General features: G+C 31.5%; 4 protein-coding genes across 4 annotated transcripts; 2 read left to right on the plus strand and 2 right to left on the minus strand.

Moving 5' to 3' along the window:
- Positions 1 to 5,797: 5,797 nt before the first annotated feature.
- LOTGIDRAFT_138484 (hypothetical protein) lies at positions 5,798 to 6,328 on the plus strand (the record flags this gene model as incomplete). Its single annotated transcript, XM_009048651.1, has 1 exon — positions 5,798 to 6,328. A coding segment is annotated over one exon (531 nt), but the record flags the coding sequence as incomplete, so codon positions are not given.
- Positions 6,329 to 16,466: 10,138 nt separating this feature from the next.
- On the minus strand, positions 16,467 to 27,579 carry LOTGIDRAFT_138487 (hypothetical protein; the record flags this gene model as incomplete). Its single annotated transcript, XM_009048652.1, has 10 exons — positions 16,467 to 16,772; positions 17,404 to 17,510; positions 18,460 to 18,593; positions 23,022 to 23,152; positions 23,781 to 23,815; positions 24,600 to 24,968; positions 25,366 to 25,599; positions 25,926 to 26,095; positions 26,392 to 26,507; positions 27,349 to 27,579. 10 exons carry the CDS (start codon positions 27,577 to 27,579, stop codon positions 16,467 to 16,469), a joined length of 1,833 nt encoding a protein of 610 aa, XP_009046900.1.
- Positions 27,580 to 36,993: 9,414 nt separating this feature from the next.
- LOTGIDRAFT_172070 (hypothetical protein) lies at positions 36,994 to 46,440 on the minus strand (the record flags this gene model as incomplete). Its single annotated transcript, XM_009048653.1, has 8 exons — positions 36,994 to 37,142; positions 39,107 to 39,179; positions 39,683 to 39,875; positions 40,115 to 40,275; positions 40,669 to 40,726; positions 41,146 to 41,258; positions 41,664 to 41,895; positions 46,409 to 46,440. 8 exons carry the CDS (start codon positions 46,438 to 46,440, stop codon positions 36,994 to 36,996), a joined length of 1,011 nt encoding a protein of 336 aa, XP_009046901.1.
- Positions 46,441 to 61,740: 15,300 nt separating this feature from the next.
- Positions 61,741 to 61,971, plus strand: LOTGIDRAFT_138461 (hypothetical protein; the record flags this gene model as incomplete). The annotated part of the gene is made up of 1 exon (XM_009048654.1): positions 61,741 to 61,971. A coding segment is annotated over one exon (231 nt), but the record flags the coding sequence as incomplete, so codon positions are not given.
- Positions 61,972 to 72,089: the final 10,118 nt, after the last annotated feature.

A 72,089-nucleotide genomic window follows, 5' to 3' on the forward strand; every position in this document is an offset into this window, starting at 1 on the left:
TGTTTTACATCGTATGTCTGTAGCCCTGATTATGCTATTGTAATCAGGGAACGCAATGAAAAGTGCATTGAGGTGGATTTTTGTTTTAGATTTCAAACTTATCATAATACAATACACGAGACCTCCGTTTATTTCTCCATCCGAGTGATTAGACTTTCTTTAGTTGTCAGTTAGCCCTTCAAAGGTGTCCCTGTCCGTTCCTTTTGATCCCTGTCCTAACCTTGACGATATCACACCCTTATCCTTATATCACGACCGAGGAATGGGTAGGGTCAGATTTGTCGGGCTATATCTCAGTCTACTTATGCCTACTTCACCAAACATCACGAAAGACTAAATATGAAAGATAGTGGACCACAGCCATATACGCCCACCACGGCATGCAGATGGTAAATATTCAAGATTTTGGGACAAGGGCAATAACTCTCCTTCTAACGGTCGAAAATAGCTCAAATTCGAACTGGATCTTCGTTTTATAAATACCGAATACCGAATTTCATTTGATTCCATCAAAAAATCTAGTTTTTCGAGCTTTTACAAGCAAATTTAGCCGGACGGACAGACCGGCGGACATATGCACATACCGAATTTCATTTGATTCCTTCAAACACTCTAGTTTTTAGAGTGTTTACAAGCAATTGATGTTGATAGAAGCACTTACTGTATAGAGGTTAAAACTGATGTAAGAGGACTAAATCTTGAAAAAGCCTTAAATTTAATCAGAAGTAAACTAAACTTTCTCAAACCTTTCGATTTAGGTCCAATAACATCCATTTTAAGTTTCATCAAAATCGGTTGAAAACTAAGAGAGTAATAGCATATTCAAGATTTTGGGGCAAGGGCAATAACTCTGCTTCTAAAGGTCGAAAATAGCTCAAATTCGAACTTGATCTTCGTTTTAAGAATATGTATACACATACCGAATTTCATTTGATTCCATCAAAAAATCTAATTTTTAGAGCGTTTACTAGCAAATGTTGACGGACGGGCCGACGGGCGGACAGGGGTGCCGACAATATACGTCCACATAGAGAGATGTGGGCGTATAAAAACACGATTTTTTTACACTTGCATGAGGTTTGTTTGACAAATGAAATCTTATGTTAAAGAGTGGGAAAACCTGCTTCAAAGATCACATGGGATTTATAAATGTATAATGAAGGTCCTATCACAGCCTAGCAAGTCATTCCATCATTCCATCATATATAATTAAACACTTCAATGACCTCAAAGTATTTCTCAAGGTTATAATACACACGACGCTTTCTTCACCTTCTACACATAACAAAATAACAGCCAAGATATCTCGGTCAATAATTGATGCGCAGTTACACCTCTGTGAAGCTTTTATATTTTTCCTTAGGTTGCCAGCTCAAATTCAGTCCAGATTTTTTGGTTTGATATCACTCATTTGAATTTTCTTTGAGACATCTTGACGGTATGTACTTAATTAACCATCCGATATAACTATTCGTAATAAAGTTACACCCCAAAAACGTTTTAATCCCTTTGCTATGAACCTTCACTTGCATTGAATTGTTTATGAACCCAAATTGAAAAGTGTTTAATACGATTAAGCCGTTCTTGATGCAGAAAATCAGAACTTAAGTTGTTAATATTACAAACTATTTCTATCCAGACAAAAGTGGGAGAGATTCAATTGCCCAGCTTTTATCGCTCCAGAAATCATAAATCTCTGCTTTTCTATTGAGTATTAAATGTCCACATCTCACCGTCGAAATTTGAACCTTCATATCCATGTGTGTCCAGAATTAAAGTTAAAATGAAACCTCGTATTTTTTATGTCGAAGAAGTTACAAAAAATGAGCGGAAAAGGGGAATTTCTGGGCTTCTTTCGAGCACCAAGACCCCCTGCCAGCCATTTTTACAGTTCAGACAGTAGCCTACAACAAATTGCAATGTGGTTAAAGTTGATCTTTTCATTTCTCTTCATTTCCCTTTCCTGGCATGAATCATTTTTCGTTTTTCACTGTAAATAGAACTAGGTACCCCTTTTGTACACATCTGAAGGCCCAATGCTATTGACAAACCAAAATAAAAAAAAGAATCAAAATCCACAAACCTACACTACAATAACATTAGCACACGATCAAGACAAGGTATTATCAATACAAAATGCTTAAATAGGAAATACACCTAGGGCAGAGTGCAAAGTAACGCGAGACACAGGAGATGGTATAAAGAAGGTTCAGAAAGAAGAACATAGTCAGTGATGGTACAAGGTAAATCAAGGTCAGAGAGTGTACAATGCACATTTAGGGCCAAGAGGGATAGTAAAGCAAATAGGTTGGGGTCAGATGGGTGCATGACAAAATAAGGGATTGCACAAGGCAAAAAGGGGCGAGAGATGATAAAAGACAAGTAGAGATCAGAGAGGATACAAGACGAATAGGATGTCATTGGGAGTTGCCTACAAGGTAAATAGGGGTCAGCGATGATAAAGGACAAAACAGGCTCATATTTCTAGAAAATCAAAAGAGAATGTAAACGTTCAAGATCCCTCAAAAGTGGGCTAATACAATAGGTGACATTTCTGTCATTGCATACTGCATTGGTTGTATTACGTAAAGTAATTTAATATTGCGTAAACTTTAATTTCATTTTGATATTATCACGTTTTGATTAATTTATTAGATAATCCTATTTCTATCTATTTGAAATTAAGGATAATTCCAGTATATGAAAATTCCCGAAATCTAAACATAGAATTCCCTTAGGTGCCTGCATCCAATTAAATACCTTTTCACTAAAACTAAGTCATATTTAGTACATGTCGATAAAGATTATATTTACTTCGTTACAGGCATACAAATTCTTCGTTTAGGATTTAACAAACAACTGTAATATCAGTTCTCTGGGGACTATACAATCAAATCTTGATAACATCACTGTATGTAATACGTGTCGTGGCTCCAGACTACAACTATTTGATTTTATTAGATGAATACGAGGGTTATGAAAAGTTCTAAACTTAATGAGAGATAATATCTAAGATATTAGTACGATTTGGCCCCTCAAACGCCCACCCGTTTCCTTAAAAATAAAAAAGGAATTAAGCAGTCACCATGTTTATACGCTCAAAAGTAGGCCTACTCTACCATCGATGAGATGGTTACCTGGTTAACAGTAAATGACAACATTTTTAAAAGATTTATACCAAAGTCCTGTTAATGTGGGTTAGGCCTACGTCATCGTATACCAAATACGCGATATTGAAAAGAGTGATAAAAGATCGTAATGGCTGGAGCCGTCATTAAACCGATTGGTTTACCGAAAATCTGAAAACCATGTACCGTGTGTAGGTTATGATGTTATCTGTTCTTTTACATTAAAAGCAAAACGTCATCAATGACTTGAAAGTCTTGGGCTGTCAGTAAAGACGGTAATTGCCGAAGCCGTAGGTAAACCCGATCAGTTAACGGAAAGCGTGAAAACCGGACAACAATGCATGGGATCTTTCAAGTCATTGAGAAATATTGCTTACAACTTGTTGCTTGGAACAGCTGATACACTCTACCGACAACCACTTTTAATATAAAAGAACAGTTTACCGGTAACATTATAACCGAAACAAGGTTTTCACGCTTTCGGCGAACCAATCGGGTATACCGACAGCTCCAGGCATTATCATTCTGCTGGTATTATCTTCTAATTTAGCTAATTATGAATTAATTATGGACATGTAAAAAAAACTAGCATTTTTACAAGTCATTAGAACACCTCTACTTTCTATTCATATAAGTATTAGCATTTTCATAAATGAAAATAGGGGAAACCATCGTTAAGGAGCGTTTAAATGACCACGTGCTCGTCGGTAAAACTTAGACGTTAGTCAAAATGGTCACGCTACACCTCTGCCCGTAATAACAAACTGACATATAAATGACACGTCAAAATAGTACAATATAAAGGTGTCAGTCGTATATTTGATTATTATATTACGTAGACGCTTTTATTGCCTCTTTCAAAAAAAAACATGAGTAAAGTGTACGTTAAATTAACCAATGATTACAATCAAACACTGTAGGACGAGTGTATTCTATGGGGTAGAATTCCTTTAAAATTAAAAGCTGAAAGATTTTCTGTTAAAAATTGAACTAATGAACAAACAATATTACAAAATCCCTGAAGCATCGTAATAAAAACCAGTGCGTGTCATTGTAATATCACATGAAGTGAGTTTAATATTACCAGAGTATTATAAGCAATTAACAATGTCATATCTATCATAATTTAAACAATAGACAGTATCCTGAAGGTTAATATTTTAATTACTATATATATATTGTGCTTTATAATAGATAATTATTAATATCCTTTAATAGAAATTACTCAATAGTATCCACCAGTCTGAAATAAAAACTGTATTTACTGTTTTAATGAGTAATAGTTTACTTTTTCAATATATTTTGTTGATATTTCATGCAATTTAGTGTTGCTAAGAAACACTTCTTCAATTTCGTGAAAAACATGATAGAATCAACGATTTTTCGGTCAGCAATAATTCCATAAAATTATGAAATCTCTCAAAAACTCTCAAATGTTCGTCAAGGATTTAGTGATTAACCCTGTAAACTCAAGTGATTGTCATGACTTTGAAACCTCAATCACGAATTTTTCTAAACCACAAGACGCAAAACACAAAAATCTCAGGCACTGATAGTCATTGTCCTAATTCTGAAACCTCAATAACTGATTTCTTGACTTTGAAACCTGAAACATTGATTGTCCTAATTCTAAAATTTCAAGCAGTGATTTTCCTTTGAAACCTTAATCATCGATTATTCTAATTCGGAAAACTCTGAAAACTGAAAACTCTGTCATTGATTGTCTTGATTTGAAACCTCAATCACTGTTTGTCCAAATTTTGAAACCACAATAACTGATTCCCTGAATTTGAAACCTCGATCATTGATTGTCTTGACTTTGAAACCTCGATCATTGATTGTCTTGACTTTGAAACCTCGATCATTGATTGTCTTGACTTTGAAACCACGATCACTGATTGTTCTGACTTTGAAACCTCGATCATTGATTGTCTTGACTTTGTAACCTCGATCATTGATTGTCTTGACTTTGTAACCTCGATCATTGATTGTCTTGACTCTGAAACCTCAATCACTGATTGTTCTGACTTTGAAACCTCAATCATTGATTGTCTTGACTTTGAAACCTCGATCATTGATTGTCTTGACTTTGGAACCTCGATCATTGATTGTCTTGACTTTGGAACCGCGATCATTGATTGTCTTGACTTTGGAACCGCGATCATTGATTGTCTGGACTTTGAAACCTCAATCATTGATTGTCTGGACTTTGCAACCTCAATCACTGATTGTTCTGACTTTGAAACCTCGATTATTGATTGTCTTGACTTTGAAACCTCGATCATTGATTGTCTTGACTTTGAAACCTCGATCATTGATTGTCTTGACTTTGAAACCACGATCACTGATTGTTCTGACTTTGAAACCTCGATCATTGATTGTCTTGACTTTGTAACCTCGATCATTGATTGTCTTGACTTTGAAACCTCAATCACTGATTGTTCTGACTTTGAAACCTCAATCATTGATTGTCTTGACTTTGAAACCTCGATCATTGATTGTCTTGACTTTGGAACCGCGATCATTGATTGTCTTGACTTTGGAACCTCGATCATTGATTGTCTTGACTTTGGAACCTCGATCATTGATTGTCTTGACTTTGAAACCTCAATCACTGATTGTTCTGACTTTGAAACCTCGATCATTGATTGATTTTCTTGACTTTGAAACCTCAATCATTGATTGTCTTGACTTTGAAACCCCGATCATTGATTGTCTTGACTTTGAAACCCCGATCATTGATTGTCTTTACTTTGAAACCTCAAATACTGATTGTCTTTACTTTGAAACCTCAATCACTGATTGTCTTGACTTTGAAACCTCGATCATTGATTGTCTTGACTTTGAAACCTCAATCATTGATTGTCTTTACTTTGAAACCTCGATCATTGATTGTCTTCACTTTGAAACCTCGATCATTGATTGTCTTGACTTTGAAACCTCGATCATTGGTTGTCTTGACTTTGAAACCTCGATCATTGATTGTCTTGACTTTGAAACCTCGATCATTGATTGTCTTGACTTTGAAACCTCGATCATTGATTGTCTGGACTTTGAAACCTCAATCACTGATTGTTCTGACTTTGAAACCTCAATCACTGATTGTTCTGACTTTGAAACCTCGATTATTGATTGTCTTGACTTTGAAACCTCGATCATTGATTGTCTTGACTTTGAAACCTCGATCATTGATTGTCTAGACTTTGAAACCTCGATCATTGATTGTCTAGACTTTGAAACCTCGATCATTGATTGTCTTGACTTTGAAACCTCGATCATTGATTGTCTTGACTTTGGAACCTCGATCATTGATTGTCTTGACTTTGAAACCTCAATCACTGATTGTTCTGACTTTGAAACCTCGATCATTGATTGATTTTCTTGACTTTGAAACCTCAATCATTGATTGTCTTGACTTTGAAACCCCGATCATTGATTGTCTTGACTTTGAAACCTCAATCACTGATTGTCTTGACTTTGAAACCTCAATCACTGATTGTCTTTACTTTGAAACCTCGATCATTGATTGTCTTGACTTTGAAACCTCAATCATTGATTGTCTTGACTTTGAAACCTCAATCATTGATTGTCTTGACTTTGAAACCTCAATCCAAATTTTGAAACTTCAAGCAGTGGTCGTTGTTGTTCAAAAACCTTAAACAGTGATTTCATTACACTGAAACCTCAAGAAGTTTAAAGTTCCTTAGCTTTTCTGGTGATTTTCATGAAACTCTGTGAAAGTTCCTTGTTGTACCAATCGCATATTTGGCCTTAAATCTGAAGCTTTATTCTGATTCAACTTTCTATGATTTTTCTGACTGAGACACCTTTACCCCAGAGGTGTTCCTGATTTTAAGTCCCAAACTGACCATTTCCTAACTCGACAAATCTGACACTACCTTTTCCTCCGTTATTACAATACGAATGGGATATTGGCAACAGTAGGCCTATATAACATCCGAGGAACGAGTAGGTCCAGATTTGATGGGCTAATAAGTTTAGGCTTTTCTGGTTCTTTATTTTAGAATAGGCTTTGTGATTCTCTGAGCCTATCGCTGAAAACTCCAAGTTAAGGTTTTTTTTCTGATTATGAATCCTCGCGCCGCTTTCTATTCTTAAACTAATATTGAAAATCCAAATTCATTTTTTACCGACAGTATCATTGACATAATTGGTGTCAATGAAAGAAATCGGTTTGAGTATCAGTGTGTATTCCAGACGCTACAGGGAACGCATATTACACTTTATACATTTTGTAACAAAATATAATTCAGATTTTGAAATAGTTTTCGAGCAACTTTTGCTCCAGTCAGGAGAAACACTCTCCTTTTGGTCGTTAGATGATCTCTTGTAAGCTCTTACAGCTTCACTACGATGTCCTACAATACAATTACGTTCTAATTATAAAAAAAACGACTTCGATCTGCTTGTAAAAAATTATTAACAAGTTAGATCATACAGAAATTGGCTCCAAATTGTGATAATTCTATTTCAATAACGGACTGTATATTGTTGAGATTCAACTTAAATATAATATACATGAACCTACCAGTCACTTCACAAATATGTTGCTCCTCTACATTTGCTTGGAAGAGCCTTGTTGCCGCCGTTGCTCTTAACGAGTGGTCAGTTTTCGAACCCGGAATTCCAGCCGATTTACACAGTCTCTTTATGGTCATCTGTAGACAATTATGCCCAACTGGTAGACGAGAGAACCACTTGTTTTGACTATAATTTATCATCGGATTAAAGTAAAAGTAATCCGTATCTTTTCCATCAGAACTGAAACAGTGTAAATGCGCAATAATATTGGATTCTGAAAGTTAGTCTTTCATGGTTACATTTGAATTAGTCGATTTGATAAGTTTATTTCGTGAATAATTATTGGACGTGGGTTGAGTTAAAATATTCGGCTGTCTAACGAGGCAAAAATATAAATACTAACCAAAGAGAACGATAGTTCTCAAACAGTCTGACATAGCATCTAGATGGTTGATTATTTTCGTAGACAGGAACTTCCTTTGGTGGTACTTTGCGGTCCTTCAGGCCTCCATGATTTGTCTTGGATACATCTTCTTTATACAAAAGAAAACGTCGACCCTTCTCATCCACGTGCGGACCTATTATTTATGGCTTTGAAAATAATCTCAAGTTTCGGTGTTCCCTTCCACCTCGCAAGGCGAAATTCCGCCCTGAAGAATACAAAATATCACAATAATTAGAGTAACCAGTAACGTTCATTTAATAATCGTGGACATTTGCGACCATACAAGACAATAGGTGGCAAGAAAAAAGGCGGTAAAAAAAAGTCCAAATGTATCATATATTTTATGTATATTTTTTATTTCATATTGAGCCTCAGAATTAATATGATTCTGAACACAGTGAAAAGCAATTTACAAATAACACCATCAAAGCCATGAAAAATACCTGTGAGATACAATATTGTATCAAGCAGCCTCTTTGGGCAGTCTTCGCCCAATGACCCATTCTTCCACAGTAAATCTTCTTCATCGCTGGAAATGATTTCGGTCATTTTTCTATTGGAACTTCATAATCCTTTCTTAGAAAGATTGCGCATAGCAGCGTCCAAACATTTCCGGGCCTCCCGAAATTCATTATCTTCAAATAAATTAATGGCAACACCATTCTCTCTCAGTGAGGACTGAATTGCTGCGTAGAGTGCATAAACACTGTTTGCAGGATATTCAGAGCCATTTTGTTTTCGTGCTTCAAAGATAAAGTATTTCAGAGCAGTATTCAAACATTTTTTATCCATTCCTTATAATGGCGTGTATAAGCATGAGGCGGACAATTCTAAGTTTTCTTTCATAGGCCGTAGTCTTCTTTCTTCCTGCCACCTTGAAAACACGGACACTCCCCCAGGAGTTCCGATATCTTGTTGATTTCGGAACACACACCTGTTTTCTTTTCTATATCTTTTTCACATAAAGGCTCCCCAAATCTGTACTGAAAGTCGTCTCTTACCGTTTCCTCCGGCGTAAATACAGACTGGGTCAGAAAAATGTCGTCTCCGCTGTCCATCGCGTCTTTTCTGAGTACAGTATAGAAAACAACTGACAGACCACTTGGTTAACTCTAATCACTGGTACGTGCATGCTGTGTTTGCGCGATCCGACATTGTGGATTAAAATTTAGTTTGGCGATAAAAATTAAAATAAGGGTTCAATATCGGTTTATAAGTCAGATAAAATACTTTCCCTCGGGTTTTTATAACATTTAAAACCCTTTCCCTCGGGTTTTTATGACATTTAAAACCCTTTCCCTCGGAAAATCCCTCGTGATGCGGGATTTTAAATATCACAAAAACCTTCCTAATATCAAAAATTAATTAAATAATAATAATAAATATTAAAAATATCCTATACGTAAAAAGGGGTTAAATGTCAGCTTTGGGTTTCAAATCTGCGTGATGGTTTTTGAATGTGATGTTAATTCAATTTGCAGAGTTTGAACTTCAAACGATAAAGCTGTCATGGTTGCTGTGATACTTTCATGAAGTAATTGGATAACTACTAACTTTGTTTGTCTCCAAATTAAAACAAAAAGATAAACACGTTTTTAGTATATTTAGATCTGTTAAAATTTAATGTAATGTATGAATAAACCATCTCTTGTGTGTTCTTAATAATAAACATTAATGTATATATAGTTTGCCCATCACTTCATATCATTATGTGCCTGAAGGGGAAACACGTCGAAACGTTGCATGAAACTTTAACCAGTGATTGTTGTTCCATAAAACTGTGTCTATATATCGCACTCACAATTTCTTAATGCCATTCAAAGACTAAATTTTGACGTGTTTTACTTAGTCAAGGGGAATAACTCAAAAACCGTTCATCGAAAGTTCGTCAAATTCGATCTTGTATAAGATCTCATCAATATAAATAGTCGCACCAAATTTCATTCAGATCACATTATAATATTGACGTAAAAAACGATCAACCAGTTTTCATAAATTTGTGGATCAATTTTAGATGCTCTCGAAAGAAAATAAGAATTATAAGACAGGCTTTTCCCATTAGAGTGTTGGCATAAAAAAGAGCAGAGGGTAAAACTGTATATAGACACAGCTTTATGGAACAACATTCACTGGTTAAAGTTTTATGCAACGTTTCGACGTGTTTCCCCCGTCGTCCTCAGGCACATACTGTAGTTGTAATTTAAAGGGACAGATGTGCCATCAGCTTGACCAATTGTACTTTAGTGCGATTACTTTCGCACATTTGACAATTAAAAAACTTACAAAAATACTTGAGCGCCATGGAGGATCTTCACTCCATTAAGAAAATTTAAAGTATTAGGTTTGATTCGCTTGCCATTCAAAACAGCATTCCAGTTGACGATATACACTGATCGCCCCTCGAGAAGAAATACACAACAAATTAGGAATAGAATTGATTTCAACATTTTTAAGGAATTTGAGCAAAAATCGAAAAAAATAGGATCTTTAGGAATATTATGGCCACTGGACAGCCTGTACAGTACATTTCAAGCAAATAGGCTTGTATACATGAAGTGAAATCTTTTCTTGCGACATGATTCAAGAATGCGACGTAGATATAAGTGACCCAGAAATTTGTTTAAGATAATATTTGCGGTTGGAAATGGGGTTATATAAAAAAGCAAAAATCATATTATCTTTCTATTTGGCTTAAAACAAAACAATAAAATAGGACACACTCGTCAAATTGAATATTAAATGTATCACAGTTTGTATGTGTTTGTCAACGTGGTAAGTGGTAAAGGCCGGCATCAAAATAACAAAATGTTATTCCTCATCCTTACCTTAGTTATGACAAGTAACAAATACTAATTGCCTGTCATTACCTAATGAAGGCTTTGTTAGTTGCTGATATGTCGAGTATAATGATAACATAAACTCACCAAATTGTGTTATATAATGTTCTATTGTTTCTCAAGTATTTTCCATACTTTAGTAAATGGTGATGACTAAATTTAACTACTTTCATAGTAAGTAATTCAAACATTTATTTAAGGACAGACCATTTTTGTTTTTTTATCCTTTTATGCAGCAATTTTCCAGAAATCAGGGGGAAAAAAACAAAATTACTGAAGAAAAGTAGGTCATAATTTCTGATGAAAAATCATCAAAACTCCTATTATTAATAAGATATATGATTTTTGATCAAATCATTACTGAGAAAGTTTTTTTCCCCTGCCTTCATACAAATTTTGGTCTTTTTCCCCTCCTGTCTTTACAGATTTTTTCAAAAACAAGAAAATAAATTGGACTGTCTTAAAGAATTAAAATAATGAAATTAAAACAATGAAACTAGTTGCAATACAATAAAATAAAATAAGCACATCATCATCCAGAAGCATCAGACATTGAGAAACATCAGTTCACTTTGTTTGAAGGTAGATTAAATAGTATCTAAAACTATGCAAGTCACATTTATATTGTGGTCATTACTAATTTAATGACCTAAAAACAATATGCACTGCTAGTGTTGATCAATTGTCCCTGATGTGCAACAAATTTGCTAGACTATATCAGCAAAGTGTTGTTTTTCTTTGAATTCTACTTAAATATCGAAAACAATGTACTTCAAAACTTCAAAAATTGATTTATGTTTGTGTCATCAATTTTCAATAAGGAACATGTTGCTCTGTTTTTATTTACAATTGAAGTTAATGGAATGTCTTTGAGATCTAGAATCATTTTACAAATTATGAAAGGCAAAAAAAAAAAATGCAAGCTTTAAAGGGATCGTACCAAGGTTTTCTAAAATTTAAATGTCCAGGGGCACTGATGGCATCAATTTTCACCATTCTACTTTTCAATCAGACATTGGCTCTGCAATTCCACTCAAACTAAGTGGTCACTAATCACAAATATGCTCTATCACATAAGGCCCATCACAGTGGGTGATGCTATCAAGCACTTAGTTTTAGTGTAATTGCAGGAACCACAGATCCTGATCGAAACTTAGAATGGTGCAAATTGATGCTATCAATGTCCCTGATACAAATAAAAATATTAGAAAACCTCTTTACAATTTCTTAAATACATCACAGAAAGCATAAAATCACTGGGTGAATAAATAAGGCTTAATGACTTTTATCACAGACATAAATATAGGCCTACCTGTTTAATTATTAGACTCCATAAATATTTATTTATACAGTCAAACGTATATTCTCATGTATTCAGTTTTCTCCTTGAATAAACCAATTTAATGAAAATTGTGATAATCTAATAAGTTTGTGTCAAATGTCTGTCCCAGAGGTAGTATTTTTAACCAATCAAAGCAGGTCATGTAGAATCTGTTTCTTGATAAAGAATAAGCAATTGTGGGCTATTGAAACCTAAAGTAGAACAATATGTATCTTAAACAGGTTGTAAGTTTTTCTTTAATTTTTCATGTGTATCAGGGACACTGATAGCATCAATTTGCACCATTCCATTTTCCAGTCTATGGCTCCTGCAATTCCACAATAAATAACCATTTGATGACAACACTAGTAGCAAATTATGTTTATCTTATGAGGCCCTTCACAATGAGTGACGTCATCAAACATATACAAATGGAGCAAATGGATGCTATTAGTGTCCCTGATACAAACAGAAAAAATTTAGAAAACCTCTTTACAATCCCTTCAATCTAAATTATTTTCTATTTTCTTAGAAATACAGTCATGTAATTTGTACTGAAGTCTCTTTATAAAATCTAAAGTTTAGACTGATTTCAGTATTCAGGTCTGAATTTTATGTGAATAGGGTGCCAATTTCACTGAATTGAATATAAATCAGATGACCTCATCATTCCTTGATTTTAGGGAGAGCATTATCATTGTTTTTATTATTAAGTCCTAATTGATGAACAAGAAAACTATATGGACAGTTATATACAAATAAATAAATAACTAAAATAAATTACAATTTATAACAATAACAAAATAATAATGAAAATAAGGCAAACATTATCAGTGGACGGAAATTCTATCATTTAATATATAAGTCATTATTAAAGATGGGTTTCCTTTTTTTAAGTCTCAAATGTAGGCAAACTATTTGATTAATTGGTGTTTTTAATGAATTATCAAATATTCTTAATCATATCATTATGTTCTTATTGCATATAATTAAGTGTTTTAACCAATCATAAATATCCATATATGTACAGTCTGGATAAACCAAAAAAAAACTTTTTGACCTTTCTTGATCGGTCACTCACTGGTAATTCTCTTCTAATTTAGCTAATTATTTATGGATATGTGAGACAAACTGGTATTTTTCCAAGTCATTAAAACACCTCTACTTTCTATTCATATCAGTATTAGCATTTTCATAAATGAAAATAAGGGAACTCATCTTTAAATTCCTGGATTTAATACTACAAGGTGTAATAAACTTTCAAGAACAACTATATCTAAATTACTTCCCTATTTAAACAACATTAATGAAGAAAACAAAACAGGTTCAACAAATATTGCCAGGTGTCTCATAAGTTAAAAACCTAACTTAAGATGATTTTAGACTGAATTTAACTGATTGGTCAATATTAAATCTAGTTTTATCATCAGATTATTATTATTTATTATTATTCTAAAATCTGGATTTTCTCTTAAAAGTTAAGTTTTTGAGAATTAGACTCCAGTACAAATGAAAATTAACAGCTTTAATTTGGAATAATAAAAGACACATATTTGCTTCTTGAATGACATTAATTACTTCAGTTCTATTTCAGGAAATAAACAACATCTGGACATTGGATTGTGTAAAAATTAAAGGTAAACATGTATATAACCATATTGTCCGGTCAGTCTAAAATTTTGAGAATTCGAGTAGAAAATTTTCCTACTTTTTTTTTTATTATCCATGCTGAACTTTGCCAAAAGGGACAGATTTACCATTTTGAGGGTTGATTTGGGTCTTGAATATATGTAAATAGTCTTCAGAAGTACTAATAATTGCATAATTCTTTCAAAAATACCTCAAACCAGGTATTTCACTTGTTGATAGTTTGATGAAAAGAACCTTTAAAGGGACAGATGCACCATTTGGGGGGTTGATTTTAATCCTAAATATATGTAAATAGTCTTCAGAAGTACTGGAAGTTTACTCACTTTTCCTATATATGTCTTTTCTATATTTCTCAGAATATCTCAAATTGATGTGTCATAGTTTTAACATTCATATAATTCAGGACACATATGGATTTGAGACCTCAAATTTTGACTGTGAGCTTTGAACACAATAACTGATCGGCTTTCAGAGACTCAAATATGATTGATGAAAAAAAATTTCCAACATGTCCCTTTAACCTCTTGCAGCTTATTTCAAAATAAAACATATTCATGTTGTAATTCAAAATCAACATAAAAGTGAAACAACTAGACTTACACCTACAATAATATTTATCATAAAGTTTTTAAAATTTTTATATCATTACGAAAATCAAATGTTATTAGATATACTACTCAAATTATCATGTGAAAACCCCATCTTTTCTTCAATGTTTCATCCCTTCTTCAAATTCACTCGGAAAAATATTCATATTAATAATCTTTTTGTAAATACAAACATTAAAAAGTGAGACAAGTGAATTTTCTATTTAAATTAATTGTGATTTATATATTTGTTGAAATTGAAAGTGATTGATGATATATCATCGATGTGGATTTTCTTAAAACCCATCATGAGAAACACCCTTCTTTTTCTTGGATTTCTTGCCAGTCTGTAAAGGTTCCAGCTTAGTTGGTCTACTCCCACCTTCTTCTTCTATTAACTTCCCATGAACTGCTGCAGCACGAAGATCTTTACTCATTGGTTCTTCATTATAACTAGCATTAGATAAGCTATTAGTTACATTGTAACTGTTTCTTATCTCTCTCATATCTATAAACATAGAAGTACATAATAATAGTGTATATATAATGTATATTTGTGAGTATAATGCGCATCTAAAGTAAAACTACTAGAAAAGTGATCTCCTAGACGCTGCCTTCAAAGGAGACTGGATGAATGGAGCTGAACTTCATGATCTTTAGCACAGCTAAAAATAAGATCATATGACTTAAGATGAATTTCATGACTAAAGATAAAATCCCATGACAAAAGATAGGATCTTATGACTCTCCATTGGTCAGCATGTAAAAGTCTGGTGACCTTGAATGAGGCATCTTTCCTCCTTCTTGCAGAGGACTCATCTGTAAAGGGTACTGATGATACAGTAAATATCAGTGCCATATGTTTCAGGGTCAGCTGTCAGAAAGGATACTCGTGAAACTAGGTTGTTTCATTCTTTATGACTAATCATAAAAGCATTTACAAAAGTAAGAAAACCTAAAGTTTGGAGATACTAACTGACTTTCTGATGAAGATCTGGAGAACCAATCAAACGATTAGCTCTCTTGGTTTGAAAGTAAGAATTGTGATAATCGTCACTTCGTCCTAATCTCTGAAAAAGTACAATACAATAGTTAATTGGTAATGACTAAATAAACTAAAATTCTTAGTTTGAAGTATTTTTGAAGGATTTTCGTACATTTCCAGTACTTCTGAAGACTACTTACTTATATACAAGAGCCAAATCAATCAAAATGGTGAAGCAGTCACTTTAAGGCTGTCTCTCTCCCCCCGCCAGAAATGTCACAGTAGACCGTTTGGTATGTTGAAGATTTTGAGAGCATAATAGATAATAAATGAATTGTTACCTCACGAAGTCTGTCTGATTCTGCCTCATCGGGCCCAAGATCTCCATTTGAGACTCCAGCATGAACTCTGTTACGACTATCAACATTTCTAACACCAGGCATGGTAGCTCCTGGACCTAAATACAAAATTTTAATAAAATAATGTAAAGTACACAATGATATTTTTCTAAGAAAAGGTTGCTTCATTGACAAACCTTATTGCTGAGTGATATCATGTGTTCTAGAAGGCTAAGCATTATTTATCTTGCGTATGAAACCTGCTATAGTTATTATAAATATTCAATAGCTTAAAGCTAACTGTTTCTTTTTATGAAATGAAATTTAAAATCCAAATCAACTGAATTAGCTATATGGAAAGAAATGCTGAATTGTGAAACAAAGTGAAAGTGGCATTAAGTGCACTAGAAAAATAATGAGCTATCAACAAAACAATTTTTTCGCTAAAAGATGTGGATCCTAATTATACAAATGTTTAACAGTATAACAGTCACTAATGTCACTAATCAATTAGCAGCTATTGCGATAGTGATGCCATAAAAATATTAATTTAAGTGGAATTGCATGATCTGAACAACAATTGGAAAGGTGTAAATTGATATTATCTGTGTCCTTGATAAACATAAAAAGTTTTTAAAAAAACTCTTTACAATGCCTTAAAAAAACTGCTAATGTACCTGTAGATGGTAAAGCTGTTCGTTCAATTTGTACTTTAGGGAGTATCCATCTTTCATTTTCACTATCCCATTTACACTCTAGTTTGATTCTATCTAAATTACTATAGTTAGCATCTTTACGAATACAAGGTTGGATTCTGTCTAATAAAGACTCCAGCAATTTCATCTGTTTCTCTTGTCTCCTCATTGTATCTAAATAGTCAACTCTATCAAACTCAAATTCAGACTGCAAATCTAATATCTCTCTCTCCAAACCTAAAACCTAATAGAAAAAAAAGATGATTTCTATTTATTTCTTTGGAATACGTTCATCAGCTCTATGGATTATATCACAAAAAAAATCTGATTCTCAAAATTAAATGTATGTTAAAATATTGTAAAGAGGTTTTTTGTGTATTGGGGACTAAGACAGCAAAAATTCCAATTTTCAATTTGACATCTGTGGTTCCGGCAATTCTACTAAAACTAAGGTTATATGGTATATCACATTGGGACTTCATGATTATTGACGTCATAAAACACTTAGTTTTAATAGATTTGCTGGAACCACAGACATCTGATTGAAAATAGGAATATTGCAAATTGATACTATCTACTAACACATAAAAAATGTAGAAAACTCCTTTACAATTCCTTTAAATTCTGATTTAGATGTAAATATTTTTTCTTGTTCTATTCAAGATCACTTACAGAAAATAAGATGTCTGCTCTGTATGTTTAACGAATTATTACTTAGTTTTATAGATTTATTGGATTATAGGTAAGTCTATTAATGAACAAAGACTCATTTTATTCAAGTTTGACTCATTTTTTTTGTCATTTTTGTCACCTCACTGATAATGGTTCATTTCTTCATACTATTTCAACATGTTTACTACAAATATATACTGTACCTTCTCCTTTTCATGATCAAGTAATTTATTTTTAACCTTTAATTCATCATGAACGTTATCAAATAACTTCAACATAATACCATCATCATCCATTTTAGCCACTGCCTCTGAAAAACAAAAACATACATGTCAACAATAAGAGGTGTATTCAAAAGATACCTGATTTAATTTCTATCAACTCACATTTAATAGGGATACAGTCATAGAATGGAGTTTAATTTCAGCTATCCATGATGTCACATTTCAAAATTAAAATCCTACTTTGTAGTTTAGGTAGTAGTAGTAGTAGTAGTTTATTTCCCCAAATCAACCCCTTACAGGTTACAAGAGAAAATCAATTTACAATCAATTAAAATGACAACAAGTGACAGTGCAAATACAAAATAACACACAGATATTATAATAAATAAATGGATCGCAGGTACTGTAAGTTATCCCAGTGAAAACTGTGCAATGTACAAGGTACAGGTGCAGGGGAGGATTGTGGACCCAGTACGGTTAACTTAAAGCAATCCAATTTTTAAACCAATGTAAACACAGTGATGATTTCCTTATTACCATCTCATTAAGACAAAAAAATCTGGGATTATAACAGTTTGTATCAAAGCAGTTGCCTGTTTGAAAATTTGACAAAAAAATGTCTTCATTAACCCTAGGAAATTCTACAACAATCAAACTTGACGTATTTCAGAATTTCACATATATGTTTTTTTTTTATTTATCATACATAGTTTTCATATCATCAACTTTATACAGGAAAACAATTTGTTTTGGCCTTGAAATATCATGGTGCCCCATTTAGGTCGGCAATAACGTAGAAACTACTTCTTCAAAAAACATCTCGTCGCCCAAAAGGATGTTTATATATATCCATGATGCAAAAAATTTAGCTGTAACTGTGTGAAACAAGATTGTATTCAAAAATAAATTAAAAGATATGAGCAAAATGTGAAAATAACAATAACAAACTTTCATGAAAAAATCGGGAATTTTTAAGTAAGTTTCATCAAAATCAAATCCTTACAATGTAGGTATATAACAATATTCCCATCATACCTGCTAACTTCAATCTCTTTTCTTCTGCAAATTTCTTTCTTTTGCTTCTCTTTTCTTTTATCTCTTTATTCCCAACATTTTCCCCTCCTACCATCTGGTTCTCTAGTTCTAACAATCTACAATAATATAAACTTCTATAAGCAAATATTTCAATAATTTAGGAAGATTTTTTATCATAAAACCTGATGCAAAATTAAAACTGTGTTGAAGGAAACATTAAAGATAGTGAGTAGGTATCTAACTGAAGCTTTTACTTCTAAAATGTAAAGAAAATTCAAAATACTTTTTCTTAGCTTCATCTTGTGCAGCTATTAGTATTTCCTGATCATCATCATCTGTATTTTGAGGAAGTGAAGATCCTGCTGTTGGCATATCTATTGGTACTCTCGAGCTCACTGCCTATTAAATACAATAAATCTTATTATTTAGTATTGTATTACAGCTGAACGATACTTGAAGCCCAGCCCAAGTTGTACGCAGAAGTTACAAGCCTACCCACAGGGACGTTGCAAAATGTTAAAGGGATATTCCGACTTTTTTGTAGGTCGACTATTTTTTTTCTTAAATTTGCAAAAACTATACACCAAAATCTAGAGAAATGTGTCCTTTAATATATCTGAAAGTTTCAACTAAAATAAATCCAGCCACTAATTTTTAATGCCAAAACTATTTTAAAAGTTTACATAAGATAACCTAAGTTTATTAGGCTTTTGGAAGCTACTGTACAGATTTAAGTAAAATAAACGCCTGATTTTAGGGAAATATGTCTCCTACTTATTCTTATTCAACTAATGATATCTAGCCATTATAAAGCCTAACACCAAAACTAGATCAAACTGCTTAATTAACAATTAGTACTCTCTGTTTTTAATTAACCCTTTTAAAACAAAGTCAGTTTAATGAAAAAGATACATAGATATAAATAACATACTTTAGAAATATTTTCATGTAAAATTTACTATGTTTTTACTAAAAAGCAGAATGTCCCTTTGAGCAATATCTTGATCAGCTTATGATCAAATTTGGCTTTTTCATGATAAAAATTCTCAACAACTAGCAATTACATCCAAGGAATGGGAAGAGCCAGATTTGTCGGGCTACATAAAGTTATGATATAACGACCAATAAATAGATTGGACTGCAGTTAATTTAAACCATTTGGCTTCATATTGAATTTTAGAAGAGGCAGTCATCTAAAATTAGTATCTATTTGTGAATCTTCAGAATAAAAATAATTTGTTAACTTACCGGACTCAGTGCTTGATGACACATCATATCCATTTCTAATAATAGAAAAAATATATTATCTTTTAAAACAGGTCAAATAATACATTTTAACAGGAACCTGCTTCAAGTTTTTACATTTGCTATCCACAATAGGGACAGAGTCAAATTGCAACCATTGTTTACTAGGATTAAAACTTTGTTGGTCACATGTCTTGGCATTGATCTTTCAAAGACTATGTGTACCTTAATACAGCTGGATTGACTGGCATATCAAGGAAAAATGACTTTACAAGGTCACCAGACTTGTACAAACCAAGATTGGAACCAATGTCCACAATGTGTTTGAGATAAAAGAAACAAATGATTTCAAAATTCCAATGCTTTATCTGAGTGTGCCTTTGAAAGGAAACAGCTTGAAAAAAGTACATATTACATGTTTGTAGTTTCAACAAAATTGTGTACATCATTTTTATCATGAGAGATGCCATCTTCACAATGTCCAGCTATTACCACCTTCTACTTATACCTTGACTACAGTATTCCCTGTTGCATAATCCAATCAAATCGTTGCATTCATGATACAAAAAAAGGTGGCTATGGGAGTGTAATAACTGGACATTTTTAAGATGCAAGCTTACCTATTGGGTGAATTTCTAATCCTGCACTATTTTCTGCAGATAAGTTGTGGCCATTTCCGATCACTTCACCATTGTTTGGAGTAAGTCTTTGTTGATCTAAAAATATTTAATTATGAATTCTTAATTTGATGATACAAGCACTAATTTGTCATAGAAATTTCCTCAAAATTGTTAAGAAAAGTTTAGTTTTTAAAGGGGAAATATAACAAAATATATGATTGAGATTGTGTGTGATATTTTTTATATTATATATATATGATGAATATGCAAATTCAACTAAATATTTTCAACCATTTCATGGCAATTATAAATAATAGTTATTCATTTCTACTTTTTTCAAACCCAACAATTGTTCGCAGAAATATTGGAATATGTAAGCCATAGCCATCTTATAGGTTAATAACTTAAATTGAATTTTAATATAAATTGTAAACTATTATATAGGGCCTATCTGAAAAACCTTAGTTTTGATTTAAAGGAAAAGAATCAACAATACGTTTGACCAATAATACTTTAGTCTCAGAAACAGGAATGTTTTAGCACAGCTAATCAGTATTGGTATGAGCCTTCAAATCCATATCCAGAATTATCTGAGTTTGAAAGTTAATAGAACAACTTGTCCATTCTTTTCTTGCATTATATAGAAAGAGAAAGTGAAATTCCTTGTTTGGGGTATTTTTGAAAATATTATACAATTCTCATGTGTTTCTTGTACCTCTGAAGGCTATTGATATATATTCAAGGCCCAAATTAACCTCCAGAATTGGGAAATCTGTCCGTTTAAGGTAGTTCACACTGCTTGATTGCTTAAGTTAAGAAATAACAATATGCATAGGGATTTCAGTCCAGATGATCTTATCATTGTAACTGTTGTTGAAATAGAAGTAACACAATAACCACAGTAATTTGTATGAACACTATTTCAAACTAGATCACATTATAAAGTTCATAAATACAGTGAAGACTTTCTGTGTAGGTACCCTCAAGATGAAGAGGAGGTAACAAATTCTGTTGTCCCAAATAGACTCCACCCACAATCAATCACTTGGTAAATTCCTTTTCCAGAACATTTCTACAACTTTTCAGCATAATAATGTCGCCTTTAGAATGTAAAAAAAAAGGAAAAAATAAGCAAAAGTCACCATCTAAGGAGATCAGCTGTTTGCAAAGATCAGACTACAACAAAATTTCAAACTGTGCAACTAAAACAACTCTATTTCTTATGTCTAGTCACATAATGTAAAAAAAAAAGCGTTGCAATTAGAACTTAAAATATACATCTAGTTTCATGCAAACATTGTTTTTCTACTTAAAAAACTTGAAAACTTGGCATATCTTTAATTTATGAAATCAAAAGGTTTAAGAAATGTGTCAATGGTTTGATACAGGATTTTCGATATACAGTCATGATGTAAACACTGCAATAGTCACATTTCAATACATGTAATGGTCATGATATAGTAATAGTCACATTTCAATACATGTAACGGTCATGATATAGTAATAGTCACATTTCAATACATGTAATGGTCATGATATAGTAATAGTCACATTTCAATACATGTAATGGTCATGATATAGTAATAGTCACATTTCAATACATGTGGTCCCGATAGAGATGCAATAGTCACAATAATAATAGCTCAGGCAAATGAATCCACAGAAGAGGTTTCAATTTAACATTAGCCAATATTCAACATTATTTCTATTAATACATGATGTAGATGTGAAGAACCAGAGATTCAATTAATACAAATTATACAGTTTTATTCCAAATATATCAAAATTCGAGAATCAGTGTTGCACGCTATATTTAAAGAAAATTTAAAGCCTTTGATTTTCATTTAATATAAGTTGCTTTGACTATAAATGCTAAACTCTTCCTTAACCATGAACACCTCTCCACCAGCCTCATTATAATGTGTTATGTGGCCTGCAATATTGTTGTTACAAGAAATGTACATATAAGTTATATTACATAATTTGTAATTCAGGGCATATGACGTATCATTTTCAGGGTTAGATAACATTCCCATTTGTAAATGCATACTTGCAAATTCATTTGGCCAGAAATGTATAAGAAAATAAGCCAATACAAAAAACAATGGCTGAAACAAAGAAAAGCAAAAAAATTCATGCAAATCATAAAAACAAAAAATTAGTCAAACATAGCATGCAAAAATTATCAGTAAAAATTTCATGCAAAAGGAAAAGAAAACTCACTTTCATTATCTTTTTTATGAACTGAATGACCTAATACTAAAGATATATATATAATTTATTAGTTGATGGGATTTAAGACAGATATATTATTATACAAGGGGTTTCTACTAGATATAAAACTAATTCATTTTGAACCACTTTCTAACTCCTGTTCAGCCAAATCCTACATAGCTGTATGGCCACATAGTTAACCAAAGACAATGGACTGTTTTACGAATTTTGTGTAAAGAATCAAGTCCACACCATCTACCCCTATTCCAGCCTCTGAGAGTTGAGTTAAAATAATAAATTGGAAGGAAGTGAGATAAATGGTGTAGGGGATAATAATTGTATGACTGTATAAAAATATCTGTCTTTCAGAATATATCTGGTTTTTTTTTTTAATCCAATTTAAATAAAATAGCTATCAGAGGCTGGAACATGCCAGTGTAATGAAAATATTTACCTTCTGCAGTGGTTGGTATATGAGCTAACTGTCCATTAACATCTTGTAGTTTATTGTCATAAAAAGATCTCAGTTTTTGCATATCTTCTTCTAATTTACCCTTATTAGATTTCTCAGCTTCATACATCTCTTTCATATTATTCATTTCTCGTTCATACTCCTGTTAAATATACAATATATATTTGTAAATTTAAATTCATTTCTCATTCATAATCCTGTTAAATATACAATATATACTTGTAAATTTATATTCATTTCTCATTGATACTTCTGTTAAATATACAATATATACTTGTAAATTTATATTCATTTCTCATTCATAATCCTGTTAAATATACAATATATACTTGTTAATTTATATTCATTTCTCATTGATACTTCTGTTAAATATACAATATATACTTGTAAATTTATATTCATTTCTCATTGATACTTCTGTTAAATATACAATATATACTTGTAAATTTATATTCATTTCTCATTCATACTCCTGTTAAATATACAATATATACTTGTAAATTTATATTCATTTCTCATTGATACTTCTGTTAAATATACAATATATACTTGTAAATTTATATTCATTTCTCATTCATACTCCTGTTAAATATACAATATATACTTGTAAATTTATATTCATTTCTCATTGATACTTCTGTTAAATATACAATATATACTTGTAAATTTATATTCATTTCTAATTCATACTCCTGTTAAATATACAATATATACTATCACAGCAACAGCTGATAATTGAACTAATTCGACAGTTTTAATTAGAAACTTACATCTCTTAATCTTTCTTTCTCTGCCTCTAGCTCGTCTTTAGTAATACCAGTTGAATGTACTATTGATTCACCTTGTTTAATCTCGTTAACATTGATACCTGTAATAATAATACCAATAATCATCAAGCATCACCCAACTTCAATATAATATACAATTCACATATCACCAATGAGGCCTAGAGGATTCAATTTAGCAGTCAGAATTATGTTTTCATTTTCAGAATAAACACGTATCTTGCTTATGGTTAGGTGTGTATGTGTGTTTATGTGATCTTCTGGTTTCATTAAGCTTGAGTTTAGATTTACTTTAAATCACATTGATTTAATTGTAAGGTCATTTTTGCTAGGGCATGCAGACACCCAATTTTCTATTATAGACCAGACATACAATATTCAGACAAGGGGAGGAACCAGTGAGGATAGAAATAAAGATAGTGGACCATAGCCATATACGCCCACCACGGCATACGGATGGTAAATATTCAAGATTTTTGGGGCAAGGGCAATAACTTTGCTTCTAACGGTCGAAAATAGCTCAAATTCAAACTTGATCTTTGTTTTTTGAATATGTATACAAATACCGAATTTCATTTGATTCCATCATAAAATCTAGTTTTTAGAGCGTTTACAAGCAATGTTGACGGACAGACGGACAGGGGTGCCAACAATATACGTCCACATAGAGAGATGTGGGAGTATAAAAAGTGAAATTTCTAGTTTGAGGTATATTTGAAGGAATTATGCAATTTTCATGCAGTTCTAATATATCTGAAGACCATTGACATATATCTAGGGTTCAAATCAACTTACCAGAAATACTATCAGCTGATAGAGGAATCTTTCCCATTAACATAGCTTTTAACTTCTCTATCTCTTCTTGATATTGACGTAACAAAGCATCTTTAGGATCTTCATTAATCTTAGGCTTGTTCTTGATATTCTTAGCTCTGTTGGCATATCGCAGAGTACTGAGAGTTTCGTCATAATTGTTGTCTGCTGGTGACAAACAGGCCACCATCATAGTTTTAGTATTACCACCTAATGAATCTTGAAGCAGACGTGTTAATTTAGAGTCTCTGTATGGTATATGTTTAGATTTACCATCTACCAATGCTGATATGACGTTACCCAAAGCTGATAGTGATAAATTGATCTTGGTTGCCTCTTTTAGACGATCACCAGTTGCACCTTAAAAATTGAAAATTTCATGAAGACTGTAAAAATCAAAAACCTAGTTGACAATTTTTCCCTAATGATATCATTGCTTGTTTCAGACATAAATCAACAATACAATAAGTTTGAAAAATGTGTGCAATTTCACTGAACAGGAGAATATTCAGGAGATTTTCAATGTCTGTCACCATTTCAATTCGAGGGTAGATCATGACTCAGTCTGTAAGTAACATGGAATCTTCAATATCATACTCATGTGCCATATTTTGCAGTTGTATGTTATCATTAAGCCAAAATCTTGTGACCTTAAATAAGTCATCTTTCATCCTTCCAGTCAAACAAGCCAATATTGTTATGAAATACGGTTGTTTCATTCTTATCTTGAGGTCAAAGCATGATGAACTGAACTTACCAGTCTTTCCCTGTCTCTCACTTCCAGCTAAATCAACAAGATTTAATTTGCCAGCTCTAATATGTTCCTCTCCAGCTTCATCTGTATTAGCCATTTCCAGATATATTGAAAAGATTGAGTGACTTCTAGAAGAGTCAGCATTCATCAGAGTTGCTCCTGTAGCTCTGTTCTTCCAGCCTTTATCCATAACTTTCTGACATTCAATGACATTGTGTACAGCGTGCATTGATAACCCTGTAATAACAAATGAGAATGTGTCTTGAGCTTATAAAAAGTAAGGGTCCATGGTATAACCTTTTTCTCCTTAAAGTTTCCTCATCTAAGAACATCGAAAAGAATTTCTTCCTTGAAAAGTTTTCTTTGAATTGATTTATATTTTAGCTTGAGCTTGTCTAAATCCTAACATTGTTTGTAATGATGCTTAGAGGAACTGACATAAGCCCAATCGGGTGCAGAAAATTAGGACATGTACCCTTATATCATTGCATATTATGATTTTGATATGACAAGCAATGAAAAGCAATATTTAGAAGATACAGGTATAAAAAATTGGTACCAACCATTAACATAAACTCCTTTTTCAGGATGTTCATGTAATTCCATTTTAGCTTTCACATCTTGGCCTAACAGATCTCGAATTTCTTCATTATAGATTTCCAGATATGAGGCATGTATTAAAAACTTAGTACCATCCGTAACTGAAACTGTTTCAAATATATGATCGAAAGCCCTGAAAAAATAACAGTTCTCCTTTAATTTTTTAAAGAGTGAAACCACTGCCCTGGCAAAATTTCCTTTATCGCACCCTTTATTTTGTTTTTTTTCCATCAGTTGTCTATTGTATATGTACTACACAAAGTACATTTCAATCAACTTAGAGTAGGATAATACCACTGTCGAAGCAGAATTCACCTCATTGATCACTGTAAGGCATAGACGCCTTCATGAACCTAAAACTGAGGTGTAATTATAACATTTTTTTCTCATAAATTGCTGTTTTCAAAATATTAAAAATATATTACATACCTTGGTATAATACCTCTCTGTGTAGCAGGATTAGTAATACCTTGCATCGAAAACGATTTACCACATCCTGTTTGACCATATGCAAATATAGTTCCATTATAACCTTCTGTTACACCCTTAATATAAAATGGTAAATATTCATTTGTATTCATCAACAAAAAATGTATCACGACCAAGGGGTAAACTTTGAATAGAAATTTATGTTTTCATGTATTTTAGCATATACATCATTAATTGTATGATAAATGTCTATCAATAATTACTATTACAAATACAACACTATACACATTATATTTTTCATGGCCATGAAATTTCCAATAGAAGCCATGAAGTTTCTTTATAAATAGTAAGCTGATTACACTTTCATGTTATTGCAAATTTTACAAAACACAACAGACAAGCTTTGCTTTTCATTTATTTCTATTTATACCATTGCCCATTTTATTCCTTATTCCTTATTATCAATGTTTAGTTCAAGAACATTCATACATTCACATCAAGGCTGTAGTTGTAGCACGATCCAAGCTTAAAAGAGGCTAAAAAGGTGAGTTGAAAGGGACAGCATTTAGGGGCGTAGATTTTAGTTCTGAATATACATACTCTTCAGACATACTAGAAATGTACAAAAAACTAATTACTTTAAATATAATTCAAACTAGAAATTTATCTCACTATATAAGTCTTTTCTATATATTACAGGGTAACTTAACATGAGAAGAATTCTGGACACACATGGATTTGAAGGCTCAAATTTGGACGGTGAGCTATGAGCACTATTACCGATTGGCTTAGCTAAAAATTCCTGTATCTGAGACTGATTTATTGACACACCTGTCTCTTAAAATACAAATACATGTTACATTATTGAAAAAAGACATTTGGCTGCCATATTTTTTTCTTCATTTGTCTCCATTCCTCCAACTTATGTGATTTAACTGAAAAAAACATGGTACTCACCTCAACTAAAGGATAAGCTATATCATTATAAATCTGTTCTGTGGTGGAATCGGTAAAATAGGAACCATCAAAAGTAAAGTGTTTAGGAGGTGCCTTAGAATCATTTGGATTTGTGATAGTACATAAACCTCTCTCATTATCCATTTTGATGACATCTTTGCAGTTGAGGTCTTTTTCTCGTTGATTCATGGGCCGACATCTTACTATTACTTTTACACATTCTGATGTCATTCTGGAAAGACATTAAAAAATATAGATGAAATGGCTGGAGTTCAAAAATCCCTTTTGGCCCAAAGAATACTTGTCCAAGCCAAAATTCCTTTAATTTATATATTGGAATCACTGAAAATATTTCTTCTATTTTATGTTGCAATTTGCACCACTCCAATTGTCAGTCAGACATCTGTTGTTCCTACAATTCCTAAGGAATTTAGTTTCATTGGAATCGCAGGAACAACAGACATCTGATTGAAAATTTGAATGTTGCAAATTGATGCCATCTGTGTCTCCCCTTTAGAAAACCTCTTTAAATTTCTTTAAATCAAACAAAATATTACATACGGTGGAGGCATGATTGATTTACTATTATCTTCAACACACACAGAAAATATTTCCAAATTTCAAAACACTAACTAACATCAACACAGATAGAACATAAACATAATGATATCAAATAGCAACAAAATAGACAAACTAAGGCTTTAATCTCAAATCCTAATCCTATTATTGTATGACTAGCTATCATGTATCACACACTGACAGGTATTATCTCTAGAGTGTTCACAACATTCAGCTCACTGACAATCTTGATTATATTCATTATTTAGTCTTAATTAAAGATCAGAGTTGAACTTGATTCAATGAATCTTTAATTACTTTTTATCAACTTGGTTGGTAGTCAGGTTAATGTGAATAATTAATCAGTATAAATAATAGGTTATAATAGGTAATCAATAGATCAAGTCTAATCACATGTCAATGAACTTGAATTTTACTCCCAGGTCCAGGTTGTCAAGGAAGCCACAAATTTAACAAGTACAAACAAACTGAATAACAGATAGTAATATGTGGACAAAAACAAGGGAAGTGCATCATTTTAGTTCTGTGTTTTGCTACTGGTAAGTCAAAGATAGATCGCTTGTTACTTCTTCTTCTCTGTTTTGGTAAATAACAAATAAAATAAACTAAATTTTGAATAATACAGACCTTAGCTCATCTAAAATCAAAAGTCTGGGGGTTTTTTTGGGACAATATCTAGAATTACATTTTTAAGCGCATTATGATGACAACTATTAATCGCCTTACACTAAGTCAGTAAATCAATGTTTTCATATATTTTTCTTTACTTCAAAACTGTTATATTCTCTCTGTGTCTGTTCGCTAACCTGAAAGACCAGGGTTCAATCCCTGAATAGGTCAAGATGACATCTTTTGTCATTGATGCAGGTCTGAGAGACTGAGATTGGAAAAGCGTCTATAGTCGTTTGAATGAGACAATAAATCAACGACCAATGTGTTACAGGCTAAGTACATTACAGTTTGAAATCAAGAAACGAATAGACTAATGCTACATGTTGTATTTACATGGAAATAACACACACGAATGTAGTTCACAGCCATGTTGAATGTCTACATCGACTTATGAATGCAAATTTCTTAAAAAGGCTTAATTCTTTAAATGTGATTTTAAGGCTTTGCTGAAATGTTACGTGTTTTAAAGAAATTTGACTTTGTTTGTTGGAGTTATTTCCATGTAAGAACCGTATGCATTAGTATGACGGCTATAATGGTAACACATACATATACATCAATTCGTTTCAGAAAATTTATGCCTCACAGGTAGTAAAAAAAAAGTGAGAAAAAAGATGACGGATCATGGGGGCCGCCATGTTTGTTGACTACTAGATCGCAGTCAATGGGGGTAGTTCGGAGTGAATATTCTGGAATTCTTTAAATAAATTACGACAATTGTTTCAAACACAGAAAGGGATGTTTTGTACCAACTTAACAACTCTTATGTTTTATTTTTATTTTTCCTGGATATTCTATGCGTCATAAGGAATAAAATGACAGCTTTGACCTAATTTCCCAAGACTTTCTATCAAGCAATGATGGCGGCTTTGTTGACATCATACGTCACGTTATAATGATGTCATCGTTATAGATGATTACTTTCACACCTTATAGAAATTTCTCTAGGTACCTAATAAAAGATTGTCTACAGACCTTATATTCATAGAAGATTACCTTCACACACATAATTAGAAGACAAAGTAGTTTGCATTACATACAGAATTTCTTTTATTTAATCATATTAATTATAGTTATTTTATCAATAACCTGCGCTCTCATTCAAGACCATGCCTTCATTCATATTAGTTTTGTATGACTAATGCTGCGGTCTTGGCAAAATCTTCATTAACCCATAGGTGAAGAAAAGTAGGACATAAAACTTAATTCATTTCAAGGACTTAGTTCAGTTCATTTTCCGAAAGACTGCATTTTTGATAAAAATACAATAAGCTTTTTAATAAAAAGCACAACACCTTTTCTCAAAGAAACTCCCAAATTTTAGCTGAATTGTTCCCTCTGTAAAATCATGTTTACGAAAAATAACTTTTCCAGTGGTTGACATTTTCATCAACCCAAAAACAACCAAAAACTCTCAGTAGCAATTTTTAGTTGATATTTCAGTTCATGATATGTGAAAATTATTGGACTTCAATTCAGAAATCAGTGACCCGAGAGTCAGTATTGATTACTATACTGATAAATTAAAAATTCAGACAGGCAGCATTCATTTTCATTTATAATTTATAGATATAATTGGCAATAAAATAAGGGGGTGAGAAAATGGGGCACCTCACTATCTCGTGAGTCAGTATGACTATGAATAGAATAGCTTGGTTAGTTACCAAATAATATAGGCTAAAATTTAAACACATGGGGATGAATATCGAAGTTCTTTTATCTAAAACATTCAAAATCTGTAAAACACACCTTGTAAAGCATCAAGAGGACTTCTTGGTTACTATCAAGCCTTGGTTAACTTGGTTTCTTTAAATTTAAAGGTTGTTTACTTTACTTTCGGTTATTTTCTTTACCAACTTCCGGCTTCGAAAATATGTGGCGAAATGGATGCTGGGATACTTCTTTTCTGTACCCAACATTCCAAAAACACACAAATACGTACCCATATATCATTTAATTCGTAACCGTAACCACACTTACTCTTATTCATATGACTGAATCTGCTTCATGGATCATACATCTGTATAACATTATTTATCTCTCCCAGCCTTTTCCTTTGATCGGATAAGAGTAAACAAACTATTTTTATCTATGCAAATATTTTGGAATGCAGATTAAGTTACCAGGCCATTATCAAGAGGATTGGATACAGGTAACAGACCTACCCGCGGTCCATAATGAAGACAAATTATGCCCAGTAGACTTAAGGTTGGAAAATAGATATTAATGGTATATTATACAGCAATTAATATCTTAAATTCCCTCATCCTGAATGATATTAGAACTTATTTTTTGTCTGTAGGCCCACAAGGAATAATCTAATTATATTGGATTTATCTCCCTTTAATTACCAAAATATAAAGTTATGTGCAATAAAAAAAAAAACGATTGTCCACCCAGAGTCTTTTATTTCTTAAACCTATATATTCAATTTACAAAACAGTTTTAATGTTTAATCACATGGGCGCGCCACTCCCTCTCAAGCCTGCAGGCAACGTCATGTAGAGGTAGAATTTAAGGCATAGTTACGAAACAAGTTGCCTGTCATTCCACGAAAATGAATCCGACGTGGCTGAGTCAGACGCTTTCTCGCTGTCCTGAATGATCGGTGTTCACCTGGCATAGGTCGAGATACTAACTTCGGATTTTTCAACTCGGTTTCCCTTTGAAATGATGACAGTAGTTCGGATGGAACCCTAAACCAAGGCCCCGTGTGCAGCAGACTGTGCACGTTAACAGATCACATGGATACATAAGAATCCTATGCCGATGAAGGCCTTACAGCATATTTTGCGATTTGTAACATCAAACACTTAGTTTTTGTCGAACCACGGACGTTTGAAAGAAAATTGGAATGGTTCAAATTGATACACATAAAATTTTTAGAAAACCTCTTAACAATCCCTTTAAAGAAAATTTCAGACTAGCTCACAGTTAACTTGGTATAAGAGGTCAGAAGCATCCGAGATAAATCCAGCAGGCGATATTTAACAGCGGATTGGTCTTGTTAATGATTCAAGTTAATTCAATTATTCTTGATTACAGTAAAACACTGCCTCATTAGTTGCTAACAGGCCAACACTAATATGGCGTGTTTCTCTCCAGCCTAATTTGATACCCATATTTATCTCTTATAGTTTTGTTTCTTAATTTTCATACCAGAGAACAAACCATCTCAACTTTTTAATGCCATCACTAACTATATATTTTAGAGAGGAGGTATATTAGATCTGTAGAGGCTGTGCATGCATGTTACAGATCCTTAAACGTTGGGAATCGGCAAAGCGTTGGTTAAGACCATCTTATGGCAAATCGGCAAAATGTTCCCCAATTAACACTGCATGTCATTTTATGTCTTGTCTTTACCCGGAAAAAGGATGTATAGGGTGTTAAACTTCATTTTATGTCCTTTTGTCCTGGAATTGTCGCTAGAATGTCGGTTTAGGAAAACACACTAGTTCAGAAAAATGTTCTGTCTGGAATAATGATGACCTATATCAACACACCTTCTAAACATCCCCTAGGACATGTTAAAATTACCAAATATTTCTTAGAATTGGTTCCACAGATCAAAGAGAACATCTTTCAATAACTAAAGAATCTATAAGATGTAAGGAAATCTTCAAAGGGACAAATTGAAATTGAATTTTAATATCAATCACATCACAATTACCATTGGAACTTCAAGTCGGCCAGTATAATTAATGGATAGGTAGCCTAAGCCCTGCCCTGATCTAGGCGAGTGGCGACTCACCTTTTTCAAGAGCCTGTCCTTAGTTTTAGAACGGTTAAGGACCGAATAGTAAAAAATTAGAGTAACCTAACGAATGAAAAAAAGGGCAAATCGAAATTTAGGGTATTTTTACGCAATGTTCGTGTACAGTTCTAGTACTTCTGAAGACTATTTACATGGCCTATATTCAAGGTCCAAGTAAACCTACATGGCCTTAAGCTACTTAGTCCGATTTTAAAAAAATAAATAGGTCAGCCGAGAGAAAGTCGATAAAAAGACTTTAACTAAAATATTGTTTATATCTGAAAATCTGAAAGTTAAGACTTATTACAATATATGAAAATAACTTTAATATTCTATACAAACGGAAGCCGGTGCCAATTTAAGTATCCGGGCGAATAGTTAAGAACTTCCTGTCTTTGAGCCGTACTGCCATTTTCTCCTGTTTTATATTCCTACTCTTTTACATGGAAACAATGCTGAAGTGTCGTCAAATCGCAGGTAATGTCAAAATAATTCTAAGGCTGATATTTTCTAAGACTGATTAATGAAAGGAGCTGATAATTAGACTTCAAGTTGTAAACCTTTATTGAAAGGCAATCGTATACAAGCGTCATTGTGCCTTTAGAAAATTTCCGATTTATTCGCTTCCTATCGGAAATGTTCGATGATAAATTAGTGTTTATGAGGAGTTGATTACAAGCTTTGAAAAGATTTAAAACTTGACATCAACAAAGCAGAACATGAAATAGCTATTATTCTAGAACATAAGGTGGGGTCCAACAGTTCTCACAACAGCATTGTCAGATTTTTATTCAATAAAAAAATAAATGACAAATTTTGAATTATATAATAGATTTAATCTGGTTTTCGTCGATTTAATTCCTAGATAATCCGCCGTAATCTACAACAGCAATTCATCAAAATCAAAAGCGGACAATAGTAGGCCTAATAAAAATTACACTTTTATATTCTGCTATTTTTCTCTTCAAAAGCATACAATGACATTAAACCATAAAATATGATGAATGCATTTCATATATCATTGGAATCTGTTATGATTTTAATAAACTATTAGAAAAATATCATCGAAACGTCGTGTAAATAAATGTGAATGAGTAAACGTTGTTTGTGTTTTTAACCGTCATATCAATGCGCTGTTCAACATTCAGCAAACCTCCATAATCCATGTAAGCTATGCACAAGATTATTATTTTTCACTTTTTGAAAGCTGAAAAGATGTTAACTTACATAAAAAAAAAACATCTTATAGGACATGTCGGCAAAGTGATGCGTTTCATCTTCTAGAAAGATGTACAAGAGCAACATGTTAGGGCAGATTGCAACTAAATTCAGTCTCTTGAACAGTCTCCAACGGTGTTGAGTGGCAAGCGCCGTTATTGAAATTCCAGATGCTCCCCGATTCTATCAGTCACAGAATCGACCCGGGCTTCCCCAGTTCATTTTGATCAGTTGTGAGGTACATATTGAGGACAAACCTATATTTGATTAAAAACAGTGTCAGGAAACAATGGCAATTGATTACTATAAGATGTCAATAATAAGAAGAAGTATATAATTGTTTAATATATTGATATTCCTAATCAATTACCGTACTTCATATAATATATTCTTCATCTTCGCCTTTATATTATTATTGAAAATCGAAATTCCACCGTCTTTTCGTTTTTATTTATTGACCTGTCCCCATACTGTTTATTTGTCGATATTTTTCATCCAAAAAGAAATTTGAAAAATAAAGAAATATTCTATTTTAAGTTTTATGAAAGATATTGCCCATGGTGTTGTATTTCATTAAATTTCTTTCAAAAATAAAAATGAAATATATATTCAACAAAAAATATAACATTATATTATATTAAATATGATACAATTTGTTACAATATATTATAGATAATCTAAAAAAATATAAGATAATAATAATATTTTATAAATAATAAATATAAATTTATATGATATATCTCACCATATTACGAAAGAGAATTTATATAATAATAATACATTGTTATAGAATCATATAACAGAAAAAAAAACATATTATATAATAAATAGTAATATAAAAAAAATATACTAAAGGATGAAAAATAGAATACAATATAACAATAGGCTGTGATGGAATATTGTAAGGAACAAGAAAATGTTTCAAATATACAGAATATAAATTACGGGAATATAAGAATATTTGTTATTAATGCGTTTATTATGTAGTAAATTCGACGTAAGGGGGATAATTTTTCTACTTTTACAAGAAAAAGTAATTAAATAATGGACTTCAATAAAACTATCATATTATATGAAATATATAACTTATAAAACTTATTTTTCTCACTGTGCACCAAGTGACCTTGTTCGTTTTCATCAGCTCAATCAGATTTAAAAATGTGGGGTGTAAAACTCCATTTCTATCAATTTCTAAAATTTTATAGATTTAATTTTACAAGAAAGCTTTCAGAGACAATTAATTATGCATTATGAATTCAATTCAAAAATCTTAATTTTGTCTTTACGATTTTCAAGAAAGGACAAAAACCTAAAGATGATCATTGTCGGTCATTATTTTTATACTGTTGTCAACAACACGTCAATTTAGTCCAAAATACATTTAATTGTTGGCATTCCGTCACTCAATAAGGTCAAGTGAGACATCGGATCGTTAAAATCGAACTCTTATCTTGTATTTGCTGTGAAAAGAGTTAATAGGACGAACGCTTGATCAATTTTCTGTGGCTAATTAATTTCCTCAGTTAGTTTTCACCACTATAATTTAACTACAATTATTAACTTAATTATAACATTCATTATTTGTTTCTTTCAAATAAAATTACACCCTTTCTTCATTAGCTTGAACATTTTTGAAATTACAACAAAATGTTCGATTTAAGCAAGACAAATTTGTCTGCAATTTTGAATTAAATTACTAAAAATTCGTTAAGAAGAGAAAATGTAATCAATTTATTTAAAACAATGAATTATAAAATCAATCATTGATAACCTTTTGTTCTAATAATGATTTAAAATCGTTTGAAAATTAGATATTGTTTGAAAATTTTCTAAAATATATAATATAATATAATATAATATAATATAATATAATATAATATAATATAATATAATATAATATTTACCGATATTCCCAATAAAGACAATAAAAATATAAATTCAAGAATTCTTTTAGAAGAATAAATTAATTTTCATGCCATTGAATTAAATTTAAGGTATGTTGCCAATAACGGTACTTAACAAACAATATTCTAAAGTTTACCTGAGAACATTGCGGCTCTGTCACGAGCCATGTCATTGGGCACGTGTCCTTTCTGCACCAGATGGTATCTAAAAGACGTCATTCAAGAGAATTAGGGGAATTAAATGAGAGTCGCCGATCGTAGGTGACATTTTCACTGAAGAATTAACGCCTAATATTTTACGCATGAACTCCATCGTACCGTGGACAAATTATTTTATCTTCTTGACCATAAAATTGGAGTGACAGTGTTTAATTACAGGTTGACGAGTGTACTGTTAAGCTGATCATGGGTTATAACGCCAATATATATAAATATATATATCCGTTTATTTGCAGGAATAGCTGCTTGCATTTGCGCTATTTCGATTTCTCGTCCGATGACTGTAGTTCCTGTAAATTATAGAACAAGTTATCAGTCGAAACTGTCAGGTGAAAAATTTGGCATGAGGGTTTTAACGATAGTGATGTCATTGTAAATTTATACTTTAAACGCAATAAACACTCTGACTCTGGAGAGTCAAAAAGTCACAAATTAATCGGACTTTCATTCATTCATTCTGATTCTATCAGAGGCTGGTTGGGCAAGTTTCGGACCCAAAGTTTGTTGTTTTGCTGTTTGAAATTGGTAACATCTTGTATCAGTAACGCTGTAAATAATAACGACTCCAATATTATGTTAACGAGCTAATCGGAATTAACTTCGGACTTAAAAAGAAAGAAGAATAAATTCTAGTGAACGAGTACTATCTACTTTTAAAATACAGCTGGGACAGTTCTCTTGTTGACACTGGACTAAACACCAAGGTGTGCACACGTCAAGCTTGGGATACATTGGCAACACCTGTTGTATCGGGTTTCATTATGATCATAAATGCATCTACCAATTTACCTCGTTGCACTAAGGTCATCATTGCAAATTAACATCGATAAATATTGAAACAGGGATGCATTAATAATCAAAGGTGCCGCGCAAATGTTATGGTAACGAATTTGACGTTACGTTTTGTTACGATTTTGTTTGACAAACTATTACATTCTATACAGAAAGAGTGTCAAGTGTAAAATACAGTCAAGTAACCTAATTTCGTGGAAACCTATTATTCGTGGATTTTCGGAAATGATTAATAATTTACGTGGGCGACCTTCGCATTAGTTTGTTTTAATAAACATGGGTTTTCTGTACAATATCAGCTAGTAGAATGAATCCAGTAATTTCAAGCAAGGTAAAATGTATTAATGTATACTTTGACAAATACAAAGTCATTAGTTACCGACTTTCAAGCAATCAAAGAGTTCATGTTACCAACATTACACAAAAATAGAGATGAAAATAGTTTTTATTCAAAATTGTATATTATGGTGAGCACAGTACAACTTAAAAATATTATGACAAATATCAAGAAAGTTTAGGTTTTTTCTCGTTATACGTTGGAGGTTCTAATTTTTCACCATGTATTCTTTTTTCTTTACGTTGCAAGTATTCCGCCATATTGTCAGTTCTTGATTTTCTTAAATTAGGGTAGATACATTCTAGATCAAGACAACCTGAAATGACAAAAAAATTTACAAATAGAACTTCAGGAAGAATAGATTGCTGAAGGTAACATACACTCACTGGCAGCCTCATTTAATTGGGACTTCTGGCAGAGCAGCAACCAAACACCATGAAATATTTAACCTTTAGATATTCATTTTTTTAGCACTGTACCTTCCTGAGCACCTTGAACACAAGGTCAACTTGCAATCATGTATTTCCTGTAATACTGGGTTTCTATAACGTGTTTAATTCATTAAGAATATTCAGCCAATCAAAACCCTGTCCAATAAAAGATTTAATGACTACATGTGAGGAATTTTGGGATATTTGTGTTATGTATGTTAGTATACTTTTTTATTAGTATTTCAGATTGGGTTAAATTATGACAATTTCTGATACAATTGGACTGAACATGATTTAAAAAAGATTTCATCAGATCATGGATGGTAAGTGGATTCATCCACAGGAAAATGTGAAACATCATATTCAATATATTGAAAACTGTTTATTAAGAATATTCTAACAGCCTTGCACTCTATATATCTAAATATTTTCCTGCAATTCCACAAGTCTTTAATATGCAGTTGCTATGGGAATTCTGGTTGGCACAGTACAGCCATTTCAAATTTTAGAACTCTAGTAGAAAACAACAGGAATTTTTTGGGTTAAGTTAAACAAGTTTCATTCTACAGTCTTAAGTGTCAAATCTTCCACTTGTAACCAAATTATTGGAAACTTGTGATCTTGTTAAAGAGAACTAAATGTCTTTTCTTATTAACAATTCAATTGTTTCTGCACTTTCAAAGCCTTACGACTTGTGGCTGACCACACTTTCACTTTCTGCCAAATTACCTCAGCCTCTAAATATTTAACTACTTTACAAATTACACCAGGCAGATCTTTTCAAATATTACCAGACAATCAAATTAAACTTTTCCAGGTTAAAAACAATTTGCTCTATTTTTAATCTGTTTAATATTGTATAGTGTACAGAAACAAGTTATTTATTAGTTTTGTATTATTCAACAGCCAATCAAATGGCTGGAATATCACTTCAAAATAATTAAGATTAACATTTTTCTCATAGCAATGTGGCTTATGGTTCCCTTTTTTCTTCGGAATGTTTAGTATGTAACTGATTTGCTTTTTCTTCGGGTATCATGAACTCCATAGGGAAACATCAAGAAAACACCAAGCCGTGGTCTTGATTAGTTTAGATTAACCATTCAAGTTTTTTTCATGGTTTGACTGCTGAAATAGACTTAGGTGATTTGGATTTAAATTTTTGGACTTAAAACCTTATAAGACTGTCTCAAAATGATTTCCAAGAACACTATAGATTCAGGATTAACACAACATATATTAAAAATCAAGAAGCAGCACTATATTCAGGTTAAAAGTCACTAACAGAGTCTGTGGTGCTGAGGTAGCCATTCAGGCCTTTAGCTTCTAGGTTTGAACGACTTTCAGCCTGGGAAAACTATTGAAGTAGTATCATGTAGGCCATACTTATTTCATATCTTTTCTTATATTCTAGCAGAACGTTTATCTTCAACCATTTTTTTCACAATTTTGTGCATCTCAATAAATAAATTGCAATGTCCTACCATTGAGTACCAGTTGAGATGGTTTGGACTAAATATAAGAAGCTTGACATTTCCTTTCATTATCTAGGAGGTAAATAAGGTGGAAAATGTCAGAGCTCTGGTATTAATCTACTATGACCTTCATATTTTTTCCAGACTAATAAGGTGTTGATTTATTATAGAACTGTGTGATAATGTGAGTAATATTAGTAATAATTGATACGTTAGCTAGTAGCTACAATAAAATAGTACCTACTACCTAACGTAATTACTTGTATCTCATATTAGTACGATACCAATTTGTTTCAAATGCAGCCTACTGTCTTCACTTTTGGTGAAAAAAGAGAAAATCTTCCTTTTGAATTCCAAATAATTATTTTGCTTACCTGAGAAAAATTCCTTTAATGAGTTCAGCTTGTTAAAAAATGGTGTTGTTTTTTCATCAGTACACAATGTCAACTGAAAGTCAATCAATAATACAGTTATTTTAACAGTAATACACCTGTTGGACACTGTATGATGCTGCCTGCAGTTTTTGGTACAAGGACAAGAAAAGTAATATTAAAATTCATTTTATTTCAAACATTATTTCAAAATTCCATACAGCATCATTTTTTTTTATTAATCACCCTTAAAGGGAATGTAGAAAGGTTTTCTAAACTTATGTGTACCTGGGACACTGCTAGCATCAATTTGTCCCTGACACACATAACAAGTTTAGAAAACCTCTTTACAATACCTTTAAGCCTGCAGAAAGCAATCATTATCATTTTTTAATAAATGTGTAGATATAACCAATATTCTGACACCTCCAAACGTATAAATTTACTAGTATCTGTAGACTAACCAGACATCTAATTTTCATTCTGAATAGTGTTACAGATAGCAAAAAATTGAGCTCCATCAGCTGTGTAAGTAAACGATTATATAACTTTAAAATAAAAAAGTTAGATGGTACTAACCTTCTGTTGCCCTGTATGACCAATAATATTATAAACTAGTATACAGTTATCTTGTATTGGTTGTAATATATATAACTTATCATCATTAACTACTATATCTAATAAATCTTTCTCTATATCTATACACTGTACTAATTCTAGACTTAGTTCTTTGTCTTCTCTTTTTAATCTGTAGATCTCTATAGATTTATTACTGAAAATACAAGAGAAATTAACTACAACATAGGTGACACCATTATACATTCCAGATTTCATGTTTGCATATAATTAACCATTTTACAAAAATAATATAGTCCAATATTTTATTCCATATCTAATTTCAAAAGTATGAATTTTCAGCTTTATGCTAATCTTTGAGCTGAAGAATTGTAAGATCTGAATTGAAAATAAGACTACATTTAAATAATGAATTATGAGTTACATATTACTTACTTTCCAAAACCAACAACTAGTAATTTATGTTTTGGACTATAACTCATACATTTTATATACGGTGTATCTTTTGTTGTAACTGTTGTATCTGAAATCTGACACTGACATTGTTGACAATACTGTTGTTGACCATTGTAATCCCATAATCTTATTGTACAATCCTGTAATAACAATATATACTTATAACCAACTATTGCACAACCAGTTAATAATAAAAAATAACAGTTGTACAATGGTAATTACTATACAAATACTATACTAAATTTAAGTACAATTTTACAGTAAAAATTTCTCTACAATTTTACAAGATACAATTACTTTACAATTTTAAAATAACAAGAATTCTTCAAAAAGCCTTGAACTGGTATCCTGGATGAGGAAATAATGGGGAAACATAACTTATTCAAGGTCACCAGACTTTCACCTGTTGACTAAAATTAGAACCCTTGACAACCATTTGTTTGTTGCAAGATTCTAACCCTGTTATTAACTCCACTTAAAATTAAAATACTATTCTTCAAAAAAATATTATGAAAATTAGTATTATTACTTACTCCTGAGCCTGATATCAATAACTCAGTCTCTTCTTCATAGATTAAACTATTTACAAATCTACAAAATAATAACAATTCCATAAGACAATATATATATCTCCTCTTCAGTCATGCATTAAACAGTCAATGCTAACTCTTCCACAATACCTGAAACCACTCTTTGATTGGGTTTGTCAACTCAACATCATTTTCAGAGCTAAAATTGTTCATTGATAGACCCATTTAAAACCAACAAATCTGTTGGTGGAATAAATCAACAGTCACTCAACCTCTCAGCTTTAATGTGTTGGGAGTTCCATCTATAAGTGTTATGGAATGCTCATTATGCTCACTCTAATAATCCTTGATACTCTGCTGTGCCAGGGTTTATTAGGAGAGTCCACATAGCTAATGTTGCCTAATAGAAGAGTTATTGCTCTGAAACAGAAGTTGTTGCCTTTTTTTATAAGAGCTTGGTGGATAAAATTAATAACTTACTGTGTATGTCCTAAACAAAAGGAATGTATATTATAAGAATTAGGATAACAACTGATTCGAATTTTTTCATCTTTATCACAAGTTACTAAATATTTATCATTCTTCACCAAAACCTGAAAAAAATGCAAGTAAAAACATCGTACTTGTACAATATATGTTTTACCAATAGCTTTCTGTTAGTGGATGCTTCTCATAACATTGAATCTGGTCTGGTGAACCGATTCAGTCAAGAACAAAATGGTTTTCATTTACATCAGGACATAGAGGTTATGATTTTCCCCTTGCAATACTGATGACAATGATTATAATGCCAAGCCCCATTTCATACATGATAAACCATTTTGGTGTTCCTGATAATTACTGAACAAAAGAATGTTAATGACATTTTGAATATATAGATTATTGTCACTTACGCCTTTTACCCTTTCTTTTTAAATTAACATACCAAGAAATTTCATTATGAAAAGTGATACAGATAACTGTAGGATCAACTTCATCCCTGTATAATATACACTAACCAGATCTAAGACCATTGATAAATGTCCCAATAATAATTCTCCACTGCATTGTTTCTGTTCATCTTGTTTTTGTTCCTTTAGTCTCTGTTCATCTTGTTTCTGTTCTGTTGGTCTCTGTTCATCTGGTTGCTGTTCAATAATGTATCTATAAACATCGCCTGACTTATCTGATATAATAACATATTTCTCATCTTGACTAAATGTAACACTGGTACATCTTCTAACTACATTCCTGTAATATATAATAGTTTCTCTCCTGTAATAATAGTTTTACTCTTATAATATACAATATTATTATTTTTATACTACACAATAGTTTCTCCTTTGTTATATACAATAGTTTCACTCTTACATTATACAACAGTTTCACTACTGTATTATACAATAGTTTCACTACTATAATACACAATTGTATTGTGTATCTTACAATAGTTTCACTATTGTAATGTACAATAGTTTCACTCTTGTAATATTCAATAATTTCACTCTTATAGAATACAATAGTTTCACTCCTGTAAATTATACAATAGTCTCACTCTTGTAATATACAATAATTTCAATATTGTTATATACAATAGTTTCACTCTTGAAGTATACAATAGTTTAAATGTTGTATTATGCAATATTTATACAACTATATTATACAATAGTTCAACTACTATATTATCCAATGGTTCAACTTCTATATTATACAATAGTTCAACTACTGTATTATACAACAGTTCAACTACTGTATTAAACAATAGTTTCTCTTATACAATGTGTAATGCTTTTACTTCTGTTATACAATAGTTTTACTCCTGTAAAATAATTGGTATCATTATAATTTTACTCCCATAAGATAAATAGTTTCACTAATATTTTATGGACTCAATCTTGTTACATTTTCAGGGAGTATTGTCAATGCCTAGGAACCATTTTTAAAGGTTTGACCAAATCAAGTCACAAAAATAGAATGTCACTCTAATACAGCTAACCTTAAAAGGCTGAATTTATTCTTTTTTTTTCATAAGGATTTTCAACTTTTAAAGTTAAAATTCCCTTTAATTCAAACTAATTATTGTTACAAATTCTTCAGAAAAAATTCACAATTAAATATTTTTTTTAATCTTCAGGGTAATTAATTATATCTTTTAAATCTCATTTATCAAAATTTTAAATAAATAATATGATTTCAAAGACATCAGAATCTTTGAAATAAAAATGAAACATAAAAAAGTGACTCTTTGAAAGTGAACTAAAAAATAAAACTGGAAATGAAAAAAAAAGCAGAAAGATAGTCCATCTTGTAAAAGTCAAAAACAATGCGTAGAGAGAACAAAGAGATAGAACAATGTTGAAATAGTAATTAATGAAAATAATAATTATTTCTTTTACAGAATCACAAACTATAAATATGAAGACCTAGTTGTAGAAGTAGTTCTGCCTGATAGAGCGGAACCCACCACAAAACATACACCCTATTGACTTGAATAGCTACATATAGAAAACAGGACAATGGTTTATTTTCAATGTCTATTGTTTCTTATAATTGCTTCATTTCTATATTCCTTCTTTCATTCATGTTACATCTTATGTTAGTAACAACACAAAGACATCAAATCATATCTCAACCAGTAATTTTATTTCTTTCTTTTATGAAATATTTTTTGAACAATGTATGAGAATGTTTCCTATCATGATGGTTGAAATATTTATCATTTTATCAAATTTATCTCATTACATGACCAGTAATTGGCTTTTTTCCAATTAAATACACTGAATATTATCAGAAACATGACCTGACATTTCAATTCCTTCAGTTCTTGACAGTCTTTTAAGGGTGTATGGTTTTGTTAGTCTGCAATTTAATCAATTCTTGTGGCAATGAACATGTAAGGTTTCTGAATAGCTCCAGGATGTCCTAAATATCTACTTCAGAGAATGTTAATAAAAGAAAAATTTAGTTTCTCATCATTTGCATTTATGATCACAAATTGTAGATGAACCAGATGTAGAATTTTCCTTTTGAAAAGTGATACAGATAGCTGACAAATAAGATATCTAGAGAGTTATATACCTTTAAAATGGACTGTGTTATATAGGGGATCAATTTGCCAGGACAGCTGCAAAGACATGCCTATAGTTTTAAATTTCAAACTATCGCAGATTTTAATCTACAAAATTTGAGAGAATCCACCTTGTTAAATAGAAAAAACCTAACTTTTTTTTTGGTAAAAACGCACTGAGAATGTATCAAATATTTTTGTTTAAGCATTTAAAACAGTGACCATTATTCAGATTACAAAGTAATTGAGGTGTAATAGCTCTAATCACATAATGAATATTATAATTGCATGATAAAGTAATATTAAATACAAAATGGCTAATCTCTTTGATCTGGGCTACCCTAGTAGAATGTGCGTTTAATATTACCATAGTAATTAAACTTGCATCAAGAGGGGAAATAACAGTGTAGTTGATTGCTAGTGCAGTGTAGCAATATTATCTCTATTCATTTAATCAGCTTCTCTCAACTACATGGATGAAGTTTCTCTTTCAATTTATGCTTTTATCAAATTTCCACGGCTAATCTCGCCAACTTTGTGATTGATAGCTGAAATGACTTTTGGTCCATTACATATGATATTAACGATATGGTGTAAAATATGGTATCATTGGCTTGTTTAACCAACAGATAATCATCACAATTTTAACAACCATGCAGAAAATTGGCGTCAGATTCAACCAATCTGATACCGTGTAGTTAATAAGAAGGATGGAGAAGAAAAAATTATGTGGACTGGATTTCGGTACATTCACATTAGTTTTTATTTATTACTTGTGGTTACAACGTGACTCAATATTAAGTACTAGACAGTAAGATATGAAATCAGTTTGACATTGATTTTTCAACCCTTTTTTCACCAATTTCAAAACTACATTATAATCCTGAATAAAACCTTTTTCTAGATTGTCTGTTTTCCATTTTCTGTAAAATTTCTAAGATTTAACTTCACTTAAAATAAGTTTCAAATATTTGTTAATACTTTGTAGGGATAAAAAAGTAAAGAAATACCAGTTGGTTTTTAATTTTCAACTATCTAATGAATGAAAACAGAAATGCACTCTTGGCAGTTAAAGTGCGATTTTTTTACGCTTACACCTGGTCATTCCATCTTGAATAATCAAGAATAGCTTTTAGACATGAAGATTTGTGGATTTTTATTAGAATACCTCACAAAAGAATCAATATCAGGATTCAGTTCTGAAACTAAATACTTAAGAAGAGAATTAAAACAAAAGTTTTATTCCTATTTCTAATTTCCTTCATCAATCAACACCATGCAGTATGCAATGAAGCATATTTCTTTAGGACTGACTGCTTTTCCTACAAATATGCCATTACATTGTCATCCAGCTACACCAACAAGGGAACATAAACAAAAAGATTTTCGACCAGTTCCATTTTGTTGACATGAGAACAAATCCTAAATCTATAACTTGTCAACTCTTCATTCTTAATAACAGACTTCTCTTATTTATTCAGAAACTGTTGCAGGAAAATAAAAAAAAAAATCTTTTCATGAAAATTCATCACCATATGTTGGAATATCAGACAGTCAAAGAAATTTGTTAGAAAAAAATTCCATAATGATAGCAGTAGTGTTGACCTAGTCTTAAAGAACTAACGAACGAACAATTGTCAAAAGTTATGTTCTCTTTTATTAAGGACAATCTACTTTCATTCTGGCTCGTTAAGTTGGACTGATTACAACACCTTCAATTAAACAAGAGGTATGATTAAGTTGTCAATATCACACCTGAATCTAGTCACTATATTATCATCTTCTAACACATTTCATACCCACTACCAACTCCCTAATTTTACTCACAATGATTGACATATGGTAAAGAACCGTTTCTTTCTAATTGACAGCTCAACGAGTAGGAAAACACTTCAAGTGTTAAACCATATGCACCAAATCCCAATCAAATTGTACAAGGAAATAAAGAAAATTATCGCCTTGCATGACAAAAAGTGCTGAAAATATCAAAGAACGTCTTAGGATTTCAAACTTTTCTATTCTTTCATTAGAACAAGACAAAGAAGAATGGTTCTAGTGCTAGACTATTTTTGAAACATAAGAAAGATTATAAGATTATTGTGTATATAAGTATTTTTGATTATAGTATCTGAATCTGTAACATTTTTTTACAGAAATAGAATTGTGAACACCAAATACTTAGTTATACGGTTCTCTTTTTTCTACTAAAAATTATCAGAATTGCTCTTGAAAATATCTCAAGTGAGGAGCATTTCTACTTACTACTAGTTTTAGCAAAGGACAACCATATTGAGGCTTTCAAACTGTACCCATTTTCATCAGCATCAACTGGAATAACTAGCAAGAAAGACTCATATTATATGAAATGAATGGAGTTTTACGTCCTACTTGATCTTCTGCACCTTATTAGACTAATAAAGATGGGTAATGCCATTCAAAGTGCAATGATCGAAATTTTGCAGAAACAGCGGCATTACACTACACTTTTTTTGCAATTTTCAACTGTAGAGGGATTTCTAGCGTGCACAGCCTGTAGCACACAGGGCCTCAGTTTATTGTTAAAAGCGAGACAATTTTCCCACGCCAGTCTGCATCATGAAAAGGGGAAATCGGGTGGAAAAATCCAAAAGTATTATCTTAACCTATGCTGAGACTGAACCCTGGACCTTCAGGTTAGTGCACAAGCATCCAACTCACTGAGCCACCACGGCTCCAGCAGACTTATTCATGTTCAATAAAGCTTATTGAGGAATTCACGTGGTTTATTTTGAAATATCTTTAATAAAGTCGAAAAGCAGAGTTAAAACTGAATCTTATAACCAGGATGTTTGAGATAAAGTTTTAACCAATTACATGAAAAAGACATCAATGTAAAAACCAAAATTCATTTTACAACATTACTGTAAATGAATGTAAGAGGGGAGAGCAAAGTCATAATCCCAGTTTCAATGAAGTTTGAACATACTTTAAAAGGAATGAATCCTACTTTTCTGCACTGTTCCTTTAAAGAAGCTTCCATTTTTGTCTGACATAAAATTTTAGAGCAAGTCTTTCAAAATAATCTGAAAGAAAAAGTAAGAAACAATAGTTCAAGAAAATCTTTTATAACCTTGAATTCAATGAAGATCCTGGTCAAATAAAAGAAAGAAGACGTTCAAAGTTGCTAATTACTAAGTTGATTTAATTATTTCTCTACAAACCACTGAACAAAAACAGGAAGTAGTCAAAGTTATCCAGTGCGAACAAGGCAAGAAAAAAATAGGCGGTTATTTTGATGTAAGCTTCTTACAAATAAAACAGGGGTTAGGACTTAATTACTTCTTGGACCACTGCATCGGATTCCTTTTTGCCTCAACAAACACATGTTTTCCATTTAGCTTTTGTCTATGAAACAATATCTCTCTTCCTTTCATATTCTCTTAGTAGAACAACTTACCTTACTTAAACTTATTTTTTTCATAACAGATTTCAAGAAGAACGCCCAGTAATTGTCTTAGCTTATAGACTGTGGCTAATGGACACACAATTATCTTTAGAATATGAAAATGTTGATAACATTTGGAATTGTTATTGCCACATTTAGAATGCAATAAAGTGGAAATTTAATTGGCTATGTGAAAGAATAGTGTACATATAACAAACATTACTTATAAATCCTGTCATTATTCTCACATATTAAATTGCACTAAAGGATTTCTATTTTCTATTCAAATGTATTAAATAGAACACAAACAATTCTTTAAGTAATATTTAAAGTTTAAAACAGTTAGATAATAGAAAAGCCTGAGGTAAATGAATGTTACATAACATAAATTTGAATGTTTGTACATACCATCAAGGGCAACAACTCTTAAATGATGGAATGTAAAATCACATTCCTCTTGGAGGCCTATGGACTGTTATTTGCTAGATTAGATGATAGGGTACCATCACACTCAATGTGTCCTATCTTAACTTAGACTTAAAGTTGGGTTTGGTTTAAAAGAATCTTCCGTGATCATTGCCTGAGCAACATTAAACCTGCGTTCTTGAAACACAAAGGAATATTAATGAAGTTAATATAATTTGCAGCCAATCAGAACTTGTCTTGTGATTTTTTGCGGTACATCAGCAATTTTGGAATTGTATGTGGAACATGTTTGCTTCACCTGCCATCTTGATTCATTCTTTTTGTTCAGGTTGTTCATCTCAAGGAAAGTAGTTATTACGAAAATTTTAGATCCAAGAAAAAGCCAAAAACTAAATTTAAATCATGAGACAGTTATGGACGCAAATCAGACATGATTGGCAAGTACAGAAACTCCTTCATCCTTGACCTGAATAGATATTCAAGATTGTAAATTCATTAGTTTTATTTCCTAGAAGAGGATTTAGCAACTAAAAACTTGTATCAAACTTGTCAATCCCTGCATTAACTGGCCTCAAATTGAAAACTTGCTATTCAGTCTTTCAATAAAATGGTGGCTATTAGTATTATCCTCTAAATGAACTGTGTGTTTATTTTAGCGAAACTCTGGAATTATTTGTTCATCTTGTCAACGAGAACTTCCAGATGATACTTTTCCAACCTCTTTCCTTCGTTAATGGAAGAGTAAATCCCAATTTTCTCCTGCTAAATTGGCATTCGGCATGTTTTCCAAACATAGAGTGCGATTCGTTGTAGAGCAAGATACGCTTTTACTGAAATGTAAATATTAATGGAACTGGTTGATGTTGAAGTAGTTGCATTGTTATCCTCGATCAAATATATGTAAATATTTTAACTGTTAATTTCTGTTTTGTTTTTGTCCTGAACGTGATAACATCCTTACAATTTCTCCCTGTGTGTTTAAAACGCAGGATTTTCTAGATCAAGATTGTCTTAGTAATAAAACAAACATCATTAAAATTGTCAGGAACACTATCTTCCATCTTTCTAAAAACAAGCAGACTCCAGATATAGCATTAGATGTGGCAGAATAGAACCAACATGAATCAAAATGAATCTTCAGCAGTTTTGGCTAAGGCTATCCACCCTCTTTATCCAATTAATTTTCAATAAAGTTTTACCCTTTACCAGTAAAAATATTCTTCTATGTATGCATGATGAACACTATGTGAATCAAAAATGGAGAACATTTGATCAATTTTGAAAATTACACATCAAATGAGCAATAGTATTTGTTGTTATTAAATACTTCCTCATCTACATTAATATACTTTCTCAATTGAATAGTTTATTAGATACTACCAATGTTGTTTTGGATTATGGGTTTCGTTTTAAGTAAGTGTTTGTTGACGTCACTAATCAAAAAAAATGCTTTTTCATATAAACACTTCCCGATAAGTGATGTCATAAAACACTTAATTGAAGTGTATTCGCAGAAAATACTGACATCTGATTGAAAATTGGAATGGTGCAAATTGATGCTATCAATGTTCCCGATATACATACAAAAGTAAGAAAACCTCTTTCCAATCCCTTTCACCTCACATTCTCTATGGTATATTATTAGAATTCAGGGTGACAGTGTTTCTTATTTACAATCAGCGTTCAAAGGATTAAGCCAAATTTATATTGTCAAATTATTTGTGAAACTAAGCCCTGGAATCTAGCGAAAATTAAAGACAAAGATTAAAATCATGCAAATGGTAGCAGGTAATAAGTAAACAAACAACATGTGGAAGTCAGTGTACATAGCTTATAATCATGTCACATGCAACAAGTAAGAAGATAGCATGTAATTCAAACCTGGGGCATGATAACATAAAGCTACTATTGCCATATTAACAATTATATGTGACGACATAATTATATAATTCTTCAAATTAAAAGCCTGCAAGCGCATTACTGTAATTTGTCTAACAAAACAATGTTGCCTAACTAGTTGGGACAAAAAACATCAGAAAATTGTAGGTTTGTCTATCTCTTGAACAAATATTTACACAGTTTCCATGGCGATTGGAGATGTTAATTAAAAACTAAATATGGACCAGTGATTTGAGAGTTTGGATGATTCCTTGTGTTTAGCCATGGCCACTTAATGAACCAAGAGGAAAATACAAAAATTACATTCACTCTCTTCTGGCAGTCAGAAATTTCCATCTCAGTCGTGATTGAACAGTGGATTCTTGAAACAGGAAATTGCATTAATTCGTTATCAAAAACATTCATTAAGGCAGGTACTTAATGTCAGAGATAGCACTCACAAATTAGCGCATGCCTTTTGGTTAAAATTCTGTCAAGTAAATAATGTTATATTGACATTTGGAGCGGCTGTCGGTTTCCCCTGATCATACAATTCATAATTTCAACTCAAATGGCTTATTTTCTAATATACAACAAAACCTATTATCATCCTACTTAATTCTAAGCGTCTGCAGCAAAATGATTACATCAGATAACACTACATGGCACACTTTATTGTCTACAGCAATTTACATAGCAGTTATTCAAGTGCACATCAACTTCAGTAAATACTGAACCATTTTCTCATTTAATTTTGTAGAGCTCTCCAAAAAAGGAGGTAAGAATATATGACTATTGAAAGTTGTAAGAGATCCAAAATTGTACGAAGCTTATGATATTGTGTTTCCTACATAAAATCCTCACCATAAATGGTTTGAAAGTAGATGGATTGAATTACAATCATCAGGCATATGAAAGGGAAATTGCCATATATCTATTAAAAGTGTCTTTGTCACAGAATACTTCAGAAAGAAATACCTTGATTAAAATTATTACAGTACAGTTGACAGAAGAGTAATTGCATTAAAACTTATTATGTTTCTAGGAAAGAAAAAAATAAACAATGGAACTCTTCTGAACACTAAAAATTTCCTTTGATTCCATCACATGAACTGTACTTAGATGTCTGCTAAATAAAACATGACCAATAAGGTGCTTAATGTAGAACAATGAAAAGCTGATCTAAAAATGACCTTAATGACCTACTGATTAGTACCCTGGACTAGTGAAAATCGGCTTTTTTACCATAATAATGTGAATGAATGAAGGGTATTATTGGTATGATCAATGGAGCGTAAACAATGCCAGCTATTTAAATTCAGACTAGGTGAAAGCAGGAAATTGTAAGAGGTAAATCGTGTTAGAGAAGACTAATTATAATTCAATTTGGTTTAAGGTAATTTAAACTACAGGTGTATTGTTTGAGTGGAATAGGTTATAATGATCATATCTTGTATAATCTCATTTAGAAATCATTATTTTCCATAATATTCAGCGCCATTGTCAAATCATATTTCTTTATAATTCCATAATATTCTAACCTAACTAAAATGTTGCTTTGATATTTTCAGAAATATTTTTCATATCAAATCAGATAATGTAGGCTACTTGTTCCTTACATGCACAAAAAGAGCTACAATTTTTCTATTCTTATTGCTATTCCTTGTTTATCATGAATTTTTGTTCAACAATCATATTTTCAACACCATTGAAGAGAAAAATGTCAGAAGAGATCTTTTATATATTTATATGCTTCAGTTATTATCGTATCCAATTGCAGATGCAATGAAAAATATCAAAGATTACCAGAAGAAATCTACTGCTTCCAATGAAGACTCCACCCTTAGACAGTTGATTTGGGAGAAGCAATAAATAATACCTTGTAAAGAAAAAATACAGTTTTTAATTTTCATATTATTGGAACAGTAATTTAAAAAAATAAAAAAGGTATCATTTCCATATTTTGCATAAGGTTTGATTGTTAATTTTGACGTGTAAAGGCCAAAAACCGACAATTGAACATTTGTCATTTGTCAAATGGAATTTCACCTAATTTCCTAAGATTTAAATAAAAAAAACTATCTGAGATCAATGTAAAATTGTAGATTAAACACAAGCTGTATGAAGGTATTTATTGGCAAATTGATCATTAGAAGTTATAAAGAGACAACATGTATTAAATAAGTGTATCATGATATTATCTGACATTGGGATCCATATATTGACAAAATACTACAGACCTACAAATACACTTCCAGCCAAACGTCAAGTTTACACACAGACAATTTTCATTCATTAACTAATATTGATATCTGGTTAAGGCTAATTTATTTATGCTTAAATCTTGTTGAGAATCAATTTGTATATAGATTTCTAATAGTTTTTATTATTAAATATCCAATTAACACCTGCTAGTACTTAAAACTCTTATTTATAGTATTTAGGATCTAAAATAACCATTTGATGATGGTACAAAACAATAATCTGCTCTTAGGAATGTTTGCTCTTTAATAAATAAAATGATTTGTAAAAAGTTATTTTTCTTGGGAAACTGAAAGCATAAATTCGCACCTAAATTTTCGGTCAGATGTGTGGTAGGTACAATACCACTAAAGATGGTGTTTTATGAAACACCGTAAATCTTTACAAAATATCTGAGGGTCTTTAAAATGTTTATATCATAATACACTTAGTTTTAAAAGATTAGTTTCAAAAAGGTTTGGGCATCATTCAATTTGTCATCTATCAAACAATACTGACTTGTTAAGATTTTGTTATCAAATTTTCAAATCTTAAAAGAAAGAATTTAATCTAATTAAAAATGTGAAATGAACTGGTTGAACAGTTCAAACTATAAAACATTTTCTTATTGGCATTTTTTTATGTTAAAATTAAATTTACAAATTCAGTTATTGCTATCTATCTGTCAAAATAACTTAAAGGGACAGATGCGCCATTTTTTTTTTACCAATCATACTTTAGTGTCAGAAACAGAAATTTTTTAGCTAAGCCAATCAGTAATAGTGTTCATAATTTAAGCCTTCAAATCCATGTGTGTCCAGAATTATCCGCATTTGAATGTTAAGACATATATAGAAATGGCGAGTATAATTCCTTTTTAGAAGTAGTTTTAAAGGGATTATGCAATTTTCGGACATTTCAAATACTTCTGAACTAAAATCAACCACCCAAAATGCTACACCAGTCCCTTCAATATCAAATTAATTCGACGACCTAACCGTTAAATGTAGAAAAGAAATTCTTGAATTTCATACGAAATTAAAAGTCAGTTAAGAAATTATAAGTAGAAAGCAAGATGTTGCCACAGAAAATCTATTTATTGACCATTCTTTGTATGCATAGTTTTACATTTCACAAATTTCTTAAATATACACCTATCTAATCAATATTTAACTATTAGTCTTTCTATAACTGCGTATATCTCTGACAAGGCTGTAAGTAAACAATACCTACAGCTAGGCTATATTCAAAATATTATTGTAGAATAACATGAAAGTATTGTCCCATGAAATAATGACATTTTCCCACAAAATTGCATTTTATCAAAATCAATAAACTCTAGAAAAATGTTTTTATATCCTGAAGTTTAGAAAAATAAAATAACAAACATCAGCTGGAGGTGGCCATTGAAAAAACTGTTCTTGATGAACTATAAAGTTTGTCATGGTTTAAGTGTCGGTTAGCCTAGATTATCTTTTTGTCACAATTCTTAGAGGCCTTTCGAAAGCCATTGGTTCATATTGCTCAAACTTTGTTACCTTGTCCTAAAATAAATATATAAGTTCACTTTAAGATGAACTTTTAACCTAAAAGGTTCAGCATGGCTCAATTTCGAATTTACCTCTATGATTATCTATCTGTTTCTCCAGACTCTTAGAGTATTTTTGAAAACCAACATTAAAAAAGAAGCAACTTTGTGATGTGTACTTTGTCTAAGAATAAAAATATGAAGTCATAAAATAAAAAACAAATAGAGGAGATAATGAGTTATTTCCCTTTGGTCAAGTTGAAGCAGACGGTAAGTCAAGACTATAAAAAGTCTAGTGGTAAAAAAGAGACAGGCTATTTGAAATATTGATAAACAATTGTGATAAAAGTAAACAATAGTAGCTGGTAATAAACACATACTTCACAAATATAAGAAACATATATCCATACCATACTTTAGCTGGGCTGGTTTAAATGAAAAACAAACAGCTCACAGTTTGGTGTCAATTGCAAGATTGATTAGAAACCAGTAAGGTTTGCCTCGGTAAATAGCCAATAACATGAACATTTTAATAGAAATTTTATGTTTTGGTTTGTTTGATCAAAAATTAACACTGGCTTGATTCAATTAATACTTCGACAGCCAGACAATCAAAGACAAAAAATCATATTAAAACTTACTCCAATCTAGATAGGCAAACCTCTTTTTTAAATTTTCAATAACTACGATGCAGGGAAGACTATTTCACTATGCAATAACACTATCATTATGCAAGTAAATATTGTTTTTTTTTGCTCTATTGGTGGACATCTGCAGTTTTCAATACATAGTTCATAGGTGTTGAAACACAAAGATTTAGCCTTCATTAGCGAGAGGGGAGAATCTCAAGGGTTTGATGTCAATTATGTGTCACAGTACATAATAATAATAATAAACTCTTTATTCTACATGGGTCAGAATTAGGCCTAATATACAAGGACATGGTCCTGTCTAACATTCCGCACATGGAAACATTCAGCACATGACATCATTTTTCAATAAAAATAATTCCAAATATTTAAACAATTAGTTTTCAAAGGTTGAGTCAAATTGAATTCAATCTTTAATCCGAATAATCCTGTTATTTTTTCTTTTTCATGGAATAGGCTTCAAGCCATGATTTCGTTATTTAGTCGTTTTTGCTAGTTAATCATACTAAATACTAAGTACTAAATATACCAAAAACAATATAAACTGAGTGAATTATTAATATCATTCAATACCAAGGTATAATCCATATATTTTTCACATAACCAGAAACCTAAATACTTCAGCCTGTATTTATTCAGCTACTAATTAAACAAAAACCTTAAATAAACGCCTGATACGACTTTATTTTCAGACCATTTGCTTTTGATATTGCTAGAATAAATAGAGTTCCATGCAGCTTCCTGTCCACAGTGGAAGCTGTGTCAACAAGGCTGAAGCCATTACACATAATGATGACAGTTTCCAGAGAAAATTCTTTTAGAATTATCTTATTAATTCCCAACTCATTTCAAAACAAATTTGAAGAGTTACCATCTCGATATAAATGAACTGAGACAAGAATGGTAGAAGGAGATACATCAAGGTCATTTAGTAGAATGCATTAAGTCAAGACTTAATTTTAATTCATTTAGAATCTCAGATAGTCCAATATTAATAATAATACCTACTTAATTATACAATATTCAAACTATGTCTGACAATTGTTTGTCAATCAAGGCTATTATAAAGTGTCAAAATCATATACCCAAATGTGATCCAAACATTAAAGTCTTGATTAAGTCACAATTAAACATTCAACTTGTCCAACTTTTCATACTATGTGTGTAGCTCCATTTTAATAAAGACATGTCATTCAATATGACTATTATTCAACCATGTTACATTGCTTTTAAATTGATAACCATTTAAGAATCACTTGCATGCAATTTTTTTTCCATTGATCAAATCGGCCAAAAATTATAAGCATGCTTTATCAAGGGATACATATTATCTAACTCACACTCATAAAAAGCACAGTGTAGGTTGAATTGTTAGTACTCAAAAACCTCAGAAGAGCAGCAATGAAATGACAAGCAATAATGTAGTGGAATTAACACAAGCTTACTAGTAGAATTTGGTATGTCATGGGACTATTATTTATTTTCTAATTAACTTGTTACAGGCTTTAGTTACTTAATGTTACTAGGTGATTTAAAATCTATGTTGACTCTCATTTCATCTGGTATAATTAGAGTTATTTTCCCTGATTCCAATCACTATCATTATCATTAGCAGAAAGAGCCCTAGCATTAACTTCTATAAATGAACAAAACTGATTAGAAAACAAAGGTCATATTGATTTTTTTAGAATATCACATGATTTCTTGCGAAATTCCATAAAAATATCAAAAAAAGTCGGTGAGCTGGTATTGTTTTATTCAGAATATTTATTCATTTATATTCAAATCAAATTCAAAATTCCTTCAGAAAATTAAAGAAAGAATTTTCATTAACAGCAGATTTGATACAGAAAAGTGTTGTTAGCTGAAAATGAGCTAGATTGGCTTGGAAAACCAAAATGAAGATAGCTTTCTGGAGGGCAATATACACTAGCTTGCTGGGAAGGAAATATACACCAACTTGCAGCTTTGGTTTAAAATAAAAATATTTGGCAGTACAGTAACAATTACCAGCATGAAATATTCAACCTTTAGTCAAACAATTATTTTGAAATTTTTGGGGTGATAATGAACAATATTATCAAGTTTTGTCCAAATCTGGCTAAAATTGTACATTTTAGTGATACAAGCTTAAAATTGAATGCATTATCAAGCTCGTATAAAATAATATTGGTTTTGGATTTTCAATATGGTTCATCCAGGTGTTAAAAATAAACACTTTCACTAAGTTTCTTCAAATCATGTCAAGAATTGTTCCTTCAAGTGTTTACAAGCAATTGTGGACCAACGGACACCAATAAATGCTCCACATTGCATGTAAGTGTATATGATCTCTAAACTATTAGAATGTCACTCAAGAAGATAAAATTCATGTGCAGTCACAAGATTAAATATTCCTTGATTTCAAACAGAATGATGTTTTTTGCCTTGTGTCTGAAACAGCTTCACTTTGTAGTATTAGACCCAGGATTTCCACTATTGAGACAGAATGGGCTACAACAGGAGCCATGGCAACATAGAGCTTAAGTTGCATTCCTTGTAAAACTATGGGATTGTTCTGTCTCACCTTTTTAACAGAACATGAAGAGAACAAGAGAAGAGAAGCTAAGATAAAGAGTATTCATAAAGATTATGTCACAATATTATTATTAACATCTATTCTAAATAGCTTTTTACAATCAGTCGCATAATGGCCTGAAAATACTAAAGAGATCTTTTGTTTTGCCTTTAAACAGTTGATTGCATGTAATAAAAGCCACTTGCTACTCAATGTTGGATTTCTCAGGAACTCTATTGTTGCCTCCCACAGCTTGATGGCAGGAAAGCACAAAATTTAACTTTAAAGAGGAAATAATATTTTCTTTATCCACAAAGCTATTGATATACCTGTAGAGTGCTTGTGACCATAGCAACGGTAAAAAACATCAGGAGATTTAACCTTAAAAGGCTTTATTCAAACTTGTTGGCTTTTCTGTAAACAGAATTTTATTACAATTGCAATTAAAATACCACTGTGTAAGAATCAAGACACCTACTACCATTGTGAAATTGTGCTTGTCCACTCATCTGAAGGTTCAATTAATTGGATTACTATGTACCATATCAAAATCAATATTTACAGCTTAATTCCACAAAAGTAACAAAACGGAGGAATTTTGTTTGTGTTTGTGCTCTGGAGAGCAATGCTCTTTCAAAATATTGCTCAATAGAAATTATTAAACTTGTATAATCTTGAAATATACCCAAAACAGACTCATACCCAATATAAACTAGACTCATACCCAATATAAACTAGACTCATACCCAATATAAACTAGACTCATATCCAATATGAACTAGAATCATACCCAATATGAACCACACTCATACCCAATATGAACTAGATTCATACCCAACATGAACTAGACTCATACCCAATATGAACTAGACTCGTATCCAATATGAACTAGACTCGTATCCAATATGAACTAGACTCATATCCAATATAAACTAGACTCATATCCAATATGAACTAGACTCATACCCAATATGAACTAGACTCATATCCAATATAAACTAGACTCATATCCAATATGAACTAGACTCATATCCAATATAAACTAGACTCATATCCAATATGAACTAGACTCATACCCAATATGAACTAGACTCATATCCAATATGAACTAGACTCATATCCGATAGTCTTAACTAACCAGAAACTTTAGTTTACAAAAAAAGAAAAGAACCCAAATTCATACTTAATCAGAAATGTAAGTATTCAAACCAAATCCAACCTAGAGAAAAGAAACTCAGTCATTACTCAAGTAGTATTTATACTACTTATACACAATTATAAATTCTTGTCATAAATATACCGAACATAAAACTAAAGCCATATCCAATCAAAAATTCTAATCATACACAACTAGAAATGGAACTTTTATCATACAGAAAGTTTACAAACACCCAAGTTCTTCCACATAAAGACAGGCTTTTGATTGATGTTAAGTCTTGAACCTAATGATATTAATTTTAATCTATATTAAATCTAATTAAGATTAATTATCTCAGACATTCCTTTCTTTGTTTTAATTAAAACTTTTCAAGTGAATCAGAATCTTAACTTATAATTATGAAAGATTATTGACTTTTATGAATTGGGTGTTCCAGTCCAGATATCAAATGAATATGAAACATTGTTAAGTTTGTACTTCAGTTAAAGTTTTTTCTGAATGTACAGGTATATTATTAGATTCTCATATGCCTTTGATAATCGTGATGCTCTTATAATCTACAGTGATGCACTTTGGATACATGATGATGCTCTTATGATACATTGTGATGCTCTTATGGTCAATGGAACATTTATAAGCAAATTTTGATAAACTACATGTTCATTTGGTGATGTCTTAATAATTCCAGGCGATGTCCTTATGATTCCTGGTGAGCCTCTTACAACAAATGATCATTCTATTTCCATCCATGGTGATGCTCTCCCAAGGAAAATCTGTACCCAAACTTTTTCAAAATAAAAAAATAATAATTCAATTTGAAGAGTATGCCTGATACTGAATGTTTGAAAAGCATGCTTTGATTTTTTATTTTTTGCTTTTTAATGTTTGGGTTACTCGTTTTCACTTGCAGTTTTATTTGAAAAAAAAAATGATGTTCTCAGAAAAACAGTGAGAAATCATAGTTTAATAATAAAATTGATAATAAAGAATATTGATTGATACAGGCTGTAGTTGATCTTTTACTTCTCTTTCATCTATTCTACAAATTATCACCACTTATTTTCTTTTCACAAAACCTGACACAAATTACAACACAAATTGTCAATTTTACACTCAAAAAATATCAGTCTTTGAATGCAGCCTTATTATTCTTCTCTTGACACTAATTAAAACAAATTGTAAATCTTATAGCCAAGAAAATACATTTTCCGCTAAAATATTATACTGGTGAACAAAAGGTCAAGAAAATCACCATTTATTTTATTTTCTAACTAGAGATAACAATTTTTTGATTTGGTCTAAATCAGAGATTTTTGTCCCAGATTAATGAGATTTATGTCTGTTGGTATTTTATCTTGTAAATTGTTTTATAAGAGTAAAATCAATACAGGGGTAGCAGGGTATTTCCACTTTTAACAAATCCAATTCAGACAAAAATTTAGTCTGCCTAAGTTTAGCATTCTGACTAGCATTGGACAAGTTTTCCAAGTTTATCAAGATCATTTCCAAGTTCCAAGTGTAGACAGGTCATTTCTAACAAGGTCAAATTCTAAAAGTTCTAAGATTAGCAAAGTTAATTCTGAAAAATCCAAATTCTGACAAGTTCAAGGTTTAGCTAAGTTCCACTGAAGTATATAAACTAACTTAATTCTAATAGGTATAATTCTGACCAGTCTAAAGTATAGATATGCTTATTCTTATAGGTCTTATTAAGACAAGTGCAAGGTTAAGCACTTTGTTTGAGTGTAGTGCCAGGCAGGGTATAATTACTCTTCTAGATATGTGATACCACTTTTCATTAAAATACTTTGTAATTTATGATTGATATACTTCCTCATATGAAAAGTTTATTAGCTGTAATTGATGAATTGCCAAACTGTCATTTTGTATTTTAGGTTTTGGTTTGAGGTTCGGATTGTTAGTACTCAGATTTATTGTTTGTTTTGGAAATTATCTAATGAATAACGATCATATATTCAAAACCTCTTCCTAAATATTTTCAAAAAATAATAAGCCTAGCCATTAGGGCATCATAAACTGAATTCTTTGATAAAAAAAATCAATAAAATCACTTGAAGGTTAATTATATCCAATTGTAAGGATTTATATTTAAATACTAATACAATCCTATCAAATCATCAAACCCTTGCTATATAATAGCCAAATCATTTTCAATCACAACTGGGCATTAGACGAGTATTAGGCCTGAAGGAATGCTAAGCCATCAAGTGAGACGTGATCTTACTCTGAACTTTCAGACACTATACAATATCAGCATTGATAATCAACATTCCATCATTGAAATGAATTTCTTAAGGCATTTTTCTCCATTTCTAATGTTTTCATTCAAATTTTTCAATGGGAAATTCTTAAGGAGAACAACAGTTTGCCATTTTGATGGTAACCATTATGGAATCATAAACTTACATAAATAAATGTCTGCAGAACTTATGTATTAGTGATGTTGATAATGAAGGTGGTCCTGGATTCAAGAAATCACAAGTTCTTCAAATCAAAATTCAACACATTAATCATTATGAAAGAACTTTGAAGTTGTAATCCCTTCCAACGTGAAAAATGTAGTAAATTGATCAACGGGGATTCATATCAACTGTGCTCAAAAGACGAAACTCTATATCATTTGTTAAGTGTAAATCAAATTTAAATATTTTTTCTTAAATGCCTTAAAACTTTTGACACTCTTCAAGACCAAAAAAAAAAGAAAAATTTTTTGAGAAAATAATCTCTTGATGAGTCAATAAATTTACTCATTCATATAAAAAAACAAACCCAAGTACAAATGATCCGAACTGCAAAACAAATCCCGAAATCACAAATAAGATTTTGGGAATACATTGGTAGCAGCAATATGCTATTCATGCGAGGAAGTATATTAATTATGCATGACGAAGGTATATATGCCTAATTTTGGAATGGTCACACATAAAAACTGTTAAATATCCCTTTTAGGTACCATATTACTTGAGAAAAACTACCACATGACAAATTAAGTAGGCAATTTGATAGGAATATTGGTAGGGTAATATCAAAGTAATTTTATTACTATAACAATGCCAGCAAGTGTCATGATAATTGGATCAAACTTGACTACCATAAAGAACACAAAAATGTGGCAGAAGAGAAATGATGGATGGGTTTAGAATGAAAATAACAAAGGATTAATAGTACACAGTGTATGAAACCTGGTTTTATTTTTATTAATTCCCACTCTCTTCTTCAGTCTGTTATGAAAGAAAGCTTTTTCTCTTGGAATCGGACGGCCAAGTGACAAGAAATTGGTATAAATACATCTAAATTAACCTAACACAGTGTTTGTTCATGCCTGATAGAGAATGAGTAAATTTACTCCGAGTTGCATTCACTGACTTTATCTGCATATTCCTTAAACACGTTGCTATGGCAACATATTAATGAGTCCCGTGTAAATGAAGGCTAGTAGAGATAGTCCGTGAAATGCTTGAATACCCATAATTTGATATTAAAACGATTAAAGTGTCCGTTTTCTTGTTCAGCTTTACATAAAGAAAAGAGAGTGAAAGAAAGATAAGGAGTTCTATTCAGTCTCGAATGCAGCATTTACATTTAACTTAATGAGTATACAAAGAAAAAAACCCGTCCTAAATACACAGAAACTTTTTAGATGAAAGATAGACAAAATAATTGGCTTGAGAAGTTGGAATTCAGAAGAGTTTTCATGTATTTGATTTAATGATAATGATACAGTTTCCATTCACAGAATTTTCTCTTTCTTAAGCAAGCTTATACTTGAAAATAGTACTTGGTAGTAACAATTAAGAAAAAATTTATATGGTTTTCAAGCTTTTCAATTAATGGCTTATGAACATGAAGCTTTTACAAAACAAGTCAATAGAGCATGGCAAAAATCACAAAACACATGAAGAAAAAGATGACACATGTAGAAAAAGATGACACATGAAGAAAAAGATGACACATGTAGAAAAAGATAAAACATACACGTGAAGAAAAAGATAAAACATACACGTGAAGAAAAAGATTATCACAACGCATGTAGGAAAAGAAAACTCACATACATACAAAAAGATAACACAACTCGTGAAGAAAAAGAAAACAACAAATGAAGAAACACATCACACATCACATGAAGAAAAAGATAACACAACCAAGTAAAAGATAACACAACACTTGTAGAAACAGATGACACAGCACATGTAGAGATTGATTACAAGATACATTACGAAAAAGATAACACAACACTTGAAGAGAAAGATAACAGAACACATCATGAATTAAAATATAACAGAACACATGAATTAAAGTATAGAACAGAACACATGAAGAAAAAGATAACAGAACACTTGAAGGAATTGCTAACACAACCCATGTGCAAAAGATAACTTAACACTGGAAGAAAAAGATAACACCACCCATGTAGAAAAAAAAATAACACAATATGTAAATAAAGATAACACGCTACATGTAGATATATGTTAGCAATGTTTGACATGGTTGCTTGTCAGATAATGTCATATGTATTATTTTACATAGCATGGAGTTATGACCATTTGTTGTTTTTGCCTACTTAGTGAATTAGGGTTCAAAAAAGGTGTAGGTGCATGTTAAAAGCATTATCATAGAATTTTGAGTATGCTCTTGGGTCTGCACCATGTGGTACTGAGTATTTGATTCTTCAAGTGCTGTATCAATTATTCCAACTGGAAATAAATCAAAAAAAAAGTCCAGAAATCTCAAACTTCTATGATATAAAGTTAGAATAATTGATAAAATGGCTGAGACACTTGTTTGATTTGATCGTCAATTCCCCCCTGGTCTGTTGAAACATTCTAACATTGATCATAGTAATTGACTCCATTTGATTATGTGCTGTCATGCTTAATTAAGCCAAGCTAGTCAATGCTTAATACCCAATCACTAAGTCATCCTGACATGGAAACAATATGATAAACATCTGAACAGACTCATTCCTATATATAGTAGAAAAAATAAGCTTCATCTAAATATCATCCTTTCAGGGGGATACATAAGCTTCAAGTTAAGTTGGTTATAAAAATATTCTATTCATTTACAAAAATATGCACTGACAGAATTAAAACAAAATTGATTGTTTTGTCCTACTTGTCTGCTAATTAGTTTAGGCTAATGAAGACTGGCATTGTCATGTATTATTTTAACAGAATCAAAAAAATTGTGTATAAAGGGAGATGTGATTCTATCACACTTCTTGTAATTTTGAAGTTACTGAACCTTTAATTCAGATAATCAGACTTCACTGACTGACCAATCCAGAAACTAGAAACATCGATTAACCCAAATACAGAAACTATGGTGAACTCTTAATAATTCTAATCAGATATTGTTTTACCATGGAACCATTCTCTGTCTGCTACAATAGTCTTGTGACAACAGAGAATAACATGGTGCCAACATTTAGTAAATATACTTCAACCTGTCCACATTTCCAAATCTAAATAAAAGTCAATTTCCTACGGGTGGACTATCTAATGGCCAATTTCCTATGTCTGTGCTTGCTCCACGCTCGTATCAAGTAAATGAACATCTTGTTAATGAAGCTAGCGAGATGGTTGAAATTTTATATGTAAATCAACTGGTAAGAGCTTGTCAGACATCAGCCTGACCTTTTTCATAAGCTAGCCATATTAAAGGGACATTCAAATAATGTTTCTGAATAGTATGCTTTGTGAAAGCCAAATACACTTTAACCCCAACTTGCCAATTAGCAAGATGGTTGAAATTTTATGTGTAAGTCCAACGGTAAGAGTTTGTCAGACATCAGCCTGACCTTTTCATGCAGCTGGATAATTAAAAAAAAGCAATTTGACTGTCTAACTACTTTTAAATGTATGTTTAATCCTAATTGGCCAACAACGTTTAAGGGACATTGGCCAGATGATTTCCGAATAGTAGAATAAAAAGTATTTTTGACTGCCTAAACCACTAAAAATAACTCTTTAACCCAAACTTGCCAACTACAAAGGGACATTTACATCTGAAGAGCGAAATTTAATATCAGCTTTGATCCTGATTTCAGAATAATGCTTTGACTGCCCAAAACCCTGGTCATTCTTTCAGAATAATAGTTTCAATGAAAGAGTTAATGAAATAGTTTTCAATTAATTTATTATGAGAATCTTTTTTCATTTTAGATCTATGTTAGAAGTACTGAGAATTTCCATTTGAACATACAAACCTGAGCCAGTGCCTTCTGTTAAATAATGATTTTCAACCACCCTTTCAAATGCACCTTTAACACAAACTTACCAAATTAAAGTGGAAGAAAAAGAATTGCCAAGTTGATGTAGTAAAGCAAATTGGAAGAAGGCCACACTATACAGTGGCTTGTAATCAACATTTTGCAACAATAAGAGCTAAAAATCTACCTAAACTCTTTTCCATTTCCAGAAGTTAATGAATCTTTATTATGCACAGCATGTAACTTAATTTTTTGTGAAGTGGATTACAGATGATAACAAGACAAAAAACAAAATGGCATCCCTTTAATATAGGAAATGGCCAGGTTGTATGTTGTTATTAAGTGAAGAGTTCTCAATAAAATAATGTCTCTAAATATTCATCTTATTTCTACTTGATTAATCAAACAGACGCTTTAACAAGTTTATTGGAATAATTCCTGAAAGTTGTCAGTATCACAGTCATAGCCAATCTGAAATTTGGAATCAAAGCGAAATAGTACCAGAAAGTATTCTACCTAAATGTATTATCTAATCTAAATGAATTAAAGGGACAGATGCATCTTTTAGACCAATCATACTTTAGTCTCAGAAACGGGAATTTTTTAGCTGAGCAAACCAGTAATAGTGTTCACATTCCACTGTCAAAATTTGACTCTTAAAATCCATGTTTGTCCAGAATTATCTGCGTTTGAATGTTAAATTGATGACTCGTCATTTGAAGATACTCTGTGATATATTGAAAAGACATATATTGAAATAGTGAGTAAAATTCATATTGTGAGATATTTTTAAAGGAATTTATGCGATTTTTGTACATTAAAGTACAACTGAAGAAAGACTATTACATATATTCAACACTCAAATCAACCCAAAAATAGCTACTGTGCATTTAAGAACTTAAGCCAGTAGAGCAATAGCAATAGGGCCATCGTCTCATTATATATCTGCTTCCATCTCAACACAGTTGAGAGAGTCTTTTTGGGCTTTTTATCCTTTACCGTCTTCATTAAAAATCAAAGTGAAATTTTACAGAGATTACAATAGCTTATGATGTGTAATTAGATTTTTTTCATCTCAACCTGAAGGAATAAATTGAAATTTTAGATTCAGTTATCAAAACATTCCTAAAAATCTACCGCTCATGAAAAATACCACCTTAAACTTAAGCTAACCTAGTTCCTTTAACCAAACAGCTGAATATCCAAGTAATAAAAATAATGCTAGCATGATATGTAACAATATACAGTAGTACAGACATGTCACTTTAATTTGCGGCATTAAATTGGTTGTGAATCAGACTAGATCATTTATTCTGACATCTAAGATAATTTGACGTCATTGAAAATACAGTAGAAATATCTTGACATATTATAGGTCTAATTAAAGCAGTCAGCCATGTGTAAAGTTGCCTTCTAAACGACAACCAATCAATAACTAAAATGTATTTTTATGGACGTTGGTAATTTAATCAAAAGAATATGACTGATGTCTCAGATATTTTTTGCTCTCTGCATAAAGTGGAGACTCGTATTAGAATTTTACACACACAGTTTTACAACAGAATGAAATAAATAATTCTGTATTTGATTTCAACATAATTATTTTATGATATACTTTTATAATTTATAACTTAGAGCTCTACAATAGCCTGCTGGTATTAATATATATTACAAATATGATGCAGAATTTGTCAAATATCTTATAGCTTAGAAAGATACTATGAAGCATATTTCACACCATATATGCTCTATATCAGCTGTGATACCTTATATTATATTAATATTTCAGTCATTGTGTCTTTTTATTTCAATCTGTAAATTTTGACTTTAGAGGTTTCATTCATTGTGCCTTGATATTTGCCATTTTTTTTTCATTTGCCATACCATTATACTAGTTGAATTGCCCATCATTTCAGTTGTCACTCCTTGACAAACCTGAATCAGTGTAAAACCTCAACATTAGCTGAATTCCTTTTTTCAGTTGTTTTATGTTGACAAAAAGTGAATTATATTTCAGTCATTGTGCCTAGCTGAGTTACCCTTAATTTTAGATGTTATACCTTGACATTAGCTGAATTATCTATATTTCAGTCATTGAGCCTAACTAAGTTACCCTTTATTTTAGATGTTATACCTTGACATTAGCTGAATTATCTATATTTCAGTCATTGGGCCTAACTAAGTTACCCTTTATTTTAGTTGTTATACCTTGACATTAGCTGAATTATCTTTATTTCAGTCATTGTGCCTAGCTGAGTTACCCTTTATTTTAGATGTTATACTTTGACATTAGCTGAATTATCTTTATTTCAGTCATTGAGCCTAACTGAGTTACCCTTTATTTTAGTTGTTATACCTTGACATTAGCTGAATTATCTTTATTTCAGTCATTGAGCCTAGCTGAATTACCCTTTATTTTAGTTGTTATACCTTGACATTAGTTGAATTATCTTTATTTCAGTCATTGTGCCTAACTGAGTAACCCTTTATTTTAGTTGTTATACCTTGACATTAGTTGAATTATCTTTATTTCAGTCATTGTGCCTAGCTAAGTTACCCTTTATTTTAGTTGTTATACCTTGACATTAGCTGAATTATCTTTATTTCAGTCATTGAGCCTAACTGAGTTACCCTTTATTTTAGTTGTTATACCTTGACATTAGCTGAATTATCTATATTTCAGTCTTTGAGCCTAACTGAGTTACCCTTTATTTTAGTTGTTATACCTTGACATTAGCTGAATTATCTATATTTCAGTCATTGAGCCTAGCTGAATTACCCTTTATTTTAGTTGTTATACCTTGACATTAGTTGAATTATCTTTATTTCAGTCATTGTGCCTAACTGAGTAACCCTTTATTTTAGATGTTATACCTTGACATTAGCTGAATTATCTATATTTCAGTCATTGTGCCTAGCTGAGTTACCCTTTATTTTAGATGTTATACCTTGACATTAGCTGAATTATCTTTATTTCAGTCATTGTGCCTAGCTGAGTTACCCTTTATTTTAGTTGTTATACCTTGACATTAGCTGAATTATCTTTATTTCAGTCATTGTGCCTAGCTGAGTTACCCTTTATTTTAGTTGTTATACCTTGACATTAGCTGAATTATCTATATTTCAGTCATTGAGCCTAACTAAGTTACCCTTTATTTTAGTTGTTATACCTTGACATTAGCTGAATTATCTTTATTTCAGTCATTGAGCCTAACTGAGTTACCCTTTATTTTAGTTGTTATACCTTGACATTAGCCACATCTCCTTTCATTTCACAGGTGCAGAAAAATAGGACATAAAACACCATTTCATTCATTCTATTTATTTCAGTATTGCATGCCAGAAAGTTATATAATAAGACGTCATAATATCTACAAATCATATCATTTTAGATTGTAGCTCAATGACAAACAATATTTGAAAAAAAAACTCCCCGAACATGTTTTCGTGATCAGAAAATATTGAATTTCACATTGAGTAGTTTTTTGAAAGAGAATCACGGAATGGAACAGGAAATATCTGCTATAAATTTTACGGCAGGCTGGAGGAATATGTCAGATGTCAGCTGAGTTAGAAATAAAACACAAATCCACTTAGACTGTCCCAAACAACCTCACTGGCTTTCTACTAGCATTCAACAACAAACAAAAGACCAATATGAAATTTTGCAATTTGCTGGTTTCCTCTAAAGCTAAGGTAACAATAGACAACTGAGAATGCTTGAATGGGTCTGATTAATGCCAAAGCATGCCTGACTGAATGCTATATCACAACTATTTCTTCAATAACATTACATTAGATTGTATGATTATAATTACAAACTAGGCTAGCTTTATTATTTTACTTTCAAATCCCTTTTGTAATGAAGTTCATTTTCTGCACAAAATACCACTGCAAATTTGTAATAAAAATAAATGGGAAAATTGCCAACTGGCAGACAAGTTATTTAAAGAAAATGATAATAGATATATATAATCCTGTTGGTCTGTTGTTTCAGAGAAACTACTATGTACTATTTGTAGTTTTATCACATAAGTTAAGCAAAATATTTAATGAGCCGATAGGCGAGGTCATGGTCAAGGATGTAATCACCTCTAATAGATGTGTATTCTAGGTCATTTTCACTTGATACAGCTTTAATATGCATATATAAACCAAGTTTTAACAATCCGAACTGCAATACAAAACCCAAACTCCGAAACAACAACTGACTAAACATTACTAGCAGCTACTGAACTTTTAACATTAGGAAGTATAACAGTCATAAATAAGTAAGTATTCCATAATGAAAAATTATATCAGGTGTCTAGAAGAGTAAGCATACCCTTCCTAGCACCATAGGACTTTATAATTTACTTATTTAAACGAGTTGATAAACCCAATTGCAGAGTGTTATAATGTGTTCCCTTATGGGTTTTTTTTTAGAAGTAAGAGATCCATTTTCTAACCCAAATGAAAGATCACAAAAGATGTAAATCATAAAGATAAGATGTAAAACACTTTCCTTGATTACTCAAACATTTTTTATTTCTATCTTCTTTCTATTCAGATAATATGAGTAATGTAGTTTTAATGTCAACTTAACAACTACATGTTACGCAATTTAGATCATAGTCATTCCTCAAAATTGAATTCATGATTTCATGAAGTGCATGACACGCTGTTCTTTTTTTTTCAAAAGTATGTCAAAAACATTAACAAAACATCTAAGGCATGATTTTATTTCAAGAACTGACATATCAGTAGTTTTACAAAGATAACACCTTAAACATCATGGATCCTGTCTTACAGTTAGTCCATGGCCAATTCTCTTTTCCTGGTTTATCTGTACCCATTTACAGATGGGTTGACTGAAAAGATGCCGCTTTGTACAAAAATAACACCTAAGCTTCAATATGCGCCTTTGAATTGATCTTACTTGCTTACCCATAAAAACTAACCTTTGGTGGATGTATAAACCGATCCTCGGGTAGACCTTTTGGCATTGATTTACGGCTGGCTGTGGAAAAATGAAGGAAGATAATGTATTTTACGAGAATAAAAGCTTAAGTTAAGAACATCCTGCCTACTAGCTGATCCGTACCCATTTACAACTACGTCTCCAGAAAGCAGATGACATCATCAAAGAATAATATGAAGAACAGCATGGTTTGAATTATAGTAGAATAACAAAACAACTCAACTCATAAGATTTCTGGATACCATGGACAAAACCAAACTATTATCCTTGTTACAATAGTGCTTGATACATCAATTGTAGAGCGATAACAGGACCTGAAACATGCTATTACTCAGAGTACCTTGGACTGATAGTAGAAAGTATGATTAACTGTCAGTAACAAAAAATTTGATCATATGATTGTTGACAGTCATCTTAGAAGATTCTTCTAAAATTTGGACTGAGTAAAAATCCCTTTGCAAGCTACTGACCATTCTGTAGAATTAAAATAGTTATTTTCTAGAGCCTTGAAGTTGAATAAGATTTCAATCGTGAAAAAAACAATCTTTATCGGTTACATAAAACGATGTCTATAGTTTCCTTCTGAGTAGCTTAGATAGCTAGAAAACTAATACTGGAAAGGAAAATGTGGGGAAATAAATGTTAAATGTTAAAGAAACGATGAGAAAACAGCAGTCTGTGTCGTTAATAGACATAAACCATTCCTGCTCTCCAATTGCTGAATTTTAATTACATTGGTACCTCCTCAAAGAAAGAGTTTGAAATAAGCTGGAGATCACATTCTAGTGTGTGTTAATACCAGCACACGCTCGAGTTGGCTAGAAAATACTTGAAATAAGAGTAAGTTATGTACAAGCACCAGTGAGAGCCGACCAGCTGTGGACATGTGATTGATTGAGAGACAAGAAGAATAATCGCCACAGAAGCTGAACCAATACAAGGTAACATGGCTAGAAGAGAGGAACTAAACACAAGGCCAATTAAAGTTAAATCATATAGATTTACAGATTGCATAATTCAGATATTGTATTAACCCAATTTTGATAGAAAATACATCCATTTTACTTCATAACAATCACTTCAGGCAATAGACTGCAGAGCTACACAAGTTCAGTTGTGTGAAGGTTTAATAGCAAATATTTCAGTTTTTGTTTTTTAATATTTTTAAACCTTTTGTTTGCTAATTTCACCATCAATGTGAAAATTAATACATATGTATTACTGAATAGATTTTGTTATTCAGCATTTGATAACAGAGTGTCTTGCAACAAAAATCTTGTTTCCGTAACACACAAAAATTGCAACTGTACTATATCATTTAATATTCGATACATGCAAGGACAAGAACTCTTGTCTGATATTCTTAATTTTGTCTTTGAAAATGTGCTGGTAACAATAATGTTCAAAGTGGTTTTGATAAACAAAGATAGGTGAAACTTTTAAACAATTCTTACCCCATGGAACAAAGATCTAAAGCTTTTTATTGACACTTTTGACTTTGAAGTCATTTCAGGGTTAACCTCAATTTAAGGGATTCAAAAAGAGTTTACTACCCCTTGGAGTCAAGACAAACGACTGTGATACTGACAAAATAATCAACTTTTTCACCAGAATGATGTAATTAGGAATAATCAGTGTCCCTAAAATCAAACGAAAAAAGGCTACTAGAATCCCTTTAAAAAGAAAAGTTTGATATCAAATGCGAAAATGATATGACAGACAACTAAAGAGTAATACTTTAATGCAGATATGTTTACTGATAAAATTCTAGAATTCTCTTGTATTAGCCTAACCAGCTGTGAATTTGCTGGAATTTCTCAGGCTTAATTTGCTTACGGTAAAAGATAGAAGATGAGTAATCAGAAGTTCAAACATTAGAACCTTCAGGAACTTGGACCAGAAATATTCTATTACACACAATTCTTTCATAAAATGACAATGTTTCTATTAGAAAATAGACAAGGCATTCAATTATGCACTTTTTAAACATAAAAGCATCTTCAAGATCTGATCAAGATTTTGTCTGGAAGCAAATTTTGAAAAGATACACATCTCATCAAATTTTAAGAAATTTCAAAGAACTTGAATGAAGATAGAAAAATTTCTTAATACTAGTTGTTAAAAACTGTTAGTCCAGAATTTTCCCCCAAAAAATAACAGCTTCAGTTATACACTTTGTAAACTGTGGAAAAGCATAATGAAATACTAGTAACAATTTAAGATTCTACAGAAAAAACTCTGTGTGGAATTTGAATTTTTCTCATATTTTTTTCACAAGGACAATTTTTTCATATTTGGTCAAGTAACAAAAAAATCCTCTCTTAGACATAGGACAGCTCTTGTGTAACATTATTTCAACATCAATTTTAGTCTACATGGTAAAATATAATTTTGTTTTGCAACAAAGCAATTAAAAAGTATTCTTAGCCAAAATGAATTTTGGAATATGAACTGTAAAATAAATGTAACCAATAGAGAAGTTAGATGTTGAACTGAGCTGTCTTACATGTAACCACTCATTTGCTGTGCTTTTATCCTGAACACAGCTCCAGCTGGTGTAGCATATAACAGAATAAAATAGAAATCTTACCTCGACCACAGCAGACGACGCTCTTCACTCAAGTAAAGATGGAGGTATTTTCTGTCATCAGCTAAGGCTAAGTATTTTCCAGATTTGGAGAAGGCAGACGCCAAAATTCGGTTCTCATCTTTGATGGTGTTGCTGCTAGAAGAAAGAAATTAAAATGAATAATAAAATGGAGACTGTAATATTCCTATCAATAAGATTGACTACCAAAACATGGCTGACAAATAGATTTGTATAGAACAAGTCAATATTTTCCCCACAAAATATTGACAAAATTTCTGCAAGCTTTCTACCCCCTTTGCATTATACAATAATATAGATTTCTGTCCCAATGAATTCCGTTTTCAATCCATATTTTTCATCAATTTTCCAATTAAGTGGTATTTAGTAGAGAAATCTATTCAGTATGGTTAATATCATTGAAAATAGAGTTGTTTGAAGCAGAAAAAAAACTAATATTTCTTGTAGAGATTTTTATACAAATTAATAATATTTTTATTAAGATAATGCATTTGTTACAATTTGAAACCATTTTGATCAAAACATGTAAAAGACTTGAAGGTCAGAGTGGCTTTATAGCTTACAATTCTACCAAAGATGAATTTATATTCTCATCCATAGCACTGCCAGATCTTTAAACTTAAAAATAGATGAAATACTAATTAAAGAATAAAGGTGCAGAATATCCACCTTGAATACTGAACCTTCATTACATTACTAAAGCCCATCTTAAAGG

Source organism: Lottia gigantea (genome assembly GCF_000327385.1).
Source record: "Lottia gigantea unplaced genomic scaffold LOTGIsca_126, whole genome shotgun sequence".
Lineage (NCBI taxonomy): Eukaryota > Metazoa > Mollusca > Gastropoda > Lottiidae > Lottia > Lottia gigantea.